The 51,753-nt window shown below is 52.4% G+C and overlaps 3 protein-coding genes across 7 annotated transcripts; 1 reads left to right on the top strand and 2 right to left on the bottom strand.

Annotated features, from left to right (window-relative positions):
* Window positions 1–3,975: 3,975 nt before the first annotated feature.
* COPE (coatomer protein complex subunit epsilon) lies at window positions 3,976–13,835 on the bottom strand. Of its 2 annotated transcripts, XM_030966889.1 has the most exons (11): window positions 13,680–13,835; window positions 13,463–13,525; window positions 12,174–12,280; window positions 11,251–11,403; window positions 10,865–10,918; window positions 10,254–10,335; window positions 7,870–8,025; window positions 6,827–6,895; window positions 4,857–4,931; window positions 4,307–4,391; window positions 3,976–3,994 (listed from the first exon to the last, which is right to left on the bottom strand). In XM_030966889.1, the coding sequence occupies exons 1-10, from the start codon at window positions 13,794–13,796 to the stop codon at window positions 4,344–4,346; spliced, it is 924 nt and encodes a 307-aa protein (XP_030822749.1). In that variant the 5' UTR covers window positions 13,797–13,835; the 3' UTR covers window positions 3,976–3,994; window positions 4,307–4,343. The 2 variants fall into 2 exon arrangements, with proteins under 2 accessions (XP_030822749.1, XP_030822748.1); XM_030966888.1 differs by lacking the exon at window positions 3,976–3,994 and having other exon boundaries at window positions 4,046–4,391.
* Window positions 13,836–14,165: 330 nt separating this feature from the next.
* Window positions 14,166–26,988, top strand: DDX49 (DEAD-box helicase 49). The gene is made up of 13 exons (XM_030966890.1): window positions 14,166–14,302; window positions 15,314–15,437; window positions 16,112–16,198; window positions 17,296–17,470; window positions 18,559–18,746; window positions 20,230–20,370; window positions 21,098–21,173; window positions 21,258–21,334; window positions 22,420–22,517; window positions 23,183–23,257; window positions 24,528–24,616; window positions 24,744–24,815; window positions 26,417–26,988. The coding sequence occupies exons 1-13, from the start codon at window positions 14,188–14,190 to the stop codon at window positions 26,606–26,608; spliced, it is 1,509 nt and encodes a 502-aa protein (XP_030822750.1). The 5' UTR covers window positions 14,166–14,187; the 3' UTR covers window positions 26,609–26,988.
* Window positions 26,989–30,464: 3,476 nt separating this feature from the next.
* Window positions 30,465–51,124, bottom strand: HOMER3 (homer scaffold protein 3). 4 transcript variants are annotated; one of them, XM_030966880.1, is made up of 10 exons: window positions 51,047–51,124; window positions 42,936–43,074; window positions 39,038–39,194; window positions 38,131–38,262; window positions 37,386–37,493; window positions 36,741–36,862; window positions 35,379–35,535; window positions 32,932–33,042; window positions 32,177–32,257; window positions 30,465–31,423 (listed from the first exon to the last, which is right to left on the bottom strand). In XM_030966880.1, exons 2-10 carry the CDS (start codon window positions 42,947–42,949, stop codon window positions 31,235–31,237), a joined length of 1,071 nt encoding a protein of 356 aa, XP_030822740.1. In that variant the 5' UTR covers window positions 42,950–43,074; window positions 51,047–51,124; the 3' UTR covers window positions 30,465–31,234. The 4 variants fall into 4 exon arrangements, with proteins under 4 accessions (XP_030822740.1, XP_030822741.1, XP_030822742.1 ...); XM_030966881.1 differs by lacking the exon at window positions 51,047–51,124 and adding an exon at window positions 50,690–50,829; XM_030966882.1 differs by lacking the exon at window positions 51,047–51,124 and adding an exon at window positions 50,704–50,823.
* Between the last annotated feature and the right edge of the window lie 629 nt (window positions 51,125–51,753).

Genomic DNA, 51,753 nt, shown 5'->3' with positions numbered 1-51,753 from the left:
ATGGCAGAGAGATGGCATGGAGATGGCACAGCATGGCATGGATATGGCACAAAGATGGCACAGAGATGGCACAGCATGGCACGGAGACGGCATAGAGATGGCAGAGAGATGGCACGGCATGGCACGGCAATGGGGATGGCACAGGGATGGCACGGCATGGCATGGATATGGGCATGGCACAGCACGGAGCTGCCACTGCGGGGACGTGGGGGCCACTTTGGGGGTCTCCGGTGGCAGCTGAGGGAGATTGAAGTGCGAATTTGGGGTCTCAGGTGCCACTTTGGGTGCTCGGGTGCCAACGTAGAGGATTCAGGTGTGAATTTTGGGGGGGTCAAGTGTGAATTTGGGGAATTAAAATGTGAATTTTGGGGGTTTCAATGTGAATTTTGGGGGTTTAAATGAGAATTTTGGGGTTTAAATGTGAATTTTGGGGATTTAAATGTGAATTTTGGGGGTTTAAAAGTGAATTTTGGGGATTTAAATGTGAATTTTGGGGGGTTAAATGTGAATTTTGGGGTTTAAATGAGAATTTTGAGGAATTTAAATGTGAATTTTGGGGGTTTAAATGAGAATTTTGGGGTTTAAATGAGAATTTTGGGGTTCAGGAGCACGGAGCTGCGTGCTGAGAATCCCCGCCGGAGCTCTCTCCCCGCAGCGCTGTTTTGTTGGATGTACAAAGAAAATAAATTCATTTCTCCGGGTGTTTTTTATCCTTCCCTGGGAGGAAACCTCGGAGCTTTTCCCTCCTCACCCTCCGGGTGTGCCCTGAATTTCCCCACGGCTCAGTTTGGGGCACTGCTGCAGCTCAAGGGTCTGGGAAAATGAAATTCACCCTGAAAATGGGTCTGGGAAAATAAAATTCACCTTGAAAATGGGTCTGGAAAAATAAAATTCACCTTAAAGATGGGCCTGGAATAATGAAATTCACCTTGAAGATGAAAAATAAAACTCACCCTGAAAATGGGTCTGGAAAAATAAAATTCACCTTGAAGACAAGTCTGGAAAAATAAAATTTATCTTTAAGATGGGCCTGGAATAATGAAATTCACCCTGAAAATGGGTCTGGCAAAACAAAATTCAACTTTAAAGATGGGCCTGGAATAATGAAATTCACCTTAAAGATTAATAATAAAATTCACCCTGAAAATGGGTCTGGAAAAATAAAATTCAGCTTTAAGATGGGCCTGGAATAATGAAATTCACCTTGAAGATGAGTCTGGAAAAACAGAATAGAAAATAAAATAGAAAATAAAAATGATGTAAATAGGAAATAAAAATGGTGTAAATTGAAAATAAAAATGGTGTAAATGGAAAACAAAAAGGATGTAAATGGAAAATAAAAATGATAAAAATTGAAAATAAAAAGGATGTAAATAGGAAATAAAAAGGATGTAAATGTAAAACAAAACGATACACATATAAAATAAAACGCTGCAGATCTGGAATCAAACAATGTCCCCGGTGTCCCCGGTGTCCCCGCTGGGGTTCCTGAGCACACTGGGCCCTTTCAGAGCAGCACAAAGGGACATTGAGGGGACACTGAGGGGACATTGAGGGGACACTGAGGGGACATTGAGGGGACACTGAGGGGACACCGCAGGGACATTGAGGGGACACTGAAGGGACACTGAAGGGACACTGAGGGGACACTGAGGGGACACTGAGGGGACATTGAGGGGACATTGAGGGGACATTGAGGGGACATTGAGGGGACACTGAGGGGACACTGAGGGGACACTGAGGGGACATTGAGGGGACATTGAGGGGACACTGAGGGGACACTGAGGGGACACCGCAGCCCGAGCCAGGCGGGCACAAAGGGACCCTTCAGCGCCACCGGGAAACCAAAACTGGGGACATTCCCGTGGGGAGGGGGCAGGAATCCTAAAAAATAAAAACAATCCTAAAGTTCCTAAAAAATCCTAAAAAAATCCCCAAAAAATCCTAAAAAAATCCTAAAAAATCCTAAAAAAATCCTAAAAAAATCCTAAAAAATCCTTAAAAATTCCTAAAAAAATCCTTAAAAAATCCTTTAAAAAATCCTAAAAAAATCCTTTAAAAATCCTAAAAAAATCCTTTAAAAATCCTTAAAAATTCCTAAAAAAATCCTAAAAAAATCCTTAAAAAAATCCTAAAAAAATCCTTAAAAAATCCTTTAAAAAATCCTAAAAAAATCCTTTAAAAATCCTAAAAAAATCCTTTAAAAATCCTTAAAAATTCCTAAAAAAATCCTTTAAAAATCCTTTAAAAAATCCTAAAAAAATCCTTTAAAAATCCTAAAAAATCCTAAAAAAATCCTAAAAAAATCCTTAAAAATTCCTTTAAAAATCCTAAAAAATCCTTAAAAAATCCTTAAAAAAATCCTAAAAAAATCCTTAAAAAATCCTAAAAAAATCCAGGTTGGATCTGGTTTGGATAAGGGGAAATTCCCATGGGGAGGGGGCCATAAATCCTAAAAAATTAAAAAAAAAATCCTAAAATTCCTAAAAAATCCTAAAAAAATCCTAAAAAAATCCAGGTTGGATCTGGCTGGGATTGGGGGAAATTCTCAAGGGGAGGGGCCATAAATCCTAAAAAATAAAAAAATCCTAAAATTCCTAAAAAACCCTAAAAAATCCTAAAAAAATCCTTTAAAAATCCTAAAAAATCCTAAAAAAAATCCTTTAAAAATCCTAAAAAAATCCTTTAAAAATCCTTAAAAAATCCTAAAAAAATTCTAAAAAAATCCTTAAAAAATCCTAAAAAATCCAGGTTGGATCTGGGAGGGATTGGGGGAAATTCTCAAGGGGAGGGGGCCATAAATCCTAAAAAATAAAAAAATCTTTTAAAAATCCTTAAAAAATCCTAAAAAAATCCTTAAAAAATCCTAAAAAATCCTAAAAAAATCATAAAAAAAGTCCTAAAAAAATCCTAAAAAATTCTAAAAAAATCCTAAAAAAATCCCTTAAAAATCCTTAAAAAATCCTAAAAAAATCCTAAAAAAATCCTTAAAAAATCCTAAAAAATCCAGGTTGGATCTGGGTGGGATTGGGGAAAATTCTCATGGGGAGGGGGGCCAGAAATCCTAAAAATAAAAAAAATCCTAAAATTCTAAAAACCTAAAAAAATCCTTTAAAAACAAAAAATCTAAAAAATCTAAAAAATCTTTAAAAATCTAAAAAAATCTAAAAAATCTAAAAATTCCTTAAAAAATCCTAAATAAAATCCTTAAAAAATCCTAAAAAAATCTTTAAAAATCCTAAAAAATCCTATAAAAATCCTAAAAAATCTAAAAATTCTAAAAAATCTAAAAAATCCTTAATAAATCCTAAAAAAATTCTAAAAAATCCTTAAAAAATCCTAAAAAATCCAGGTTGGATCTGGCAGGGATTGGGGGAAATTCTCATGGGGAGGGGGGCAGAAATCCTAAAAATAAAAAAAATCCAAAAATTCCTAAAAAATCCTAAAAAAATCCAGGTTGGACCCAGCAGGGCTTGGCGACAAGGACACTGCAGGATGAACACCAGACTCAGCCTATTACAGGAGAAAAGATTTTTAATTTTTTTATTTATTTTTATTTCTTTATTAGTTTGGGGTTTTCTCTCTCGCCAGGGATTTTTACCCCAAAGGAATCAGAGAGGATTTCCTGGGCTCCAGGGGGATTTTTTGGGTTCCAGGGGGAATTTTTTTATTCCAGAGGGAATTTCTGGGTTCCAGAAGGGATTTTTTGGGTCCCAGAAGGGTTTCTTTGGGGTTCCAGATGGATTTTTTGGGTCCCAGGGGGGATTTTTTGGGTTCCAGAGAGGATTTTTTGGGTTCCAGAAGGGATTTTTTGGGTTCCAGAGGGGATTTTTTTGGGTTCCAGAAGGGATTTTTTGGGTTCCAGAGGGGATTTTTTGGGTCACAGAGGGAAATTTTTTATTCCAGAGGGAATTTCTGGGTTCCAGAAGGGATTTTTTGGGTTCCAGATGGATTTTTTGGGTTCCAGAGGGATTTTTTGGGTCCCAAAGGGGATTTTTTTGGGTCACAGGGGGAATTTTTTTGATCCCAGAGGGAATTTCTGGGTTCCAGAAGGGATTTTTGGGGGTTCCAGAAGGGTTTTTTGGGGTTCCAGAGAGGATTTTTTGGATCCCAAATGGATTTTTTGGGTCCCAGGGGGGATTTTTTTGGGTTCTAGATGGATTTTTTGTGTTCCAAAGCTGATTTTTTGGGTCCCAGAGGGGATCTTCTGGGTTCCAGATGGATTTTTTGGGTTCCAGGGGGAATTTCTGGGTTCCAGAAGGGATTTTTTAGGTTCCAGAGGAGATTTTTTGGGTCCCAGATGGATTTTTTGGGTCCCAAAGGGGATTTTTGGGGTCCCAGGCTCAGGCACTGGGTGCATACTGCAGGGCCAGGCGGTCAAAGTCGTTCTCCTGCAACCACAACCAAAAATAAACGAATTAATGAATCATTAATTAACCATTAATGAATCATTACCAATCAATCCCCCTCCAATTTACATTTATTACCTCTCCTCTAGCTGAACCCACCACAACCAGTTCCCTAAAAAACGAAATAAATTCCAATTTATTTCGTTCCAATTCACCCTAAATTAACAACAAATCCCATTTTTTGTCATTTGCTCCTTTTCCCTCTCCCCAAATTCCCTCTCCCATTTTTTTTTTCCTGTTTTGAGCACAAATTTCCACCTGGATTAAAAATCCACATCTCAGAGTTTTTCTTCCAACCTTGGGATTCCCAAAATGAAAAACTGAACCGAGCTGTCTCCCCCCTCCATGGGATTTATTTCCCCCTGGCTCCATCAGAATGGGAGGAAAAAATTCAATTTATTTGATTATTTTTCTATTTTTATTTCTGTTTTTTCTGCCATCCCTTACCTTGGCCTGGTACTCCTGGATGAAGGGATGGTTTTTGTGAGCATCCTTCAGCTGGGACAGGTAACGATTGGTGACCTGGAGGGGACACAAAAAAAAATTCAATTTTGGGATGGCAGAATGGAACAAATCCCACCTCAAATGTGGTTTTTTTGGGTTTTTTTTTTACACCTAAAATCCTGATTTTCTCACTGTGCCAGTTCAAACCAGTAGGACCCATGCACACACTTGAAATAAAAAATATAAAACTTTCAAAATCCACTTTCTGTGGTGGTTCCAAGTTTAAAAAAGAATTAAAAATCAGGAAAGAGCTGAACTTGGAACTTCCAATGTTTGGTTTTTTTTTTCTGACCAGGTTTTTTTCTCCATAATGTGGAATTCTGGAATTTTGGGGTGGTTTGGGTTGGAAGGGACCTTAAGGAACATCAAATTCCATGGGAAAAGCCAAATCCCCCAAATCCCAAACAGTTCCCTGGGGCTGTCAGCTGCCCACCCCCAAAATGATCCCATTTATCCCAAAATGATCCCATTTAACCCCAAAATGATCCCAAAATAATCCCATTTATTCCCAAAATAATCCCATTTATCCCAAAATGATCCTGATCCCATTTATTCCCAAAATGATCCCATTTATCCCAAAATGATCCTGATCCCATTTATTCCCAAAATGATCCCATTTAACCCCAAAATTATTCCCAAAATAATCCCATTTATTCCCAAAATGATCCCATTTATCCCCAAAATGATCCCAAAATGATCCCATTTATTCCCAAAATGATCCCATTTATCCCCAAAATAATCCCATTTATTCCCAAAATGACCCCACTTATTCCCAAAATTATTCCCAAAATGATCCTGATCCCATTTATTCCCAAAATTATTCCAAAATAATCCCATTTGTCTCCAAAACAATCCCATTTATCCCCAAAATGATCCCACTCATCCCCAAATAATCCCATTTATCCCCAAATTGGTGCCAAAAGAATCCCATTTATTCCCAAAATGATCAGCAAATGATCCCATTTATCCCCCAAATTATTCCCAAAATAATCCCATTTATCCCCCAAATGACCCAATTTATTCCCAAAACGACCCCATTTATCCCCAAATTGGTGCCAAAATAATCCCATTTATCCCCAAAATTATTCCCAAAATAATCCCATTTACCCCCCAAATTACCCCATTTACCCCCAAAATTACACAGTTTATTCCCCAAATTACCCAATTTACCCCCAAAATTACCCCATTTACCCCCAAAATGACCCAATTTATTCCCAAAATAATCCCATTTACCCCCCAAAATTACCCAATTTACCCCCAAAATGCCCCATTTCCCCCAAATGCCCCATTTTCCCCCAAATGCCCCATTTTTCCCCCAAATTCCCATTTCCCCCAAATGCCCCATTTCCCCCAAATGCCCCATTTCCCCCAAATTCCCCATTTCCCCCAAATGCCCCATTTTCCCCCAAATGCCCCATTTCCCCCAAATTCCCCATTTCCCCCAAATGCCCCATTTTTCCCCAAATTCCCATTTCCCCCAAATTCCCCATTTCCCCCAAATGCCCCATTTCCCCCAAATGCCCCATTTCCCCCAAATGCCCCATTTTCCCCCAAATGCCCCATTTCCCCCAAATGCCCCATTTCCCCCAAATTCCCCATTTCCCCCAAATTCCCCATTTCCCCCAAATGCCCCATTTTCCCCAAATTCCCATTTCCCCCCAGAATTCCCCATTTCCCCCCAGAATTCCCCCATTTTCCCCCAAATTCCCCATTTTCCCCCAAATTCCCCATTTTCCCCCAAATGCCCCATTTTCCCCAAATGCCCCATTTTCCCCAAATGCCCCATTTTCCCCCAAATGCCCCATTTTCCCCCAAATTCCCCATTTCCCCCAAATGCCCCATTTTCCCCAAATGCCCCATTTTCCCCAAATGCCCCATTTTCCCCCAAATGCCCCATTTCCCCAGGCTCTCACCTCGGGGGCCTTGCCCAGGTGCTGGGACAGCACCACCAGGTTCAGCAGGGTCTCAGGGTGCCCACTGTCCTGCAAACACGGCATTAGTGCAGGAAAAGGGGCTGGGGGATCCCACACAGGGATTTGGGAACTCTGGGGATGGGATTGTGGAGGGGGAATGGAATAAATGAAAATAAAAATAAAAAAATAAAAATTAAGAAAAAAATTAATAAATAAAAATAAAAATAAAAATAAAAAATAAAAATAAAAAATAAAAATAAATTAAAATAAAAATTAAAATAAAAACAAAATTAAAATTAAATAAAAATAAAATAAAGTAATAAAATAAAATAAAATAAATAAAATAAAGTAATAAAATGAAAATAAAATAAAGTAATAAAATAAAATAAAATAAAGTAATAAAATGAAATAAAATAAAATAAAGTAATAAAATAAAATAAATAAAATAAAGTAAAATAAAATAAAGTAAAATAAAATAAAATAAAATAAAAATAAAATAAAGTAAAATAAAATAAAAAAAATTAAATAAAATAAAGTAAAATAAAATAAAATAAAGTAAAATAAAATAAAGTAAAATAAAATAAAAGTAAAATAAAATAAAATAACATAAAATAAAATACAAATAAAATAAAATAAAATAAAATAACATAAATAAAAGAAAGTAAAATAAAATAAAATAAAGTAAAATAAAATAAAGTAAAATAAAATAAAATAAAATAAAAATAAAATAAAGTAAAATAAAATAAAATAAAAATTAAATAAAATAAAGTAAAATAAAATAAAAAAAAAAAAAAAAAAAAAAAAAAAAAAAACCGCTCTGCAAGGCCAAGCAGAGCGAGGTGGATCCAGAAATTGTCACTGCTGTGGATTTGAGCAGGAAAACTCCTGGGAATGTGGGGCTGTCCCTGTCCCCAAGCACACCCCGTGGGCTGTCCCTGTCCCCAGGCACACCCCATGGGGCTGTCCCTGTCCCTGTCCCCATGGGGCTGTCCCTCACCCCGTGGGGCTGTCCCTGTCCCCAAGCACACCCCGTGGGGCCGTACCTTGTCCAGAGCCTCCTGCAGCAGCCCCTCGGCCTCGTCCCAGCGGCCCTGGGCCATGGCGGCGGCCGCCTGCCCGTTGAGCAGCAGCAGCGAGGGGCTGTACCTGTCCGCCAGCTCCTGGAACGTGTAGAACGCGTCCTGCAGCTTCTCCCCGCCCTGCAACGGGGCACACAGGGTCAGCTCTGGGGTGGGGAATTCTCATTTACATCTTTGGAGTCATCCCTGGGCTGGGGAATCCTGATTTACATCTTTGGAGTCACTTCTGGGATGGGGAACTCTGGTTTACATCTTTGGGTTGATGGGAATTCCTGATTTCCATCATTGGGGTCACCCCTGGGCTGGGAATTCCCCATTTACAGCCAGAGGTCACTTCTGGGCTGGGGAATTCTGATTTACAGCCTTGGGGTCACTTCTGGGACAGGGAATTTTGATTTACACCATTGGGGTCACTTCTGGGCTGGGAAATTCTGATTTACATCTTTGGGGTGATGGGAATTCCTGATTTCCATCCTTGGGGTCATCCTTGGGATGGGGAATCCTGATTATACAGACAGGGATCACTTCTAGGATGGGGAATTCTGATTTACATCCTTGGTGTCACTTCTGGGATGGGGAATTCTGATTTACATCTTTGGGGTCATCCCTGGGCTGGGAAAATCTGATTTACAGCCTTGGGGTGATGGGAATTCCTCATTTCCATCATTGGGGTCATCCCTGGGCTGGGGAATCCTGATTTACATCCTTGGTGCCACTTCTGGGATGGGGAATTCTCATTTACATCTTTGGGGTGGTGGGAATTCCTGATTTCCATCATTGGGGTCACCCCTGGGCATCCTGCAGCTTCTGCCCACCCTGCAACGGGGCACACACACACACAGGGTCACCCCAGGGATGGGGAACTCTGGTTTACATCTTTGGGGTGATGGGAATTCCTGATTTACATCATTGGGGTCATCCCTGGGCTGGGAATTCCCCATTTACAGCCAGAGGTCATCCCTGGGCTGGGAAATTCTGATTTACAGCCTTGGGGTCATCCCTGGGCTGGGGAATTTTGATTTACAGCCTCAGGGTCACTTCTGGGATGGAGAATTCTCATTTACATCATTGGGGTCACTTCTGGGCTGGGGAACTCTGATTTACACCCTTGGGGTCACCCCTGGGCTGGGGAATTCTGGTTTACATCTTTGGGGTGATGGGAATTCCTGATTTCCAACCTTGGGGTCACCTCTGGGCTGGGAATTCCTCATTTACAGCCAGAGGTCACCCCTGGGCTGGGGAATTCTGATTTACAGCCTTGGGGTCACTTCTGGGACGGGGAATTTTGATTTACACCATTGGGGTCACCCCTGGGCTGGGAAAATCTGATTTACATCCTCAGGGTCATGGGAATTCCTGATTTACAGCCAGGGGTCACTTCTGGGCTGGGAAATTCTCATTTCCACCTTTGGGGTCATCTCCAGGCTGGGAATTCCTGATCTCCATCCTTGGGGTCACAGGAATTCCCCATTTTCATCTTTGGGGTCATCCCCGGGCTGGGAATTCCTGATTAGGAGTTGATTTAATGGGAACCCAGGCTGTGTGACCCTGGACCCCAGGAATTTGAATTTATTTATGGGGAACCCAGGCTGTGTGACCCTGGACCCCAGGAATTTGAATTTATTTATGGGGAACCCGGGCTGTGTGACCCTGGACACATGTTTTGGGGATGTTTTGGGGAAGTTTTGGGGATGTTTGTTCTGGGGATGTTCTGGGGATGTTTTGGGGATGCTTTGGGATGCTTTGGGATATTTTGGGAATGTTTGTTCTGGGGATGTTTTGGGGATGTTTGTTTTGGGGATGTTTTGGGGATGTTTGGGGATATTTTGGGGATGTTTTGGGGATGTTTGTTTGTTTTGGGGATGTTTGTTTTGGGGATGTTTTGGGGATGTTCTGGGGATGTTTTGGGGATTTTTTTGGGGGGGATGTTTGTTTTGGGGATGTTTGTCTTGGGGATGTTTTGGGGAGGTTTTGGAGATGTTTGCTCTGGGGATGTTTGTTCTGGGGCTGTTTTGGGGATGTTTGGGGATATTTTGGAGATGTTTGTTTTGGGGATATTTTGGGGATGCTTTGGGGATATTTTGGGGATGTTTTGGGGATGTTTGTTTGGGGATATTTTGGGAATGTTTGGGGATGTTTTGGGCATGTTTTGGGCATGTTTTGGGCATGTTTTGGGGATGTTTTGGGCATGTTTTGGGCATGTTTTGGGCATGTGTTGGGGATATTTTGGGGATGTTTTGGGCATGTTTTGGGCATGTTTTGGGCATGTTTTGGGGATGTTTTGGGCATGTTTTGGGCATGTTTTGGGCATGTTTTGGGCATGTTTGCCTCCCCCTGGGGGTACCCACCAAGGCCAGGTTGACCCAGGCTGTGGCCAGCTGGGTCAGGGTGGCATCCTCATCCTGCTCCTGCATCTTCTTCAGCTCCTTCCTGCAGGAAACCACAAAGGAAAAGGGATTTCAGCACAAAACCCAAACGAACTGGGGGGGTTTTCCACTCGAGTTTTCTGGGGTTTATTTCACCAGGAGAGGCCTGGTTTGATCCCTGGAAATGGGAAAGGAAAAGGGGAAGGAAAAGGAGAAGGAAAAATGGAAAAGACAAAGGAAAATGGGAAAGAGGAAGGAAAAAGGGGAAGAGGAAGGAAAAAGGGGAAGAGGAAGGAAAAAGGGGAAGAGGAAGGAAAAAGGGGAAGGACAATAGAAAGGGAAAAGGGGAAAGGGGAAAGGGGAAAGGAAAAGGGAAAAGGGAAAAGGGAAAAGGGAAAAGGGAAGAGGGAAAAGGGAAAGGAAAAAAGGAAAGGGAAAGGGAAAAGGGAAAAGGGAAAAGGGAAGAGGGAAAAGGGAAGAGAGAAAAGGGAAAAGGGAAGAGGGAAAGGGAAAAGGGAAGAGGGAAAGGAAAAAGGGAAGAGGGAAAGGAAAAAGGAAAAAGGGAAGAGGGAAAAGGGAAGGCCCAATCCCACCTGGCCAGGTCGAGCCTGTCGAGCTTCAGCAGGATCTGGATCATCATGGCCAAGCTGCAGGGACAGGAGCACAGGACTGACCCACCTGGGATGGCCCCGAGGGTCCCTCCTGACCCCAAACCCACCTGGGATGGCCCCGAGGGTCCCTCCTGACCCCAAACCCACCTGGGATGGCCCTGAGGGTCCCTCCCGACCCAAACTCTGAGCCCTGGAGCTGCTCCCAGAGGATGTGCCCCCATTTTTGGGGTTTCCTGACCATTCCAGGCTGTCCCCCTGGTGCTGATCCCCATTTTTGGGTGCCCTGACCATTCCAGGCTGTCCCCCTGGGTTTTTGGGGTTCCCTGACCATTCCAGGCTGTCCCCCTGGGTTTTTGGGGTTCCCTGACCATTCCAGGCTGTCCCCCTGGTGCAGGGCCCTCAGGGCAGCGTCGGGGTCCTGCTGGTGGCAGTAGATGGACGCTGCCATCAGCAGGAAGGTGCTGTTGGCCACGTCCACGCTCTTGGCCATCTTCTTGTCCAGCTCTGCCACGATGGAGTCCCTGAGCGGGGAAACAAAGGGGGAAATGGGGTGGGTTTGGGGGGAAATGGGGGGGAAAATGGGGAGAAAATGGGGGAATGGGATAAAATGGGGAAGAAATTGGGGGAAAATGGGGAAAATGGGGGGAAAATGGGGGAAATGGAGAGAAAATGGGGGGGAAATGGGGAGAAAATGGGGAGAAATGGGGGAGGAATGGGATAAAATGGGGAAGAAAATGGGGGAAAATTGGGAGAAAATGAAGGGAAACAGGAGAAAAAAGGGGGTGAAAATGGGGGGGAAATGAAGGGGAAATGGGAGGGAAATGGGGGAGAAACAGGAGAAAATGGGGAGAAAAGGAGAAGAAAAAGGGGGGAAATGGGATAAAATGGGGAAGAAAATGGGGGAAAATTGGGAGAAAATGAGGGGAAACAGGAGAAAAAAGGGGGCGAAAATGGGGGGGAAATGGGGGAGAAACAGGAGAAAATGGGGAGGAAAAGGTGGAGAAAAAGGGGAGAAAATGGGAAAAAAGGGGGAGAAAAAGGGGAGAAAAGGGGGAGAAAAAAGGGGAGAAAAAGGGGGAGAAATGGGATAAAATGGGGGAAAACTGGGAGAAAGGGAGGAGAAAAGGTGTGGGGGGGAAATGGGGGGAAAAAGAGGAGCAAAGAGGCGAAGCTGTGGCTGGAAGGGATCCCAGGGTATGCAGCCCCCTCCCCAGCCCCAAAGCCCCCCAGCTGCGGGGGCTGTGCCTTTGCTGCCCCCCAGGAATGGCCCCAGGAGCCCAGGACCCCTCACCTGTGGCTCTGGCTGTCGCTGGCCAGGAAGTGAGCGAGCAGGCGCACGGACTGCAGCGCGGGGCTGGGGCTGCCCTGCAGCTCGTCCAGAACCACGGCCAGCTTCCTCTGCAACACACACACACACACACACACACACACACACACGGGGCATGGGGGGGAATGGGGGAATAGGGGGAATGAATGGGGGAAATGGGGGGGATGAATGGGGGAAATGGGGGGAATGAATGGGGGGATGAATGGGGGGAATGGGGGGGATGAATGGGGGGAATGGGGGGGAAAAATGGGGGAAATGGGGGAAATGGGGAAAGAAGGGAAAAAACAGAAAAAAAAAATGGGGAAAAAGGGGGAAAATGGGGGGGAAATGGGGGAAAATGGGGGGGAAATGGGGGGAATGAATGGGGGGGAATGGGGGGAAAAAGGGGGAAAGAAGGGGGAAAAAAAAGCGGAAAAAAAGGGGAAAAATGGGGGAAAATGGGGGGAAATGGGGGGAATGAATGGGGGAAAAATGGGGGGGAAATGGGGGAAAAAAGGGGGGAAAGAAGGGGAAAAAAAAAGTGGAAAAAAGGGGGAAAATGGGGGGAGAAAAGGGGGAGAAAGGGGGGGAAAAGGGGGGAAAATGGGGGGAAAAAGGGGGGAAAAAGGGGGAAAATGAGGGAAAGAAGGGGGGGAAAGGGGAAAAAGGGGGGGAAATGGGGGGAAAAGGGGGGGAAAGGGGGGAAAAAGGGAAGGAAAAAAAGGGGAAGGGGAAGGGGAAAAGGGAAAGGAAGGAAAAAATAAAGATAGGAAAAAGAGAGAAAGAAAAGAAAAAAGGGAAAGAAAGGAAAAAAGGAAAAAGAAAGGAAAAAGGGAAAGAAAAGGAGAGCAGAAAAAGAAGCAAAAGAAGGAAGGGCAGGAAAATAAAAAAAAAAGAAGCAGGAAGAGAAGGAAAAGAAGGAAAATGAAAAGGAGCAGGAAGGGCAGGAAGAAAGGGAGAGAAGGGAGGTTGGGGTTTGAGCAGAACTCTCAGGGATCTGCAGGGACAGAACCCAGGGAATGGATTTGGGATTTGGGAATTCCACGACCATGGAATGGATTTGGGAATCCCAGGACCAGGGATTTGGGATTTGGGAATCCCAGGACCAGGGATTTGGGATTTGGGATTTGGGAATCCCAGGACCAGGGATTTGGGATTTGGGGAATCCCAGGACCATGGAATGGATTTGGGAATCCCAGGACCAGGGATTTGGGATTTGGGAATCCCAGGACCAGGGATTTGGGATTTGGGATTTGGGAATCCCAGGGCTTTACCTGGGCGATGTAGGCTCGGAACAGGAACACGTCCCGCTCGGTCTCCTGCTGGGGGCTGCTGGGCTGGGGGGAAAACGGGGAATCCTCAGGGCTGTGGGGAGCCCAGAAGAGCCCCGCACGAACAGCCCCACACCCACCGCCCCATGGAACCCGCCCCACACAAACCCGCCCCACAGCGCAGCCCCGCCCAGCCCCGGGAGCCGCGGCGGGTGCGGACCTTGACGCGCTGGGCCTCGTTGATGGCGGCCTGGAAGGCTCCGATGTAGAAGTTGTTGCGGAGGTCGAAGAGCTCGTCCGCCTCCCCGGCCGGCGCCGCGCCCGTCCCGGCCGCCATCGCCCTCAGACACGAACCCGGAAGCGCCCGCGCCGCGCGGGCTGCCGGGAGCCGCCGTCTCCATGGGAACCGCCAATAGCAACGCGAGGAGCGGTATACGTAATCAAAAAAGCGATGTGTAGGCGGGGTCAGGGCGAGACGGTCAATGAGCGGCGCGAAAGGCTGTGACGCCATTGGGGCGGAGTCAGAGCGAGCTGGCCAATGAGCGGCGAGCACAGCGGTGACGCCATTGGGGCGGATCAGAGCGAGCTGGCCAATGAGCGGCGAGCATAGCTGTGACGCCATCGGGGCGCGCGGCGGCGGGCGTGGGCGGGGTCGGAGCGGGCCGGCCAATGAGCGGCGCGCGCGGCGGTGACGCCATCAGGACGCGCGGCGGTGGCGGGGCGCGGCCATGGCGGAGTTCCGTGCGCTCGGGCTGGCGCCGTGGCTGGCGGAGCAGGCCCGGCAGGTGGGGCTGCTCCGGCCCACGCCCGTGCAGGCCGCCTGCATCCCGGCCGTGCTGCAGGGTGAGCGCCGCGGCAATGGGGGCGGCGGCCGGGAACGGCCCCGGGGCGGCCCCTCACGGTCCCCATCCCTCCTTCGGGCCCGGCCGTTCTCTTTCCCGTGCCCCTTTCCCGGTCCCGGTCCGGCCGTTCCCCTCCCTGTTCCCGTTTCCGTTCCTGGTCCCGTTCCCTGTTCCCATTTCCCCGCTCTCGTTCTCTTTCCCCGCTCCCGTTCCCGGTCTTGTTCCCCGTTCCCGTTATCCCTCCCGTTCCCATTCCCCGTTCTTCGGTCCCGTACCCCTTTCCCCCTCCCTTTCCCCGTTCCCCGTTCCCATTCCCGTTCCCCGTTCCCATTCCCGTTTCCCATTCCCGTTCCCGGTTCCCATTCCCATTCCCGTTCCCCATTCCCGTTCCCCATTCCCGTTCCCGTTCCACGTTCCCTTTCCCCGTTCCCCGGTTCCCCTCCCGTTTCCTGTTCCCGTTTCCTGTTCCCGTTTCCTGTTCCCGGTTCCCCGTTCCCGTTCCCATTCCCTTTCCCCGTTTCCCATTCCCGTTTCCTGTTCCCGGTTCCCCGTTCCCGTTCCCGGTTCCCCGTTTCCCATTCCCGTTCCCGTTTCCCATTCCCGTTCCCTTTCCCCGTTCCCTGGTTCCCCTCCCGTTCCCCATTCCCGTTCCCATTCCCGGTTCCCCGTTCCCGGTTCCCGTTCCTGTTCCCGGTTCCCATTCCCTTTCCCCATTCCCTTTCCCCGTTCCCATTCCCGTTCCCCGTTCCCGGTCCCGTTCCCGGTTCCCGGTCCCGTTCCCCGTTCCCGGTTCCCCGTTCCCGTTCCCCGTTCCCATTCCCGTTCCCCGTTCCCCATTCCCATTCCCGTTCCCCATTCCCGTTTCCCATTCCCGTTCCCATTCCCGTTCCCCGTTCCCATTCCCGTTCCCCATTCCCGTTCCCTGTTCCCGTTCCCCGTTCCCCGTTCCCGTTCCGTTCGGTTCCCCGTTCCCGTTCCCGTTGCCGCTGACGCCGCCGGGGGTTCCCCGCAGGCCGGGACTGCCTGGGCTGTGCCCAGACGGGCAGCGGGAAGACGGCGGCGTTCGTGCTGCCCGTGCTGCACGTGCTGGCCCAGGACCCGTACGGCATCTTCTGCCTCGTGCTCACCCCCACCCGGTACCGGCACCGCGTGGGGAACCGGGGAGACCTGGGGAGAGCCCCGGGGGCTCGGGGGGAGAACTGGGGGGGACCGGGGGGAGCCCCGGGGTGCTGGGGGGAGCTTGGGGAGAACTTGGGGGGAGCCCTGGGGGAACCGGGGGAGCCCCAAGGAGCTGAGAGAGCCATGGAGAGCCCTGGGGAGCTTTGGGGGAGAACTGGGGGGGACTGGGGAGAGTTCTGGGGGGCTCCAGGGGAACCGGGGGGAGCCCCGGGGTGCTGGGGGGAACTGGGGAGAACTTGGGGGAGCCCTGGGGGGACCGGGGAGAGTCTTGGGGGGCTCTGGGGGACTGGGAGCTCTGGGGGAGCCCTGGGGTAACCGGGGGCAGTCCTGGGGGGAGCCCCGGGGTGCTGGGGGGAGCTTGGGGGGAACTGGGGAGAATTTGGGGGAGCTCTGGGGGAACCATGGGGAGCCCGGGGGGCTCTGGGGAACCCTGGGGGAACCATGGGGAGCCCCAAGGAGCTGGGGGAGCCCCGGGGAGCCCCAAGAAGCTGGGGGAGCCCCGGGGAGCCCCAAGGAGCTGGGGGAGCCCCAAGGAGCTGGGGGAGCCCCGGGGAGCCCCAAGGAGCTGGGGGAGCCCCAAGGAGCCCCTGGCCCCCGTGCCCGATGGCCGATCCATCCCTGCCCCCCGGAGGGAGCTGGCGTACCAGATCGCCGAGCAGTTCCGCGTGCTGGGCAAACCGCTGGGGCTCAGGGTGGGGTGGGGGGGGTGTGTTGTGGTGTGCTGCTTGTTGTTGTGTTTTTTTTTTTTGTTTGTTGTGTTGTTCTGTCTGTCTGTCTGTCTGTGTGTTGTGTGTGTGTGTTTTGTGTGTGTGTGTGTGTGTGTGTGTGGGGCTGTGTTGCTGTGTGCTGTGTGTGTGTGCCCTGTCTGTGTGTGTGTGTGTGCCCTGTCTGTGTGTGTGTGTCGTGTCTGTCTGTCTGTGTGTCTGTCTGTGTGTGTGTGTGTGTGTGTCTGTCTGTGTGTGTGTGTGTGTGTGTGTGTCTGTCTGTGTGTGTGTGTGTCTGTCTGTGTGTCTGTGTGTGTGTGTGTGTGTGTGTGTGTGTGTGTGTGTCTGTCTGTGTGTGTGTGTGTGTGTGTGTGTGTGTGTGTCTGTGTCTGTGTGTGTGTGTGTGTGTCTGTCTGTGTGTGTGTGTGTGTGTGTGTGTGTCTGTGTGTGTGTGTGTGTGTGTCTGTCTGTGTGTGTGTGTCTGTCTGTCTGTGTGTGTGTGTGTCTGTGTGTGTGTGTGTCTGTGTGTGTGTGTGTGTCTGTCTGTCTGTGTGTGTGTGTCTGTGTGTGTGTCTGTCTGTGTGTCTGTCTGTCTGTCTGTGTGTGTGTGTCTGTGTGTGTCTGTGTGTGTCAGTGTGTGTCTGTGTGTGTGTGTGTGTGTGTCTGTCTGTGTGTCTGTCTGTGTGTGTGTCTGTCCCAGACATGGTGGCGCAAGCCCTGGCCCTGACCTGTCTGTCTGTCTGTCTGTCCCAGACACGGTGTCCCAGTCCCTGACCCCCATCTGTCTGTCCGTCTGTCTGTCCCAGACACGGTGTCCCAGTCCCTGACCCCTGTCTGTCCGTCTGTCCGTCCCAGACACGGTGTCGCAGGCGCTGGCCCTGGCCCGCAGGCCCTGACCCCTGTCTGTCCGTCTGTCTGTCCCAGACATGGTGTCGCAGGCGCTGGCCCTGGCCCGCAGGCCCTGACCCCTGTCTGTCCGTCTGTCTGTCCCAGACACGGTGTCGCAGGCCCTGACCCCTGTCTGTCCGTCTGTCTGTCCCAGACATGGTGTCGCAGGCGCTGGCCCTGGCCCGCAGGCCCTGACCCCTGTCTGTCCGTCTGTCTGTCCCAGACACGGTGTCGCAGTCCCTGACCCCCATCTGTCTGTCCGTCTGTCTGTCCCAGACATGGTGTCGCAGGCGCTGGCCCTGGCCCGCAGGCCGCACGTGGTCGTGGCCACCCCCGGGCGCCTCGCTGACCACCTGCGCAGCTCCAGCACCTTCAGCCTCAGCAAGGTCCAGTTCCTGGTGAGCCCCAGGTCCAGCCCCGGGGGTCCTGGGGGGGATTCCCCGGGGTTCCCCCCGTCCCTTGGGCGGGATTCCTGGCAATCACTGGCGGTCCCTGGGTGGGTTCCCTGGGGAATCCTGCGGGGTTCCCTCCGTCTCTGGGCATTCCTGGGAATCCTGAGGGGTTCCCTCCGTCTCTGGGCATTCCTGGGAATCCTGAGGGGTTCCCTCCATCCTTGGGAGAATTCCTGGGGATCCTGAGGGGTTCTCTGGGTGGGTTTCTGGAATCCTGAGGGGTTCCCTCCATCTCTGGGCATTCCTGGGAATCCTGAGGGGTTCCCTGGGAGAATTTCTGGGGTTTCCCTGCTGGGTTCCCCGGGTGGATTCCCTGGGGAATCCCCCTGGGTTCTCTCCATCCTTGGGAGCATTCCTGGGGATCCTGAGGGGTTCTCTCCATCCTTGGGAGCATTCCCAGGGCCCCTGTGGTGTTTCCTCCATCTCTGGGCACATTCCCTGGATTCCCTGTGGGTTTCCCTGGAATCCTGGGGTGTTCTCTGGAATCCTGGTGGGTTCCATGGTGGATCCCCCTGGGGTTCCCTGGTGGATCTCCTGGCTCCCCGTGGTTTCCCCGTGGGTTCCCTGGTGGGTTTCCGTGGTGGATCTCCCCGTGGTTTCCCTGTGGTTTCCCTGGTGGGTTTCCCCGTGGTTTCCCTGGTGGATCTCCCCATGGTTTCCCCGTGGTTTCCCTGTGGGTTTCCCTGTGGGTTTCCCTGTGGGTTTGCCCGTGGTTTCCCCGTGGTTTCCCCGTGGTTTCCCCGGTGGATCTCCCTGGGGTTTCCCCGTGGTTTCCCTGGTGGATCTCCCTGGGGTTTCCCCGTGGTTTCCCTGGTGGATCTCCCCATGGTTTCCCTGTGATTTCCCTGTGGGTTTCCCCATGGTTTCCCTGTGGGTTCCCTGGTGGGTTTCCCTGGTGGATCTCCCCATGGTTTCCCTGTGGGTTTCCCGTGGTTTCCCCGGTGGATCTCCCTGTGGGTTTCCCCGTGGTTTCCCCGGTGGATCTCCCTGGGGTTTCCCCGTGGGTTCCCAGCCGCTGAGGGCTCCGTGCCCAGGTTCTGGACGAGGCTGACCGCCTGCTGGAGCAGGGCAGCGCCGATTTCAGCGCCGACCTGGAGCTGATCCTGGCGGCCGTGCCCGCCCGCCGCCAGACGCTGCTGTTCAGCGCCACGCTGACGGGCACCCTGTGCCAGCTGCGGGCCCTGGCCGCCAACAGCCCCTTCTGCTGGGAGGCCCCGGCCCCGTGAGTGCCCGGGCTCCTCAATCGCCTCGGGCTGCGCCGGCTGCTCCTGCTCCTCCCTGCGCTGGCGCTGCTGGGGCGCCGCCAGGGCTTGGGGGGCCAGGAGGAGGGGGTGCAGGGGTCCTGGGACAGGGGCTGGGGATTCCTGAGGGGGCTGGGGATTCCTGAGGGAAATGGGAATTCCTGAGGGGGCTGGGGATTCCTGAGGGGGCTGGGGATTCCTGAGGGGGCTGGGGATTCCTGAGGGAAATGGGAATTCCTGAGGGAAATGGGAAAGGGCTGGAGAATTCCTGAGGGAGATGGGAAATTTTTGAGACAGATGAGAAAGGGATTGCAGAACTCTTGTGGGAGTTGGAAATTCCTGAGGGAGATGGGAAGCGGCTGGAGAATTTTTGAGAAGAGAGATGATTGAGATTGTGGGAGTGGAAATGAGGGAGATGGGAAAGTGAGAATTTCTAGGAAGGGGCTGGAGAGTTCCTGAGGGAGGAGATGGGAAGGGGCAGGAGAATTTTTGAGACAGATGAGAATGGGATTGCAGAACTCTTGTGGGAGTTGGGAATTCCTGAGGGAGCTGGGAAGGAGCTGGAGAATTCCTGGGAAGGGGCTGGAAAATTTCTAGGAAGGGACTGGAGAATTCCTGGGAGAGATGGGAAAGGCCTGGAGAATTCCTGAGGGAGCTGGGAAGGGAATAGAGAATTTTTGAGACAGATGAGAAATGGATTGGAGAACTCTTGTATGAGTTGGAAATTCCTGAGGGAGATGGGAAGGAGCTGGAGAATTCCTGGGAAGGGGCTGGAGAATCCCTGAGGGAGCTGGGAAAGGGCTGGGAAATTTTTGAGACAGATGTGAGAATGGGATTGGAGAACTCTTGTGGGAGTTGGAAATTCCTGAGGGAGCCGGGAAGGGAATGGAGAATTCCTTGGGAAGCTGGGAAAGGGCTGGGAAATTTCTAGGAAGGGGCTGGAGAGTTCCTGAGAGAGATGGGAAAGGGCTGGAGAGTTCCTGAGGGGGCTGGGAAAGGGCTGGGAAATTTTTGAGACAGATGAGAATGGGATTGGAGAACTCTTGTATGAGTTGGAAATTCCTGAGGGAGATGGGAAGGGAATGGAGAATTCCTGAGAGAGATGGGAAGGGTCTGGGGAATTTTTGAGGGAGCCAGGAAGGGGCTGGAGAATTTTTGAGACAGATGAGAATGGGATTGCAGAACTCTTGTGGGAGTTGGGAATCCCTGAGGGAGCTGGGAAGGGAATGGAGAATTTCTGAGGGAGCCGGGAAGGGGCTCGGCCCGTAGAAAAGCAGCACCAGGGGGACATTGCCAAGGCCCCCCGTCGCCAGCAGGAGGGGACAGCCTGGCAGGGACACCAGGACAGGCGGGAGCAGCCCCAGGCGGGGCAGCAGCAGGAATTCCCTCCTGGCCGGGGAGCGGGGCAGGCCTGGGCGTGCTGTGGGTGATCCCGGCCCAGGATTGCTGTGCCTGTCCCTGCAGGGTGAGGACCGTGCAGGGGCTGGAGCAGAGGTACCTGCTGGTGCCCGAGGCGCTCAAGGACGCCTACCTGGTGCACCTGGTGCAGAGCTTCCAGGACCAGCACGACGACTGGGCCATCATCATCTTCACCAAGACCTGCAAGTGAGAGCCCTGCTCCTTTTCCTGCTCCTTTCCTCCTCCCCTTGTCCTCCCTTCCCTCCTTTTTTCCTCCTCCTCCTTTCCTCCTCTTCCTTTTCCTCCTCCTTTCTTCCTCCTTCTCATTTTTTCTTCTTCCTCCTTTTTTCCTCCTCCTCCTTTTCCTCCTCCTTTTTTCCTCCTCCTTTTTTCCTCCTCCTCCTCCTCCTTTTCCTCTCCCTTTTTCTCCTCCTCTCTTCCTCCTCCTTTTTCTCCTCCTTTTTTCCTCTTCCTTTTTCTTCCTCCTTTTCTTCCTTCTCCTCCTTTTTTCCTCCTCCTCCTTTTTCTCCTCCTTTTTGCCTCTTCCTTTTTCTTCCTCCTCCTTTTTTCCTCATCTTCCTTTCTTCCTCCTTTTCCTCCTCCTACTTTCTTCCTCCTTTTCCTCCTCCTTCTTTCTTCCTCCTTTTCCTCCTCCTCCTTTTCCTTCCTCCTCCCTCTTTTCCTCCTCCCTGGCACTCAACCCTGGCACGGTTTTCCCACCCCAGGAATTGTCCCAGGTTTTTCTGGAGCACCCTGGCACGGTGGGAAGCATCTTAAAGGAAGGGAAAAATGAGGGTTTTGGGAATTAAACACAGAAATGGGAGCTGTCCCTGCCTGTCCCACTTCTCCCACCCCAGGGATTGTCCCAGCTCCGTCCTGCTCCATTCCCCTGCTGCACCCTGAGCGTTTTTCTGGTGTTTTCCCTCCCCTGCAGGGACTGCCAGGTGCTGAACATGATGCTGAGGAAGTTCAGCTTCCCCTCAGTGGCCCTGCACTCCATGATGAAGCAGGTGAGGCCTGCAGGGCCCTGCCAGGGGCTGCTGCTCCCAGCTGGGGTTTTCTCCCAGCCCTCACCTGGGATTTTCCCCTCCCAGAAACAGAGATTTGCAGCTTTGGCCAAGTTCAAGTCCAGCATCTTCAAGATCCTCATTGCCACCGATGTGGCTGCCAGGTAAAACCAAAGCTCTCCCGCCTGGGTTTGTTCACTCAGGCTCAGTTTAGCCAGGTCAGACCCTCAAATCCCCCAGGTCTGGGTGGGACAGCCTCTTCCCACCTGGGTTTGCTCACCAGAACCCATTTAGGCTGAGTTTAGCCAGGTCAGACCCTCAAATCCCCAGATTTGGGTGGGACAGGCTCTTCCCACCTGGGTTTGTTCTCCAGAACCCATTTAGGCTGAGTTTAGCCAGGTCAGACTGGGACAGGCTCTTCCCACCTGGGTTTGTTCTCCAGAACCCATTTAGGCTCAGTTTAGCCAGGTCAGACCCTCAAATCCCCCAGATCTGGGTGGGACAGGCTCTTCCCAGCCGGTCTGAGCCGGGCTTTGGAGCCTGGGGAGGGTTGGGGGCTCCTGGGGCTGCCAGGGAGCAGCTCCAAGGGAACAGGGAATTGATGAACCCTGAGGAGCTGGGGAATTGTTGAATTGGGGAATTATTGAGCTCTGAGTTGAGGAATTTTTGAGCTCTGAGGAGTTGGAAAGTTGATGAGCTGGGAGGAGTTGAGGAATTATTGAGCTCTGAGGAGCTGGGGAGTTGTGGAGCTCTGAGGGAGGAATTGGGGAATTGTTGAGTGGGGAATTATTGAGCCCTGAGGAGCTGAGGAATTGCTGAGCTCTGTGAGGGAGGAATTAGAGAATTGTTGAGTTGGGGAATTGAGCTCTGAGTTGGGGAATTATTGAGCCCTGAGGGAGAAGTTGGGGAATTGTTGAATTGGGGAATTACTGAGCTCTGAGGAGCTGAGGAATTGCTGAGCTCTGTGAGGGAGGAATTGGGGAATTGCTGAGCTCTGTGAGGAAGAAATTGGGGAATTGTCACGAGGAAGGAATTTCTCCTCCCATCAGCCAATTGAACTTTATCCATGGGATTCTGGGGCTTTTGGAGGAGGCAGGCATTGAACAGACCCCTGGCTCCCTCCCCAGGCCAAGCAGGCACTGAACATGTGCTGATGTCCCTCCCACCCCAAACCACGCGCCATTTGACCATTCCGTGCTATTTCAGCCGTTTTCCCTCACCTGGCTGTGCTTTTCCCCCCGAATTGCAGAGGTTTGGACATCCCAGCAGTGCAGGTTGTCATCAACCACAACACGCCAGGGCTGCCCAAGATCTACATCCACCGCGTGGGACGCACGGCGCGGGCAGGTCAGGGGGCCAGCCCCGGGGAGGGGGACAGGGGGTCCCAGGGCACCCCCAGCGCCCCTGACAGGGAGGGGAACAGCAGGGCAATGCTCAGGGGGCAGCAGGACGGAGCTGGGACAGGCAGGGACTGCCCAGCATGGCCTGGGACAACCCCAGGGGTGGGAAAAGTGGGACAGGCAGGGACAGCTCCCATTTCTGTGTGTAATTCCCAAAATCCTCATTTTTCCCTCTTTTATAACACCTCCCACTAACTCGGGGGCTCCAGAATAACCTGGGACAGTTCCTGGGGTGGGAAAAGTGGGACAGTTCAGGGACAACTCCCATTTCTGTGCGTAATTCCCAAAATCCTCGTTTTTCTCCTCTTTTATAACACCTCCCACTATCTCAGAGTGCTCCTGGGCCAATTCCTGGGGTGGGACAGGCAGGGACACTTCCCATTTCTGTGTGTAATTCCCCAAATCCTCCTTTTCCCTCCTTTAAGGCACCCCTGGGATCACTGGGATCGCGCCCTGGGTGTGTGCGGGCGGATCTCACGCCCCTGCTGGCTGCAGCGGGCTCGTGGATGGGATTTGCAGAGCCAGCAGAGCTCTCCCAGCGTGGGCACGGAGGGCTTGGCAGCGCCCTGGCTCCTGCCAGGCGTGCCCCATGCCTGGTTTGAACCCTTTCAGGGAGGAAGGGCATGGCCATCACCCTGGTGACGCAGTACGACATCCACCTGGTGCACGCCATCGAGGAGGAGATCAGTGAGTGCGGCTGGGCCCTTCCCCTTCCCTTCCTTCCCTACCCCTTCCCTTCCTCTTTCTCTTCCCTTCCCTTTCCTCTTCCCCTTCCTCTTCCTCTTCCCTTCCCCTTCCTCTTCCTCTTCCCTTCCCCTCCCTTTCCCTTTCTTCTTCCTCTTTCTCTTCCCTTTCCCTTCCCCTTCCCCTTCCCTTTCCTTCCCCTTTCCCTTTCCCTTTCCCTTTTCCTTTTCCCTTTCCCTTTTCCCTTTCCCTTTCCTTCCCTTTCCCTTTCCCTTTCCCTTTCCCCTTCCCTTTCCCTTTCCCTTCCTTCCCTTCCCCTTCCCTTCCCTTCCCCACCCCTGCTCTGGGGTCCCTGGCTGGCTCGCTCAGGACCCTGCTCGTGTCCCTGCTGCTTTTGGTGCAGCAGAATTCGTGTGGGGCTGTTCTCGATGAAAGCAGCTGCTTCCTCAAAAACAGCGTTCAGATTCCCTGAAATCCCATCTTCAGATTCCCTGATCCCATCTTCACATTCCCTGATCCCATCTTCAGGATCCCCATTTCCTATTCCACATTTCAGGATCCCTATTCCAATCTTCACATCCCTGTCCTTCAGGCTCCGTTCCCTATTCCACATTTAGGATCACATTCTGGGGTTACTTCTCGGGTTTCACTCTGGGGTTTGCCACCTCTGGGGTTTGTCCTCGGGGTTTTCAGGTCCCTATTCCAATCTGGGGTTTGTCACCCTCTGGTTTCCATGTTTCAGGCTCAGATTCCCTATTCCACATTTCAGGTTCAGGTTCCCTTGGGGTTTGTCACCTCTGGGGTTTGTCACCCTTGGGGTTTGTCACCTTTGGGGTTTGTCACCTCTGGGGTTTGTCGGGTTTGTCACCCTCGTGCCCGGGCTGCATTGTCAGTTCTCTGTGGGGTTTGTCACCTTTGGGGTTTGTCACCTTTGGGGTTTGTCACTTTTGGGGTTTGTCACCTTTGGGGTTTGTCACTGTATCCCCCAAAAACGGCAGCGCCCCCCCTCACAAAAAAAAACAAGAGTTTTTGGGGTTTGTCACCTCTGGGGTTTGTCACCTTTGGGGTTTGTCACCCTTGGGGTTTGTCACCTTTTGGGGTTTGTCACTTTTGGGGTTTGTCACCTCTGGGGTTTGTCACCCTGCGTCCCCCCCCAAAAGCAGCGGCCCCACGTTCTCTGTGGGGTTTGTCACCCTTGGGGTTTGTCACCTTTGGGGTTTGTCACTTTTGGGGTTTGTCACCCTCGGGATTTGTCACCCTCGTGTCCCCCCAGAGCTGCAGCTGCCCGAGTTCTCTGTGGAGGAGCAGCTGGTGCTGGACATCCTGACCCAAGTGAACGTCACCAGGAGGGAGTGTGAGATCGTGAGTGGCGCGGGGGGAGCCTGCCCTTGGGCCTCTCCCCGTGGCTTTGGGGCTTGTCACCGTTTTCCGGGGGTTTTGCTGCTCAGGGCTGAGCTGTGTGGCTCTGCTGCTCTTCCCTTTGTGCCAGGAGCTGGAGGGGATGGATTTCGACGAGAAGAAGGAAATCAATAAGAGGAAGCAGATGATCCTGGAAGGGAAGGTGAGAGCTGCTGCTTGATGAGCTGGGGAAATGTGGGAAAGGGAAGGACAACACCTCCTTCCTTTCCTTTTCCTTTCCTTTTCCTTTCCTTTTCCTTTCCTTTTCCTTTCTCTTTTCCTTTTCCTTTTCCTTTTCCTTCCTTTTCCTTTTCCTTTCCTTTTTCCTTTTCCTTTTCCTTTTCCTTTTCCTTTTCCTTTTCCTTTTCCCTTTTCCTTTTCCTTTTCCTTCCCTCCCCTTCCCTCCCCTTCCTTCCCTTCCCTTCCCTCCCTCCTGGGTGGGCAAGGTTTATATAAAATAACCCTAAAAGAAATATTTAATATTGTTGTATTACAAGATTAAATAGTATAGTGTTAAAAAGATGAAATATTTAATACATTAGATGTTACGAGATTGAATCGATTTACTATTAGGATGTTGAAAAGGCTCTGGGGAAAACGGAGAAGGGGCCGAATTTTGGGGCCTCCTCAGTCCCAGTGGGCACCGGGGAAAGGGCAAAGGGTTGTTCTGGGCGTGTCCCCAATGTCCTGGGCGTGTCCCCAATGTCCTGGGCGTGTCCCCAATGCCCTGGGCGTGTCCCCAATGTCCTGGACGTGTCCCCAATGCCCTGGACGTGTCCCCAATGCCCTGGGCATGTCCCCAGTGCCCTGGACGTGTCCCCAATGCCCTGGGCGTGTCCCCAATGCCCTGGGCATGTCCCCAGTGTCCTGGGCGTGTCCCCAATGCCCTGGGCGTGTCCTGGGTGTGTCCCCAATGTGCTGGGCGTGTCCTGGGCATGTCCCCATTCTGTCCCCAGTGTCCTCGGCCTGTCCTGGGTGTCCTGTCCCTGTCCCCAACATCCTGAGCCTGTCCCCAGTGTGCTGTCCCTGTCCCCAGTGTCCTCGATGTGTCCCTGGTGTCCTGTTCCCAATGTCCTCAGAGTGCTGTCCCCAATGTCCTGAGCCTGTCCCCAGTGTCCTGTCCCCAATGTCTTAGCCCCTGGTGTCCCCAGTCCCGGGTGTGTCCCCAGTCCCCGGTGTGTCCCCGGTGTGTCCCGGGTGTGTCCCCGGTGTCCCCAGCGGTGCTGTGTGTCCTGGGTGTGTCCCCGGTGTCCCGGTGTGTCCCTGGTGTCCCCAGTCCCGGGTGTGTCCCCGGTGTGTCCCCGGCGCGTCCCCGGTGTCCCCAGTGGCAGTGTGTGTCCTGGGTGTGTCCCCGGTGTCCCCGGCGTGTCCCCGGTGTCCCCAGTCCCGGGCGTGTCCCCGGTGTCCCCAGTGTCCCCGGTGTCCCCGGCGTGTCCCCGGTGTCCCCAGTCCCGGGTGTGTCCCCGGTGTCCCCAGCGGCGCTGTGTGTCCCCAGTCCCGGGTGTGTCCCCAGTCCCGGCTGTGTCCCCGGTGTCCCCAGTCCCGGCTGTGTCCCCGGTGTCCCCAGTGTCCCCAGTCCCGGGTGTGTCCCCAGTCCCCGGTGTGTCCCCGGTGTCCCCAGCGGCGCTGTGTGTCCCGGGTGTGTCCCCGGTGTCCCCGGTGTCCCCAGCGGCGCTGTGTGTCCCGGGTGTGTCCCCAGTCCCCGGGTGTGTCCCCATCCCCGGCGTGTCCCCGGTGTCCCCAGCGGCGCTGTGTGTCCCTCAGGACCCGGAGCAGGAGGCCCGCAGGAAGGCGGAGCTGTCCCGGCTGCGGAGCAGGAACAGGGAGTGCCGCCAGAAGCTGCAGCAGAGCCTGCACCGGAGGAGGCAGCTGCAGCTCCGCAGGAAGCTGCACAGGAGGATGGAGAGGAGGAAGAGGAAGATGGAGAAGGAGAAGGAGGAGCAGGAGGAGCAGTGACGCGGCTGGGCCTGGCCCGGAGTGCCCTGGAATTGCTGCTGCTGCTGCTTTGGGAAAATTGGGACTGAACTCTTGAATGTGGGGAAAAATGTCAGTGCTGGGAAAGAGGGAAGAATCCCTGAACCCTTGGGATTGGGATTGGGCTGGGAGGAGCTCAGGGCTCATCCAGTCCCACCCAGGCCTTGGACATCCCAGGGATCCAGGGGCAGCCTCAGCTCCTCTGGGAATCCCACCCAGATTCCCCTTCCCAGTTCAAATCCATCCCCTGTGCCCTGGAATTCCATCCCTGATCCCAAATCCATTCCCTGGGTCCCTCCATCCATCCATCATCCCAAATCCATTCCCTGTGCCCTGGAATTCTGTCCCAAATCCCAAATCATTCAGTGGGTCCTGGAATTCCCAGATCCATTCCCTGGAATTCCATCCCAAATCCATTCCCTGTGCCCTGGAATTCTATCCCAAATCCATTCCCTGGGGTCTGGAATTCCATCCCAAATCCATTCCCTGTGCCCTGGAATTCCATCCCTGATCCCAAATCCATCCCCTGTATCCTGGAATTCCATCCCAAATCCCAAATCCATTCCCTGTGCCCTGGAATTCCCAAATCCATTCCCTGGAATTCCATCCCAAATCCATTCCCTGGGTCCTGGGATCCCATCCGAAATCCTTTCCATGTGCCCTGGAATTCCATCCCTGATCCCAAATCCATTCCCTGTGCCCTGGAATTCCCATCCCAAATCCCAAATCCATTCCCTGGGTCCTGGGATCCCATCCCAAATCCCAAATCCATTCCCTGTGCCCTGGAATTCCCAAATCCCAAATCATTCAGTGGGTCCTGGAATTCCCAGATCCATTCCCTGGAATTCCATCCCAAATCCATTCCCTGTGCCCTGGAATTCCATCCCTGATCCCAAATCCATCCCCTGTATCCTGGAATTCCATCCCAAATCCCAAATCCATTCCCTGTGCCCTGGAATTCCCAAATCCCAAATCATTCCGTGGGTCCTGGAATTCCCAGATCCATTCCCTGGAATTCCATCCCAAATCCATTCCCTGGGTCCTGGGATCCCATCCCTGATCCCAAATCCATTCCCTGTGCCCTGGAATTCCCATCCCAAATCCCAAATCATTCCCTGTGCCCTGGGATTCCCAGATCCATTCCCAGGAATCCCATCCCAAATCCTCTCCAGCTCCTTTGGAACCCCTGGCACCTCTGGAAGCAGCTCCAGGTTCTCCTTGGATTCCCCTTTTGTGCTCGGGGGGAATCTCCAGGAGCTTTTCCTTGCTCATCCCGCTCTCCCGTGTGATTAATTTCCCCGTCATTAGCGCTCTGGCTGGGCTGTGAATAATTAAAATCCTCATTTGTGAGGCCTCAGCCAGGAGGGTGCTGGGATGGAGCTGCTGCCAGGCACAAAAATAATGCATAAAAACGCACAAGAACGCACAAAAATGCTGCTGGCAGACACAAAAATGCAGCTTTGTCACCTCTGCAGCACAAGATTTTCCCCTTTGGAAGCACAAAGATAAGGAATCAATCAGGATGATCAGGTTAATTAAGGAATTAATCAGGGCTGCAGAGGGGAGGTGTTGGTGCCCCTGCTCTGAAACGCAACCAAAAAATCAATAAAATCCTCTGGAAATGGCTGGAATTGGCACCAAAATCCTCAGGGACGGCCCCAAACCTGCTGGTTTTGTGATTTTGTGTCAATCTTGTGCATTTTTGTGTCAATCTTGTGCATTTTTGTGTGTGGGTTTTGTGTCAGTTTCGTGTGGGTTTTGTGTCAATTTGCAATGGAATCAGCAAATGCTGATTGGATCTGCTGTGTCCAAAACAGACACAAAGAAAGGTTTTGAAACTTTCGGACAAAATAACCAAATAAAGCATTGAAATAAAAGAAATGAGGCAGCAAGAGGAATGATGCTTAAAATAAAAGAGAGGAAGTTGGGGTAAAGCACAGCCAGGGCCTCCCTCAGGCCTCGCTCAATTCCAGAGGCTGGGAAACATCTGGGGTGAGTCCCAAACTTCTGAGATTCATCCCAAATTTCTGGGGTAATTCCCAAACTTCTGAGATTAATCCCAAATTTCTGGGGTAATTCCCAAACTTCTGAGATTCATCCCAAATTTCTGGGGTACTCCCAAACTTCTGAGATTAATCCCAAATTTCTGGGGTAATTCCCAAACTTCTGAGATTACTCCCAAATTTCTGAGATAAATCCCAAATTTCTGTGGTAATTCCCAAACTTCTGAGATTAATCCCAAATTTCTGGGGTAACTCCCAAATTTCTGAGATTAATCCCAGCTTTCTGGGGTACTCCCAGATTTCTGGGATAACTCTGAAACATCTGAGATTAATCCCAAATTTCTGTGGTACTCCCAAATTTCTGAGATTCATCCCAAATTTCTGGGGTAATTCCCAAATTTCTGGGGTAATTCCCAAACTTCTGAGATTAATCCCAAATTTCTGTGGTACTCCCAAATTTCTGAGATTAATCCCAAATTTCTGGGGTAATTCCCAAATTTCTGGGACAACTCCCAGCTGGGCCCTGTCCCTGTCCCACACACTGCAGGGCATCCCTGGGGGCTTCTTCCCAATATAAAAAGGACCAAAAAAAAAAGAAACAAAACCCCAAAAGCAGCTGAGATTTGCTCCATTTAATTTCAATCAACCTCAGAGGTGCCAACCCAGCAGCTTGGTGCCCTCAGGGATGTCCCTTGTCCCAAATTCCCCGTGCTCAGCCCCAAGTCCTCAAATCCTCCGTGTCCAGCTCATCCAGGCTGTGAAATGCAGAATTTCCTCTGGGGAAATCCAGAATTTTCCAGAAACTTCCAGACTGTGCCATCTCCTTCCCACACACCCCAGGGCATCCCTGGGGGCTGCTTAAAAGAACCGAAAAAAGAAACAAAACCCCAAAAGCAGCTGAGATTTGCTCCATTTAATTTCAATCAACCTCAGAGGTGCCAACCCAGCAGCTTGGTGCCCCAAATTCCCCGTGCCCAGCCCCAAATTTCCAGCAGTCCTCAAATCCTCCGTGTTCAGCTCATCCAAGCTGTGAAACTGCAGAATTTCCTCTGGGGAAATCCAGAATTTTCCAGAATTTTCCTCCCTCTCTGCTCCCCCGGGGGAGCTGGGAACGCCCAGCAGGGAGGAAGAGGAAGAGGAGGCTCAGTCCTGGCTGTGCCCGGCTCCAGGAGCTGCAGAAGGCAAACGGTTCCTAAAAAAAAAAATAACTACAGAAAAATCAACCCCCGAAGGGCTCGGGCCCTTCTCCTTAGAAAATGTAAAAACCTGGGGGGCAGAGGGGTGGCGTGGGCACAGCTGGCACCTCTGGGCACAGCTGGCACCTCTGGGCAGGGCCAGAGAGCTGGGCTGGGGCTCAGGGGCTCCCTGGAGAGAATTGGGGGGTTCAGGAGCTCCCTGGAGAGGATTTGGAGGTTCAGGTGCTCCTGGAGAAGGTTCAGGGGTCCAGGAGCTCCCTGGAGAGGATTTGAGGACTTTGGGTACTCCTTGGAGAAGATCTGGGGGTTCAGGTGCTCCCTGGAGAGGATTTGGGGGTTCAGGTTCTCCCTGAAGAGGATTTGGGAGCTCAGGTTCTCCCTGGAGAGGGTTTGGGGCTTGAGGTGCTCCCTGGAGGAGATTTGGGAGCTCAGGTTCTCCCTGGAGAGGATTTGAGGACTTTGGGTGCTCCTTGGAGAGGATTTGGGGGTTCAGGTGCTCCCTGGCGAAGGTCTCGGGGGTTCAGGTGCTCCCTGAAGAGGATTTGGGGGCTCAGGTTCTCCCTGGCGAAGGTTTGGGGCTTGAGGTGCTCCCTGGAGGAGATTTGGGAGCTCAGGTTCTCCCTGGAGGGGACCTTTAGGTACTCCTTGGAGAGGATTTAGGGGTTCAGGTTCTCCTGGCAAAGGTTCAGGGGTTCAGGGTGCTCCCTGGAGAAGATTTGGGGGTTCAGGAGCTCCCTGGAGAGGTTCAGGTGCTCCTGGAGAGGATTTGGGAGCTCAGGTGCTCCCTGGAGAGGATTTGGGGGTTCAGGAGGTCCCTTGAGAGGTGCAGGAGCTCTGTGCCCTGCTCTGGGGCTCCCTGGGCAGGGAGTGCCCGGCCTGGTGCCCGCTCTGGCCACGCAGCTGCTGGTGGGTGGCAAATCCTGCCCGGACAGGGCTGAGGCTGCTGCGTGCCCACAAGGAGATCGCGGTGGTGCCCACAGGACATCTCGGTGTCCAAAGAATCTCTTGGTGCCCACAGGAGCTCTCTTGGTGTCCAAAGGATCTCTCAGTGCCCACAGGAGCTCTTGGTGGTGCCCACAGGAGCTCTTGGTGCCAACGGGATCCCTCAGTGCCCAGAGGATCTCTTGGTGGTGCCCACAGAAGCCCTCAGTGCCCGCAGGAGCTGTTGGTGCCCTCAGGATCTCTGGGTGGTGCCCTCAGAACCTGTGGATGGTGCCCAGCCCCAGCTGAGGTGCCCAGAGGAGCTCTCGGTGCCCTCAGGATCTCTGAGTGGTGCCCAGCCCCAGCTGAGGTGCCCAAAGGAGCTCTTGGTGCCCAGAAGACCCCTCGGTGCCCCCAGGACCTGTGGGTGGTGCCCAGCCCCAGCTGAGGTGCCCCTCTCCAGGGCTCTCTGCTGCTGCTGCTGCTGCTCAGTTGCTCTCCACCAGCTTGGCCAGGCCCTGCCTGAGCTCGCTGAGCTCGAAGATCTTCACATCCATGATCTCGGCCACCCTGGTGACCTCGCGGTGCGCCCTGTCCCTCTGCGCCAGGCTCTCTGCCAGGCTCTGCTCCGCCAGCTGCAGCCGCTGCTCCAGCTCCGCGTTCCGGGCCTCCAGCTCCTGCAGGGACAGACAGACAGACGGACTGACGGACTGCTCGCGGCCCAGAGTGCCACCCCAGGGCCCTTCCTGAGCGGCGCCCCTGCCCTGGGTCACCGGGGGGGAGCTCTGTGCCCAGCCCTGCCCGCGGGGCGAGGCTGTGCGAGGGCAGCTGTGCCCTCAGGGATCCCCGGCCTGCGGCTGGCCCGCGCTCTGGGCCTCCATGCTGGGCCTGGCTCCCTGGTTGTTGCGTGTTGTGGGTGGCACTGGAGCTGCTCTGGATCTTCTCCAGGTTGGTGGGGTTGGTTCTGGATCCTCCCCAGCCTGGTGGGATTGGCCCTGGAGCTGCTCTGGGTCCTTCTTGGCCAGCCTGCCCAGGTTGGTGGGACTGGCTCTGAATGCTCTCCACCTGGTGGGACTGGCCCTGGATCCCCTCCAGCCTGGTGGGACTGGCCCTGGATCCCTCGTGTGTGGAGGCTGGGCACTGGATCCTCTCCAGCCTGGTGGGATGGGCACTGGAGCCTCCCCAGGTGGGGATCCCACCCAGGATCCCACCCAGGATCCCACCCTGGATCCTTCCCAGCCTGCTGGGATTGGCTCCATCACAGCCTGGGCAAAGCAAGGGTGTCCCCAAGGTGCCACCTCCACCTTTACCTGCAGCTCAGGTGCCACCTCCAGCTTTACCTACAGCTCAGGTGCCACCTCCAGCTTTACCCGCAGCTCAGGTGCCACCTCCAGCTTTACCTGCAGCTCAGGTGCCACCTCCAGCTTTACCTGCAGCTTCTGCAGCGTCTCCTCGCGCTCACCCTCAGCCTCCCAGCGGCCGCACCTCTGGCTCTTCAGCAGCTGGATCTCCTGGGGAAAAATGTGGGTTTTATGGTTGGCTTTTTGCAAATATTAAAGTGAATATTATATGTGTTAGCATGAAAAATGTGTGTTTTGTTATTGGCCTTTTGCAAATATTAAAGTGAATATTATATGTGTTAGCGTGAAAAATATGTGTTTTGTTATTGGCTTTTTGAAAATATTAAAGTGAATATTATACGTGTTATGCTAGTGTTTATGATTGGCTTTTTGCTAATATTTTTGCAAATACTGAAGTGACTATTATGCGTGTTAGTGTGAAATATGAGTATTTTACTATTGGAGGTCTCTTCCAACCTGGTGATTCTGTGATTTCTGTGAATTCTGTGAGTTCTGTGAATTCTGTGATCCTGTGAATTCTGTGATTCTGTGATTCTGTGAATTCCGTGATTCTGGGAATTCTGTGGAATTCTGTGAGTTCTGTGAATTCTGTGAATTCTGGGAATTCTGTGATTCTGTGAATTCGGTGATTCTGTGAATTCTGTGAATTCTGTGATTCTGGGAATTCTGAGCTGCCAAGATCCTGAGCCTCTCCACCCCAGCACATCCCTGTCCCTCAGAGCTCTGATAGCTGGGGGTTCTGACACATTTGGGGTATCTGGCAGGTTTTGGGGGGGCCTGACAGGTTTTGGGGTCACACAGGTTTTGGGGGCTGCCAGCCTCACCTCATCCTTGGCCTTGAGCAGCAGCTCCAGCTCCTCCAGGCTCTGGCTCAGCTCCTCCTTGTTGTTGTCACTGGAGGAATCCGGGGTGCCCTGAGCCTCCAGCTCTGCCACCTGCAGGGTGAAACCATCCCCTCAGGAATTCCCTGATCCCCCAATAATTCACTGCAGGGTGAAACCATTCCCTCAGGAATTCCCTGATCCCTCAATAATTCACTGTGAGGGTGAAACCATTCCCTCAGGAATTCCCTGATCCCTCAGTAATTCACTGCAGGGTGAAATCATTCCCTCAGGAATTCCCTGATCCCTCAGTAATTCACTGTGAGGTGAAACCATTCCCTCAGGAATTCCCTGATCCCTCAATAATTCACTGCAGGGTGAAATCATTCCCTCAGGAATTCCCTGATCCATCAATAATTCACTGTGAGGTGAAACCATTCCCTCAGGAATTCCCTGATCCCTCAATAATTCACTGTGAGGTGAAATCATTCCCTCAGGAATTCCCTGATCCATCAATAATTCACTGTGAGGTGAAACCATCCCCTCAGGAATTCCCTGATCCCTCAATAATTCACTGTGAGGTGAAACCATCCCTCAGGAATCCTGACCCACACTGTGGTGAACCATTCCCTCAGCCTACCCTCAGTAATTCACTGTGAGGTGAAAATTCCCTCAGGAATCCTGATCTCTCAATAATTCACTGCAGGGTGAAACCATTCCCTCAAATTCCCTGATCCCTCAATAATTCACTGGAATGTGAAACCATTCCCTCAGGAATTCCCTGACCCCTCAATAATTCACTGCAGGGTGAAATCATTCCCTCAGGAATTCCCTGATCCCTCAATAATTCACTGTGAGGTGAAACCATCCCCTCAGGAATTCCCTGATCCCTCAATAATTCACTGCAGGGTGAAATCATTCCCTCAGGAATTCCCTGATCCATCAATAATTCACTGCCATGCTCTGGCCTCCCTGCAAACCCACCTGGCTTTCACCTGGCAGCTCCTGCTTGGTGCTGGGAGGAAAACAATTCCAAAATGGGATTGCGCCCATTTTGTGGTTAAAAAAAACCATTTTGTGCTCAAAAACAAAAAACCAAAACCAACTTTAGAGATTGTGCCTGTGCTTTCTGCAGGGGTTGTGCACTCCAGCATGGCTGGGCTGGCTCACACCCAGCCCCTGAGCCCCTCCAGCTCCATTTGGAGATCTCCAGAAGCTCTGGAGCTGCTGCAGAGCTGAGCTGGAAGGCTTTGCCCAGGAGAACTCCCCTGGGAAACGCAGCTCGGCGCCTTGGATTATTCATGAGCAGGATTCATGTTTGAAATGGTTCTGCTCTTGCTGGGGCTGCTCTGAGCCCTGCGCGCAGCTCCAGGGAGCTCACCCGGGCCGGGAGCCGGTCCTGCAGCGTCAGGGCCAGGGCGGGCGCCAGAACCCGCCAGAATGCTGGTTTAGGGACAAGGGTGGAGGTGTCTCACTGAGTTATGGCTCCTTCTGCCAAGGCCCGGGGATCCTGAGGGAATCCTGAGGGAGGGATGTTGGGAATAACACCAGGGAATCTTGGGGGGTGGATGTTGGGAATCCTCATGAAATCCTGAGAGAATCCTGAGGGAATCCCGAGAGAATCCTGAGGGGTGGATGTTGGGAATAACATCAGGGAATCCTGAGGGAATCCTGAGGGAGGGATGTTGGGAATAACACCAGGGAATCCTGAGAGAATCCTGAGGGAATCCTGAGAGAATCCTGAGGAAGGGATATTGGGAATAACACCAGAGAATCTTGAGGGAATCCTGAGGGAGGGATATTGGGAATAACACCAGGGAAGCCTGAGGGAATCCTGAGGGAATCCTGAGGCGTGGATGTTGGGAATCCTCATGAAATCCTGAGGGAATCCTGAGGAAGGGATATGGGGAATAACACCAGGGAACCCTGAGGGAATCCCGAGAGAATCCTGAGGAGTGGATGTTGGGAATCCTCATGAAATCCTGAGAGAATCTTGAGGGAATCCAAGAGGGAGGGATATTGGGAATAACACCAGGGAATCCTGAGGGAATCCTGAGGGGTGGATATTGGGGATCCCAAGGGAATCCTGAGGGAGGGATGTTGGGAATCAGCCCCAGGGAATCCTGAGGTAATTCTGAGGGAGGGACGTTGGGAATAACACCACCACGGAATCCTGAGGGATGGGTGCTGGGAATCAACCCCAGGGGATCCCAAGGGAATCCTGAGGGAGGGATGTTGGGAATCAGCCCCAGGAATCCTGAGGTAATTCTGAGGGAATTCCAAGGGAATCCTGAGGGATGGGTGCTGGGAATCAACCCCAGGGAACCCTGAGGGAATGCCAAGGGAATCCCAGAGCGGGATGCTGTCCCTCCCAAGGGAGGGAGGGTGCTGTCCCTCAGCCATGCCAATCCCCGCTCCCTGAGCCGTGTCCCCGTCCCTGCCGCGCTCACCCGCTGGCGCAGCGCCTCCGTCTCCTCCTGGTACGCCGCCAGCTCCTTCTTCCACTGCTCCACGCTGGCGTTGGCCTCGTGCAGCGCCGCCACCAGCTTGGAGTTGTTGTCCTGCAGGCTGAAGAACTCGGCCTCCCACTGCACCTCGCTCACCGAGCTGGGGACAGGGCGGGAAACGTGCGTGAGGTACGGCTCTGTGCAGGTATTTACTGTGGAAAACGCCCATCGCTTCTTTCAAATGGCCAACGGTCTCTTGTTACCAGGGCTTTCAAGGCTGAACTATCTAATTAAGAGCTGACACCCGGATTATTTTCCCTTTTCACCCAATAACTGATCCCACAGAGATGCAATGGGGACTTTTCTGCCCGATTACAAAATGCCATCCAAACCCATGGAGAAGCAGCATGAAGAAGAAACCCAGCATGACACCCTGTGCCCTCCATCTCCCTTCCATCCACAACACACCAAAAATCCCAAAACCTCAATTTCTCACCCAGTGACACACCTACACCACTATCTATAATCCATTTCACGCTTTTGATGCGGATTCCAGTCTGTCTTGAAGTCTGGGAAACTTTCTCCATGGATGAGGGTCAGAGTCAGTGCTGCCCTGGGGGTCAGGGCACCCCAGAGAAATATTCCCTGTGCCCTGGGTTTCCACCAGTTCTGAATGCCCCCCTCCATTATTTTTCCCTTTAATATTTGGCTTTTGGGCCTGCACAAACCACTCTGGGATTGATGGGATGGGGAGGTCTGGGTACTCTAAAGGGGCTCCTGTGAACTGCAGATTGTGAATCCGGTTCCAAAAATCCACATTAGAGCAGAGTTGGCTTTGAATAAAGCCCAGGACTCCTTGCTTTTGATTTAAAAATTCTCCAAGTGTTCAGCTGGGAGCTCGGCAGGAGCCACAGGGCAGAATCCAGCCCCAAAGTCTTTTGGAGAGACAAAGAGAGGAAGCAGCCGGGGCTGTGCTGGAGTCGCCAGGGGAATTAACACAAACAGAAGTGTGAACATCTCCTGGGGTCACAGGATCCTGGTCTGGGCATGGCTGGCACCAGCCCAGGGCCCTGCAGGCACTGAGCATCCTCCTCCCCACCTGCCTGAGCAGATTTCCCACCTGGAACCACTCCCTGCTGGGAAAAGAGAATGGATTTTTTTTTAGGAAAATATTTCTCTGTGATTCTCTGTGATTGATTCTGGGATTCTGAGATTGAATCTGTGATTGATTCTGTGAATCCAGCCAAGGCTTTGAGCAGCACACAGAGAATGAAAAGTGCAGAACGGATCAGAATTATCTGAGATGACAAAACCGAGCGCCCAGCCCTGCCAGAGGGGAGAGCTCGGGGCTCAGAGCAGCCTCACCCCTCGGAGAGCATCTTCTTCAGCCTCTCCTTCTCGGTGCTGATCTCCACATCCGCGCTCTGGCTGCGGAACAGCTTGTCCTCCCCGGGCCCGTTGGAGCTGATGATGGGGCTGGGCAGCACCTGGGGGCAAGGACAGGTGGTGATGGGGCTGGGAGGAAGGACAGGGACAGGTGATGATGGGGCTGGGAGGAAGGACAGGTGATGATGGTGGGGCTGGGAGGAAGGACAGGGACAGGTGGTGATGGAGCTGGGAGGAAGGACAGGGAAAGGTGACGATGGAGCTGGGAGGAAGGACAGGGACAGGTGGGGCTGGGAGGAAGGACAGGTGATGATGATGGAGCTGGGAGGAAGGACAGGGACAGGTGGGGCTGGGAGGAAGGACAGGTGATGATGGTGGGGCTGGGAGGAAGGACAGGGACAGGTGATGATGGGGCTGGGCAGCACCTGGAGCAAGGACAGGGACAGGTGGGCACCTCCAGCAGGGTCACCACCCTCTGGGCTGGCCCTGGGGCCACCAACCCAGCCTGGCTGCGCGGGGTCAGTGCTGGAGGGGGCTGTGCAGGTGACAGAGGGACAGCAGGGCAGCAGCACGGGGAGCGTTTTCCCCTTTTCCTCCCCTTTTCTCCCCATTCCCCAGCCTCACCTGGTGGGAAGGGATGCTCAGGGCAGGGTTGGTGAGCTCAGTTTTGTCCTGGCATTTCTCCCTGGCCACACGAGCTGCCTCCTTCACCTCCTGGAACTTCTCTGCAAACTGCAGGGGAAGGGAAGAGTCACCCCGGGGCTGGGGGCCAGCAGGGTAAGGTAATAGAAATTATATTTAAATAAATATATAATGATGCTCTGCCCGCAGCCTCGTTTAAAACACTCCTGAATTTCTGTCCAACACCAAAATTCAGGGATTTAATAGAGTTTGGCACTCGGGGCCGTGGGTTCAGCACAGAAGCAGCCCCAGCTCCATTCGTGGTACCCAAACCCCTCTGCAAACACAACTCCAAAGCTGTTTGTGGAACCTTGGCACCTCGAATTCCATTCCAGCCCGGTGAGAACAGCACCTCGGCAGGTGCCTGGGGATCTTCTGGAGGGGTTTTTCCAGGGGGGTCCCTGAGCTCACCTGGCACAGGTTCCCCAGGTTCCCCAAGTTCCTGGGCTCACCTGGCACAGGTTCCCCAGGTTCCCCAAGTTCCTGGGCTCACCTGGCACAGGTTCCCCAGGTCTCCCCAGGTTCCTGAGCTCACCTGGCACAGGTTTTCCCAGGTTTCCAGGTCCCTGGGCCCACCTGGCACAGGTTCCCCAGGTCTCCCCAGGTTCCTGAGCTCACCTGGCACAGGTTCCCCAGGTTCCCCAGGTCTCCCCAGGTTCCCCAGGTCTCCCCAGGTTCCTGGGCTCACCTGGCTCAGGTGCTGCTCGGAGGCGAAGCCCAGCCCGTAGACGGTGTTGGCCCTGCTGTCAGCCCACTGCCCGAACTTCTGCGAGGTCTTGGTGAACGTCATGTTGGGGGTGATGGTGCTGTTGATGATGGCCTGGGCAGGGGACAGCGGGGCGTTGATCAGGGAACTGATCAGGGGATTGATCAGGGGATTGATCGGGGAATCATTGGTCAGGGAATCGAGCAGGGAATCAGGGGATCAATCAGGGGATCAATCAGGGAATCAATCAGGGAATCAATCAGGGAATCAATCAGGGACTTGATCAGGGAATTGATCAGGGGATCACTCAAGGAGTCAGGGGGTCAATCAGGGAATCAATCAGGGAATTGAGCAGGGAGTCAGGGGATCAATCAGGGAATCAGTCAGGGAATCAGTCAGGGAATTGATCAGGGAATCAGTCGGGGGATTACTCGAGGAGTCAGGGGATCAGTCAGGGAATTGATATGGGAGTCATGGGATCAATCAGGGAATCAGTCAGGGAGTCAGGGGATCAGTCAGGGAATTGATCAGGGGATCAGTCAGGGGATCAGTCAGGGACTTGATCAGGGAATCAGTCAGGGGACCACTCAAGGAGTCAAGGGATCAATCAGGGAATTGATCAAGGGATCAGTCAGGGGATCAATCAGGGAATTGATATGGGAGTCAGGGGATCAATCAGGGAACCAGGGAATCAGGGAATCAAACAGGGAATTGGGGAACCAATCAGAGAATCAGCTGCTTTTTTAGGGACACAGCTGTGTTTTAGGGACACAGCCATTTTTTAGGAGCACAGCCGGTTTTAGGGACACAGCTGCTATTTTAAGGACACGGCCATTTTTTAGGGGACACAGCTGGTTTTTAGGGGGCACAGCTGCTGGGCAGCGCCCACCTTGGTGCCCCCCACGCTGATGATCCTGTAGACGCTGCGGGTGGCATCGTAGAAGTAGGAGACGGTCAGGGCGTGTTTGCTGGCTGGGATCCAGTTCCTCTTGGTGGCTGGGTCGATCTGGAACACGTGGGCCCTGGTGCTGAAGATGGGCTGCTCCCTGCAGGGATGGAGAACAGGGCTGTTAATCGTGGTTTTATAGGGTCAGGATTTCAGCTGGGGGTCAGACCCAATTCATATGGAATCATGATTTATAGGGTTAAAATTTCAGCTGGGGGTCAGAGCCAATTCATATTGGAATCCTGATTTTATAGGGGCAGGATTTCAGCTGGGGGTCAGAACTAATTAATATTGGAACCATGATTTTATAGGGTTAAAATTTCAGCTGAGGGTCAGAGCCAATTCATATGGAATCATGATTTTATAGGGTTAAAATTTCAGCTGAGGGTCAGAGCCAATTCATATTGAAGTTAGATACACCAACAGGAGAAAAGGACTTTGAATCATGATTTTATAGGGTTAAAATTTCAGCTGAGGGTCAGAGCCAATTCATATTGAAATCCTGATTTTATAGGGTTAGGATTTCAGGTCAGAACCAATTCACATTGAAATTAGATACACCAGCAGGAGAACAGGGCTTTGAATCCTGATTTCATAGGGTCAGGATTTCAGCTGAGGGTCAGAACTAATTCATATTGGAATCATGACTTTGTAGGGTTAAAATTTCAGCTGAGGGCCAGAGCCAATTCATATTGGAATCATGATTTTATAGGATCAGGATTTCAGCTGGGCATCAGAGCCAATTCATATTGAAATCCTGATTTTATAGGGTTAGGATTTCAGGTCAGAACCAATTCACATTGAAGTTAGAAACACCAGCAGGAGAACGGGGATTTGAATCCTGATTTTATAGGGTTAAAATTTCAGCTGAGAGTCAGAGCCAATTCATATTAGAATAATTATTTTATAGGGTTGGGATTTCAGGTCAGAAGCAATTCATGTTGAAGTTAGATACTCCAATGATAGGTTAGTGATTATCAGATGCTTAAATTGAAAGCATTATTGTAGAACAGGGCTGTTAACTGTGATTTTATAGGGTTAGGATTTGAGCTGAGGGTCAGAACCAATTCATATTGGAATCCTGATTTTATAGGGTCAGGATTTCAGGTCAGAACCAATTCCCGTGGAAGTTAGATAAACCAGCAGAAGAACACGACTTTGAATCCTGATTTTATAGGGTCAGGATTTCAGCTGAGGGTCAGAACCAATTCATATTGGAATCCTGATTTTATAGGGTCAGTATTTCAGGTCAGAACCGATTCCCACTGAAGTTAGATGTACCAGGGCTGTTGAATCATGATTTTATAGGGTTAAGATTTCAGCTGAGGGTCAGAACCAATTCCCATTAAAGTTTAGACACACCAGTGATAGGTTAGCGATTATTAGATGCTTAAATCTGTTGTAGAAATAACAATCTAAAGCTAATTGTTACATTGTGAGCTCATTTGCAGAAGGAAGTGGAGCAAGTGAAGCATTAAATCATTGGAACCAGCAGAACTATGCCCAGCACCTGGACTCTGTTAATCCATCACAAAGCAGGGGGGCTTGGATGGTGCCAGAGGGCCACAGAGACCTGAGGAAGACCTTCCTGACTTCATCCCTGACCCAGTTAGAGACCACTGACCCAATTAGAGAGAAGACCTGCCCACGTGTGAAGGACTGATAACCTCATTTTAACGCAGAGCAGGGACGGGAGGGGCTGGGGTGATGCAAATGTATTATTTTGGGAAATGGATAGAAGGCAAAATGCCTCGCGCAGCGCGGTCACACGTTTCAGAGCGGTCTGTGATTTTTGGTCTCGGCGACTCGGCGTGAGGGAAGCTGAGGGAAGGGGGAAGCGCAGCGATTTCCTGCCTCGCTCCCTCCCCTCTGTCCTGGCCGCCCCTGCTGCTGCTGCCAGTGCCAGCCAGCCCCTCCAGGGACACAGAGGGGATTGTGCAATCATTACAGATCCCCTGAACCATGGTCCTCCCAGGAAAACCCCGGGCAGCTGTGGGAAACTCAGAGGAAAGAATTCCAACAATTGTTACCTCTCTTTCTGTAACTCTTTATCGAAACAGGGCAATCCCCGTGATAGGGAGGAGTGATGCGCCTGACTCCATCTTATCAGAAGGCTAATTAATTATTTATTATACTACATTACACTGCATCGCATTGCATCTAAACGGAATCTGCCCAGCACTGAACCCTGCGCACCCTGCCCAGAATCTCGTGACTGTCCTGGCAGTCCTGACACACACACACACACACAGACCTGGGCCTGACAGGCCAGGGAGCCAAACCCATCCCTGTGGGCGAGCAATCCCCACATTGCATTCTGCTGTGGCACAAAAACAGGCACGGAAAATGAGATCAGAATATTCGTGGGAAGAATTGTGCCTTGCTTTTCTCTGTGAAATGTGGGGCTGCACACCTGGCCCTGACAGGCCAAGGAGCCAAACCACCAACAATCCCCACATTGCATTCTACTTTCGCACAAACACAGGCACAGCAAGTGATAAGAATTGTTTTGATCATTCTCTGAGGTTCAGAGGATGTGGAACCCAGAAATATTCTTGGGAAGAGCTGTGCCTTGCTTTCCTCTGTGCAGAGCAATGTGGGGATATTTCCTGACAGGCCAAGGAACCCAAACACCATCACTGTGGGTGAACAATCCCCACATTGCATTCTGCTTTGGCACAGGCACAGAAAATGAGATCAGAATTGTGTTTTCTTTCTCTGAGGTTCAGAGAACGTGGAACCCAGGAATATTCTTGGGAGGAATCGTGCCTTGGTTTTCTCTGTGAAGGGAAATGTGGGGCTACAACTGTTGTTTACAGACGTGGTTCTGCAGAGCGTGCTACTCATGGATGGATGGATGGATGGATGGATGGATGGATGGATGGATGGATGGAGGAATTGCTCATGCATGGACAGGCAGACGGACAGACAGACGCAGGAATTGAGCACACAGAGCTCCCTGCCCCCAGCACAGCTCTTCCTGCCCCGACTCACGCCAGGGAAGCACATCCTGCACGTCCCAGGATCAAAGTGGGTCCCCCGGCCATGGAAGGAAACTCTGCACCCCCAGAAGTGCAGCTGCTCAGGGAGCCCCCAGCCCAGCGGGGTTTGGGGCCAGGAATGTCCCAGGTGCTGAGCAGGGCTCTGCCCCCAGCCCAGTGAGGTTTGGGGCTGGAATATCCCAGGAGGCTGCCCCTAAGGTCAAGGATTTGGGGTTGGAATGTTCAGGATGCTGCCCCCAGGGTGTTCCAGGGAAAGGAAAGAGGAAAGGAAAGGAAAGGAAAGGGAAAGGGAAAGGGAAAGGGAAAGGGAAAGGGAAAGGAAAGGGAAAGGAAAGGGAAAGGGAAAGGGAAAGGGAAAGGGAAAGAAAGGAAAGGAAAATTTCAGGAGTGTTTTCCATGATAAAACAGCCCAGCTGCTCCAGGGCTCCTCTGGCTCTGGCTGAACCCAGGGCTCAGAACCCAAACCCAGGGGAGTTTTTTGGGATTTGCCCCCCTGGCAGCTGCCAGGCACAGGCACAGGCACATTCCTGCTGTGTGCTGCTCCCTGCCCACTCCAAGCAGCCTGTCCCATCAATCCCAACACCCCTGGAGCCCTCCAGGGCCAGCCCCAGAGCTCAGCAGGGAATATTTGATTTCCTTCCCCCTCCCAGCCCATTGCCAGCCCTGGCTCAGGTTTCTCCTCCTCTCAGCCTGCATTTCTGGAGTGAGATTCCAATTCCCCAGGCTCTGTTTTCACGTGGATCACGACCTATCTTTGGCACAGGGGAAAAATGGATATTTCTGCGCCTAAAGCCCCAAACCCTGGGCTGGTTTTGGAAAGGAGCGAGGCAGGACTTTACCGGGTTGTTGACATTTGTTAGTAGGGGCAGGAGGCTCGTGCGGTTAGTGGGGTGTCCCCTCCTCCAGCAGCTCCTCCTCAGGGCTCTCTCAGCTGCTCTGGGGCTCCTTCCCAGCGCTGCCTCCACAGGGATTCATTCCCTGGCAAGGGAAAAAACCCAAACGTTATTTGTGATTTGTTACTCCCCGCACAACCAGGCACCCCCAGAATTCACAGAGCTGCTCGTTCGCAGCGACTCCTCATGGCTGAACAAGGTTTATTCCCCTGTTGTGGGGCGTATCTGGGTGAGCTGAGCAACTGCAGCAAACCCCCCTGGCAGCAGGGAAGGGGCCACAGGGGCCTGGGAGGCTCCAGGGCTTCCAGCCAAGCCCACGTGGTGCTGCTGCCTGATGGAAAACCCTCCTGGGAGATCATTCCTCGGGCACAGCAGCTGTTCCTGGGCTCCTGTCCGTCCTGGAGCCCTGTCCCATGTCCCTGTCCCTCCAGACCCAATCCCTGTGCCCCTGTCCATCCAGGATCTCTGTCCCTGTGTCCCTGTCCATCCTGGAGCCCTGTCCCTGTGTCCTTGTCCATCCAGACCCCATCCCTGTGTCCCTGTCCCTGTTCATCCTGTCCCTGTGTCCCTGTCCATCCAGACCCCATTCCCTGTGTCCCTGTCCATCCTGTCCCTGTGTCCCTGTGTCCCTGTCCCTCCATAGGGCTGTATCCAGGTCCTGTCCCTGTGTCCCTGTCCCTGTGTCCCTGTTCATCCTGTCCCTGTGTCCCTGTCCATCCAGACCCCATTCCCTGTGTCCCTGTCTATCCTGTCCCTGTGTCCCTGTCCATCCAGACCCCATCCCTGTGTCCCTGTCCCTGTGTCCCTGTCCATCCAGACCCCATTCCCTGGGTCCCTGTCCCTCCATAGGGCTGTATCCATGTCCTGTCCCTGTGTCCCTGTCCCTGTGTCCCTGTCCCTCCATCCCAAATCCCCCTCCAGCTCTCCTGGAGCCCTTCCAGGCTCTGGGATCAGCTCCAGGCTTTCTCTGGAGTTTCCCTTCCCCAACCTTGGGCACCTCCAGGGGTCCAGGGGCAGCCTCGGCCGCTCTGGGAATCCCACCCCAGCCCCTTCCCATCACCTCCAGCCTGAACCAGCAGAAGGGCCAGGTGAGGACAGAGGGACAGGACAACACAGCAGAAGGGCCAGGTGAGGACAGCGGGACAGGACAGCGGGACAGGACAGAGGGACAGGACAGAGGGACACCCAGGGGGTGACACCAGAGCTGAGCTGCCCCAGGAGCTGCTCCCCAAACACCACCAAGCTTTCCGAAGCAGCTCGGGGGTTCCCCCTCCCTGAAATGCCGACTCCCCTTCCCCTGCTCAGGGCTCAGGGACCGAAGGGTGAATAAATCAAGGTGTGAATAAAACCACTCGCTCCCCCGGGCCGGCCTTGGCAGATCACTGAGGAGGAGCGAAGCAAAGCCTGGCAGGACACAGATCTGGCGGCGCTGGAAGGGATCCAGGGCCTTCCCTGCTCCCAGCACAGGGGGAAGGGCAGAATTCAACAGCCCAGGGAGCTGAAAAATTACTTGTCCCGGTGGATTTGCGCTGAACGAGGGGATTTGCACTGCGGGAAGGGGTTAAATGCTGCGTTTTTAACACGTTCTGTGCTGGAATGTTCAGCCTTGCATTTTATTTTAAGGGTAGGGAAGTGAGGAGCTGTGAGTTGCTGCAACTTCTTTTAGCGGATATCCACTGAAAGAACACCTTCAGTTAGAGAATATCCTTAAAAGCACCCCTAAATTTAGGGAATATCCTTTAAAAGAACCACTTCATTTAGTGAATATCCTTTAAAAACACCCCTTAATTTAGTGAATATCCATTAAAAGAATCACCCCTTTTACTGGATATCCATTAAAAGCATCCATTCTTTTAGTGGGTATCCTTTAAAAGCACCCCTGAATTTAGTGGATATCCTTTAAAAGCATCCCTGAATTTAGTGAGTATCCTTTAAAAGCATCCCTGAATTTAGTGAGTATCCTTTAAAAGCACCCCTGAATTTAGTGGGTATCCTTTAAAAGCATCCCTGAATTTAGTGAGTATCCTTTAAAAGCATCCCTGAATTTAGTGGATATCCTTTAAAAGCATCCCTGAATTTAGTGGATGATGTCGGGGAAGGATCCAGGGATCCAGAGAAGGTCCCAATGAATGTTTGTTATCTGTGATTTCTTATTTGTGATTTCTTATCTGTGATTTGTTTGCGATCTGTGATCTGTGATTACTTATCTGTGACCTGTGATTTGTTATCTGTGATCTGTTATCTGTGATTTCTTATTTGTGATCTGTGATTTGGTATCTGTTATCTGTGATTTGTGATTACTTATCTGTGATTTGTTATCTGTGATTTGTTATCTGTGATTTGTTATCTGTGATCTGTGATCTGTGATCTGTGATTTGTTATCTGTGATTTGTGATCTGCGCCCTCAGTTGTGGCTCTGGGCAGGGCAGGGTGAGGAGAGCTGGGGACACGGTGACACAGGGCCAGGGCACGGCAGCCCCGTGCCAGGAGGGACAGATGGCACCGATGGCACCGATGGCACCGAGCAGGGCCAGCACTGGCACCAGGCTGTGCTGGGGGAGCAGCGGGCACGGCAGGTGCCAGGGGCTGGCAGGGACAGGAGCCAGCCCTGCCACAGTGTCACACGGGCTGTCCTGTCACAGTGTCACACAGGCTGTCCTGCCACAGTGTCACACGGGCTGTACAGCCTGTCACAGTGTCACACGGGCTGTCCTGTCACAGTGTCACACGGGCTGTACAGCCCTGCCACAGTGTCACACAGGCTGTCCTGTCACAGCGTCACACGGGCTGTCCTGCCACAGTGTCACACAACCTGTCCTGTCACAGTGTCACACACATGTCCTGCCGTGGCTGTCACTCGGGCTGTCCTGTCCTGTCACAGTGTCACACACATGTCCTGCCGTGGCTGTCACTCGGGCTGTCCTGTCCTGTCACAGTGTCACACACATGTCCTGCCGTGGCTGTCACACGGGCTGTCCTTGCTGTCCCCGCTGTCCTGGAGTGTCCTGGCCCGGGCTCTGCTCTGCCACCCTCAGGGGCCTCTCCCTGAGCGGGGTGTGCAGGACAGGGACGGGTGAGGGGGACAGGGATGGGAACAGGACAGGAATAAATGAGTGTGAGCAGGACAGGAATAAATGAGTGTGAGCAGGACAGGAATGAGAACAGGACAGGAATGAGTGAGAACAGGACAGGAATGAGTGTGAGCAGGACAGGAATGAGTGAGAACAGGACAGGAATGAGAACAGGACAGGAATGAGTGAGAACAGGACAGGAATGAGAACAGGACAGGAATGAGAACAGGACAGGAATAAATGAGTGTGAGCAGGACAGGAATAAATGAGTGTGAGCAGGACAGGAATGAGAACAGGACAGGAATGAGTGTGAGCAGGACAGGAATAAATGAGTGTGAGCAGGACAGGAATGAAAACAGGACAGGAATAAATGAGTGTGAGCAGGACAGGAACGAGCCCAGCCCTGGCCTGTGGCCATGCTGAGTCAGCTGGGAGCCCAGCCTGGGGCTGAGCCAGGCTCTCCCTCCCCTCCCCGAGGGAAAATCCCCAGCAATCCCTGAGGAGGGAGAATCCCCCAGGAATCCACGAGGAGAGAAAACCCCCCAGCAATCCCCGAGGGAAAAAATCCCCCAGCAATCCCCGAGGGAAAGAATCCCCCAGCAACCCCGAGGGAAAGAATCCCCCAGCAATCCCAGAGGGAAAGAATCCCCCAGCACTCCCAGAGGGAAAGAATCCCCCCAGCAATCCCAGAGGGAAAGAATCCCCCAGCAATCCCAGAGGGAAAGAATCCCAGCCCCAGCAAATCCCAAAACCCCCCAATCCCGAGGGAAAGAATTCCCCAGCAATCCCCGAGGGAAAGAATCCCCCAGCAATCCCCGAGGGAAAGAATCCCCCCCAGCACTCCCCGAGGGAAAGAATCCCCCAGCAATCCCCGAGGGAAAGAATCCCCCAGCACTTCCCGAGGGAAAGAATCCCCCCAGCACTCCCAGAGGGAAAGAATCCCCCAGCAATCCCCGAGGGAAAGAATCCCCCAGCAATCCCCGAGGGAAAGAATCCCCCAGCAATTCCCCGAGGGAAAGAATCCCCCCAGCAATCCCCGAGGGAAAGAATCCCCCAGCAATCCCCGAGGGAAAGAATCCCCCCAGCAATTCCCGAGGGAAAGAATCCCCCCAGCAATCCCAGAGGGAAAGAATCCCCCAGCACTCCCCAGGCCGGGCCGGGCCGGGGCAGAGCCCAGCGCCGCTCAGGCTGAGCCCAGCAGCCCAAGGCAGAACTGGGGCACAGAGAGGGGCTGGGAGCCCAGCCCTGCTCCTCCTCCAGGGCTGTCTGTCTGCTCTCCTTTTATCTCCCCTCAGCAGCCTCGGGAGCTGCTGGCTGCCTGTCTATCTGTCTGTCTGCCTGTCTATCTGTCTGTCTGGCTGTCTATCTGTCTGGCTGGCTGTCTGGCTGTCAGTGCTGCTGATAAATTCAGCCCCAGCCCCTTCCCTCTGCCTTCCCCCCAAATTCCAGCCCCTGCAGAGCCTCTGGGGGTGCAGGAGAACCCCCGACCCTGATCCCTGCCCTGGTCCCGGGCCTGGAGCTGGGCTTGGCTGATCCCATTCAGGATATTCCACAGCCCAGGATATTCCATAACTCAATTCAGGATATTCCAAAGCCCAGGATATCCCACAATTCAGGGTATTCCACATTTCAAGTCAGGATACTCCACAACCCAGAATATTTCACAATTCAACCCAGGATATTCCACAATTCAACCCAGGATATTCCACAACCCAGGATATTCCACAGCCCATATCCAAATTCAGGATATTCCACATTTCAATTCAGGATACTCCACAACCCAGAATATTTCACAATTCAATCAGGATATCCCACAATTCAGGATATTCCACATTTCAATTCAGGATATTCCACAGCCCAGGATATCCACAACAATCAGATATCCATACCCAGGATATCCAAAACAGGATATCCACATTTCAACCCAGGGTATTCCATTAACCCAGAATATTTCACAATTCAACCCATGGATATTAGAGCTTTGAGAAATACATTTGGGGCTCCGGGGTACCATAACAGAATATTTCACAATTCAACAGGATTTCCACGATTCGGGGACACATTTGGAAGTTGGATGTTTAGCCCAGGGGGCTCCTGGATGCTGAACCGCAGAAGCGCTTTGGGGACGAGGTTTGCATTCCAAAGATGGATTTAGAGCTTTGGGAAGATGGATTTGGGGCTGTGGGGACAAAGTCTGGATTCCAAAATAGGATTTAGGGCTTTGGGGACAAAGTTTGGAAGATGGGTTTGGGGCTCTGGGGTGCAAGGTTTGGGTTCCAAAGCAGGATTTGGGGTTTGGGGTGCAAGGTTTGGGTTCTAAAGCAGGATTTGGGGGGGTTCCAAAGCAGGATTTGGGCTTTGGGTGCAAGGTTTGGGTTCCAAAGCAGGATTTGGGGTTCGGGTTCCAAATCAGGATTTGGGGGTTTGGGTTCCAAATCAGGATTTGGGGCTTTGGGTACAAGATTTGGGTTCCAAAGCAGGATTTGGGGTTTGGGGTGCAAGTTTCGGGTTCCAAATCAGGATTTGGGGCTTTGGGGACAAAGTTTGGGTTCCAAATCAGGATTTGGGGCTTTGGGTGCAAGGTTCGTGTTCCAAATCAGGATTTGGGGGTTTGGGGACAAAGTTTGGGTTCCAAATCAGGATTTGGGGTTTGGGTGCAAGGTTCAGGTTCCAAATCAAGATTTGGGGTTTTGGGTGCAAGGTTCGGGTTCCAAAGCAGGATTTGGGGTTTGGGGTGCAAGGTTTGGGTTCCAAAGCAGGATTTGGGGTTTTGGGGTGCAAGGTTCGGGTTCCAAAGCAGGATTTGGGGTTTGGGGTGCAAGGTTCGGGTTCCAAAGCAGGATTTGGGGCTTTGGGGTGCAAAGTTCGGGTTCCAAAGCATTTGGGGTTTGGGTCCAAATAATTTGGGGTTTGGGGCAAGGTTCGGGTCCAAAAGGTTTGGGGGTTTTGGGTGCAAGGTTCTGGTTCCAAATCAGGATTTGGGGTTTGGGGTGCAAGGTTCGGGTTCCAAAGCAGGATTTGGGGCTTTGGGGACAAGGTTTGGGTTCCAAAGCAGGATTTGGGGCTTTGGGGACAAAGTTTGGGTTCCAAAGCAGGATTTGGGGTTTGGTTGGGTGTTCCAAAGCAGGATTTGGGCTTTGGGTGCAAGGTTCGGGTTCCAAAGCAGGATTTGGGCTTTGGGTGCAAGGTTCGGGTTCCAAAGCAGGATTTGGGCTTTGGGTGCAAGGTTCGGGTTCCAAATCAGGATTTTTCCCCCCCCAGGAGGGTTCCCAGGCTGTGACCTTGGGGAGGAGCAGCTCCAGGAACAGGATCCGGCTCTCCCCCATTCCCAGGAGATCCCCGGGGCAGCTGCTCCCGATCAGGGACAGCCCCAGCAAGGTCACACACACACACAGGAGCCTTAAAACCCCCCAAAAATGGATTTTTCTGGAATTTCAGAGCCTCCGGGTGTCCCATTCCTTCTCCTGCTCTGGGACACAAACACTGCTACCGCTACCACGGAATTAAAATGATAAAAAATTTAAAATTTCAAAAATTTAAAATTTCATTTAGCAATTAAAATTTAAAAAATCGGAGCCAGGCTGGAGCTCAGGAATTCTTGAAACGTCCCAGAAAAAAAACAAAACCACCCAGCAATGAGAAAATGAGAATTAGAGAAATGGGAAAATGAGAATTAGAGAAATGGGAAAATGAGAATTAGAGAAATGGGAAAATGAGAATTAGAGAAATGGAGATTTAATATATTAATATATTGCTTTAAAAATAATTTAACTAAAATCAGCTCCCTGAAGGTGATTTTTAAATCTCCTTTGTAGCCAGAGTTATGGAAATTCTGATGGAATTTCAGAATTATGGAAATTTAAAAAAAAAAAAAGGAAAGGGAAAATTTAAAAAAGGAAAATAGAAAATTTTAAAAAATTAAAAGGGAAATTTTTTAAAAAGGAAAACAGAAAAATTTTTTTAAAGGAGAAGGGTAAATTTAAAAAAAATGTTTTAAAAAAAGGAAAAGGAGCCCCCAGGAATGTGATTTATCCCAAACCCCAGGCTGGGAGGGAATGATCTGCCAGGATTCCTCCAGACTCGGCTGCACGAGAAACTCCAACAACGTCGGGTCCGAAAAGAGAACTGGGCCATCAATGAAAGCCCAGCCCGAGCTCCTGTCCCTCGGCAAAATCCGCCAAAATTAACCAAAAATCCACTGAAATCCACCCAACCCCAGCACCACATCCCCGCAGCAGAATTTCAAACCCCAAAATCCCAAACCCCAAAATCCCGAAATCCCAAATCCCAAAATCCCGAAATCCCAAACCTCAAAATTCCAAACAACGAAATCCCAAACCCCAAAATCCCAAACCTCAAAATTCCAATACCGAAATCCCAAACCCCAAAATCCCAAACCTCAAAATAAACAACAAAATCTCAAAGCCCAAAATCCCGAAATCCCAAACCCCAAAATGCCGAATCCCAAATCCCAAACCTCAAAATTCCAACACTGAAATTCCAAACCCCAAAATCCCAAACCTCAAAATTCCAAACACCAAAATCTCAAACTCCCAAATCCCAAATCCCAATCCCCCGCAGCAGAATTTCCCTCCCGGTGAACCCAGGGCAGTTTCCAGCAGCTCCCACCCCTCAAACACAACCGGGATCCATTTTCCTGCATCCAGAGCCGCAAAAAATCCCGAATTTTGAACTCCGGGAAAGTTTTCGGGCACAGCCCCGCTCCAGCCCTCCCGGTTTGGGTTCCGCAGATCCCGGAGCTTTCCCTTCCACAGGAATTAATTTCGAGAACTTGCAGCAACTCGCCCTTCCCCGCTTCCCTGCCCCAAAAATAAAAGGCGAGGCGAAACTTTCCAGCTGGCAGCGCGGAAAAAAAAAAGCGATTTAACCCTCGAGTTGCTGTCCCCGCTGCCTCAGAAGCGACGAATAACGAAATAACAAAAGGAATAACAAAAGCAGGGCAAGAGCAGCGGCCGCGGCTCTCACCCCATCGCCGCCGGCACCGCTCCTCTCCCGCCGCCGCCGCCTCCTCTTCCTCCTCTTCCTCCTCCTTCTCCCCTTCCTCTTTCTTTCTGTCTTTCTCCGGATCCGGATGCTCTTTAAATTTCCTCCGGAATTTCACTTTGAAGCGTTGCAGCTGCTGCAGCTGCTGCTGCTCCGCGGCACCGGGAGCGGCACCGGGAGCCGGCACCGGGATCGGCACCGGGAGGGGCTCCGGGAGGGGCTCCGGGATCAGCACCGGCACCGGGATCGGCAAAGGGAGCGGCACCGGGAGTGGCACCGGGAGGGGCTCCAGGATCGGGAGTGGCCCCGGGAGTGGCACCGGGAGCGGCCCCGGCGCTTCTCCGCCCGCTGCTCCGCGGCTCCCTCGTTCCGTTCCAGCCCGGCAGGGAGCGGCTGGATGGAGCCGGTGCCGCTCCGAGCCGTTCCTCCCCCCGCACCGAGCCTTGCCCCCGAGCCCGGCCGGCCCGAGCTCTTCGCTGCCCTCTCCCGGTCCGCTCCTGCCCGGTCCCTGCCCGGTTCCTCCCGTTCCCTGCCGCTCCCTACCCGGTCCCTCCCCGCTCCCGCCGCCCCATCCCGCTCACGTTTGGCCGCTTTTCTTCTCCCGACTTTATCCGCGGCGGCGGCAGCACCACCTGCCGGGACAGGGGCTCGGGGCCACCGGGGACAGGAGCTCTGAGCTCGCATCCCTG

This window comes from Camarhynchus parvulus, chromosome 28 (genome assembly GCF_901933205.1).
Source record: "Camarhynchus parvulus chromosome 28, STF_HiC, whole genome shotgun sequence".
NCBI classification, from domain to species: Eukaryota; Metazoa; Chordata; class Aves; order Passeriformes; family Thraupidae; genus Camarhynchus; species Camarhynchus parvulus.
Note: the sequence above shows the minus strand (reverse complement) of the source record. Positions and strands in the feature narration are given on the sequence as shown.

What these genes read in the sequence shown, in the direction of transcription:
- DDX49 (XM_030966890.1), top strand. Translation starts at nt 14,188, where the DNA reads ATGGCGGAGTTCCGTGCGCTCGGGCTGGCGCCGTGGCTGGCGGAGCAG. An exon ending in TGCTGGGAGGCCCCGGCCCC is followed by an intron (nt 18,747 to 20,229) that starts GTGAGTGCCCGG and finishes CTGTCCCTGCAG; the next exon opens with GGTGAGGACCGTGCAGGGGC. An exon ending in TGCACTCCATGATGAAGCAG is followed by an intron (nt 21,174 to 21,257) that starts GTGAGGCCTGCA and finishes TTCCCCTCCCAG; the next exon opens with AAACAGAGATTTGCAGCTTT.
- COPE (XM_030966889.1), bottom strand. Translation starts at nt 13,796, where the DNA reads ATGGCGGCCGGGACGGGCGCGGCGCCGGCCGGGGAGGCGGACGAGCTC. An exon ending in TCCGAGCCTACATCGCCCAG is followed by an intron (nt 12,281 to 13,462) that starts GTAAAGCCCTGG and finishes TGTGTGTTGCAG; the next exon opens with AGGAAGCTGGCCGTGGTTCT. An exon ending in TGCAGGAGGCTCTGGACAAG is followed by an intron (nt 6,896 to 7,869) that starts GTACGGCCCCAC and finishes CCGTGTTTGCAG; the next exon opens with GACAGTGGGCACCCTGAGAC.
- HOMER3 (XM_030966880.1), bottom strand. An exon ending in TGAGCATCCCTTCCCACCAG is followed by an intron (nt 36,863 to 37,385) that starts GTGAGGCTGGGG and finishes CCTTGCCCCCAG; the next exon opens with GTGCTGCCCAGCCCCATCAT. An exon ending in CGGAGGCGCTGCGCCAGCGG is followed by an intron (nt 33,043 to 35,378) that starts GTGAGCGCGGCA and finishes TTCACCCTGCAG; the next exon opens with GTGGCAGAGCTGGAGGCTCA.